Genomic DNA, 55,630 nt, shown 5'->3' with positions numbered 1-55,630 from the left:
TTAGGGCGAAACTGTGACATTTTTTTATTCCCCCGAACAACATGAAACATCGCTACCGTCCCCTTGATATCACTACGTAGACGTCTAACAAAGTGCATCCGCTTTATTTTGTGTTTGCATTTCGGCATACCTTGTAAACGTGCAGTCCATAAACATTTTATGACACAACCGTTGGTGCCTGTGTAGTACCTTAAGTGTAAACTAAGTAGCGTCAGTAAACCGCTGAATGCGAGTGAGGAAATTCTATGCCTGGCATAAAATTTCACATTTACATCCGAATATGTAAGTGAACAATCGTGTGGACGGCACGGCGTGCGTCAGTAAAAGTAGCTTTTGTGTGTGTGTGTGTGTGTGTGTGTGTGTGTGTGTGTGCGTGTGCGTGTGCGTGTGTGTGTGTGTGTGTGTGTGTGTGTGTGTGTGTGTGTGTGTGTGTGTGTGTGTGTGTGTGTGTGTGTGTGTGTGTGTGTGTGTGTTGTGTGTGTGTGCACGCGAGTCTGTGTGTGTGCGTGGGTGTGTTTTTTGACTGCCAGGAATGGGTGTCATGTATTTTGTGTTTATGTATGGAATTATTTAAGACATTTTCTGTGGATATTACCTCATCATGTACCAATCAACAGTATCAGAGAGCACAAAAATATGAATCAAAACAGAGCAACTCAGTATGCTAGTGTTTCCGACGGTTACAAATTTATAGTAAGAACTAAGTTTAGGCGCACTGCACTTTTTTTCCCAGTCACACACTTCAAGGCTAAAAATCTCAAGTAAACGGTAGCGGAAGTTCTATTTATGCCGCAGCGCTAGTTTGATAAACCGTAATGAGCAGGCGCCTTTGAAATTGTTTTACGAAGCAGCAGTGACATTCCCAGAAATCCAATGCCAGACGCAAGTACCGAACACGCGTCCAGGCCCTACGTCACAAACATACGTGCACATGTACAGTTCGGTTCTCGTTTCCTTTCCGCAACTTCGGCGTCCCACGTAATATGCGCTCAAGGTAGTGAGGCGAAAAGTAAAACCAAGTTCGCAATGGGGGCTATTGTTTGTTACCTCTCAGATTAGATCAGCTGCGTCTTCGCTGCAAACGTGTACGGTCAGGCTCACGTGTGGCGCTGTTGTTACGTCATCGATGACGAATGCAGGATCCCAGTACGCATTACGCGAAAGTGTCATTGTGGTCACTCTGGATTTCTTTTGCCGAAATGCACCTGCTGCTTCTGAAGGTCTACTTTGGACACACAAAGGAGCTCTTCGTTGATAAAGTGCGGGTGTATGCGTATGAAAATGCAAAAATATGCAGAGGCTTATGGAGCGTCTCTACACAAAACGCCGAGCAAACGAGAAACCAATCAACAAATGGGGCTTGCCATGGTGTCTGTGTGAACGTGAACGTGACGCGTGACGATACGTGAGCTTCTTTCTTACGTAGTGGCAAGGGAGCACCAGTACGTCTACAGCCACACATATCCGTAATGTCTACGTCTTTTGATGACGTAGGCATTACTTCAACGTGCAACTGCACGAAGACGTCGCAGAATACCGGGTGTTCAAAATTAAGCTTTACGGAATTTAAAAAAAAAACGCCTGTGGCAGGTAGCATAATTCTTATCGTTGAGCTGTGTTATTCGAAGAGGCGGACATTAATAGTGCTAGAAATCTAAACACATAATCAACTAATTAACAAAACCTAACTAATTATCTCCGTTGTTATTTGCTTTACTACACGTATTGCAATTTATGGATTGTAGCCGGTGAGTTTGCTAGACGCATCCACTTGAAATGAATTTCCAGGATCACATCAGTTTCTAGGAATTATTTCACCAAAGTGTGGGATGAAAAACATGGGCGTTCCAGTTACTTTTGTGCTTCAATCTATAAATGAGCATTTTAGTAAAAAAGTAAGTAGAACAAAAATGCATTTTTACTGCGATTATGTGGTGCATATCTCGAAACAGGTGTCACTGTGGAAACTCATTCCAAGTGGACACGCCTAAAACAACGAAAGCGAGAAGGCAGTACAGGAGGGAGGAAGTGCGGCTTCTGACTCGGCCAGCAACTGCGTACTTGTACTTTGCGCGGCTTCAGGCGATCGCGCGCACCGTATCTTGAAAGCGATCTGCACACGGCTCCCACCTTTTAATGCGCTGTGCTTTCGCCGCTCAGTTTCGGTTGAAGCGATAGACCGTACGAACCTTCGCTCGCTGCTGCCACCTCGCTTGCTTACGCCAACGTTTTGACAGCGGTTGTCTGTGGTCATCGAGTGGGATCTATTTATGTTTGGGTTTGCGCGCTGACACCATGCTTGTTAATTTAGTTAGCATGCGAATGGTTCCAAGTTTATACAGCCGATAATCCTACTACCCTTACTCCCTATAGCTCTCTACTAATTTGCTATCGCAACTGATGCTTCGCCTTTCGGTCGAAACTGGGACCTTCTTTTGTTTACGCACAAAAAAATCTACGGAACCCTCATTCATCATTTAGAGACCACGAACTGTGGGAGCGGGTATAACTGAAGGTTTGTAAAAAAATGTCACAGTTTCGTCCTAAGGGCGAAGCAATGAATGCGATAGCAACACAGCAATGTCATACGAAGTAAGGTGAGCGGCTTTGGTAGCAACAACACGCAGAACTGTTGTCGACGCCATCGGCGTTTTGCCCGCGTTAGCTCAAAATGCGTGCGGCGTTGGTGACTGTTGCCGGAGCCTCTGATATAAATAGGCACTTTGTGCCGCAGCTAAACGTCGCCTCCCTTCCCTCCCCCTCCCCCACGGCCTCTCGCGCGTCTGAAGAAGGCGCGTTTGCTCTACATATATGGTGATTGTAAAGGAGAAAAGAGACGCCTACTTCTGCAGGCCTTAAGCGAGCACGGCGCAGAACGCGCGTTTGTTCTCCGCCGTGCGTTCACTCCCCGTGAAAGACGCGCCCCTCGCGCCCTTTCACTCGCACATACAGCGTTCGGCGCGCGGCGACGATTTCATCTCCAAATGACGTCATACGGAACCTCACGGCGACGGCGACGGCGTCGCCGACGGCAGAAATCTGCTTTTGAGTGTCCATATAATGCTATCGCAATAAAAAAGCAAAATGAAATGACCCGCCTAGGTAAGTGACGTGCCGTAGACCTCAGCCACGAACGCGCCAAGCAGCCATCAACTCAGGCGGCGGCCAAAAGCAATAGGGTGCCACCACCAGTCACACCACCTCCATCCTCGAACACGACAAAGCTCTCGTGTGAGATCAAATGCGTGAAATGAAAACCGGAGTGCGCATGGGCTTTGGCGCAACAAGCTGTCACGCTCAAGTGCTCTCACGCTCACAAGCTGCTAGACTTGGCGCGCGCAGCAATCACTTCAGAGAGCTACTTAGCGTTGCTGAAACGGTTGTATACGTTTGGTTGTAGCGTGATGGCTAGAATAGACGCCTTGATTGCTGGTTTTGCACCATTTCCACCACTGTACGTGTATTAACGCAATAGCGTTATGGTGCCCATGTCGGAGGAAATCCGGTGCCATTGCCGCGTTGGCGTCCCGTGAGCGAAAATTGACTTATATATTCTATACTGCACTGAAGTTCCTCTTCTATCAGTAAAGTTGCTCATATCTCGTTGGACATTATTTGCAAAGTTATTACTCGGAATTTTGTCAATGACAGCCCACAAACATGTGTCATGAAACAGCACACCGACAGCGCATGTCCTTCATGTTAAATCCTCTCAGAATGAAATATTACGAGCCAAGCACTAGCAGAAGATCGGCCCACGCAACAGGCCGCGCTTCTACCAGAAAGCTCGCCGTCGTGCATGGCGTTCGCCACCAGCCTATCCCGGTAAACATTACGGGTTATACAAGCTGCAGTTGCCGGGAAGCGTGAGAAGCACTCATGGATCTTCGAATGTTATAACGTTCCACTCGTAAAGGTGAAGCGTCTCCAACTTTTTACTGCGAAGTTGTTTATGCCTAGGCTTCCGTACATTATTCGTGTGCGGGTGCAAAAATTTGAAGGACGCTTAAGCTTGGCTTTTAAGAGTGGAACGCGATAGCATTCAAAGATCCCTGACGGCTTCTCACCCTTCCCGACAACTGCAGCTTAAGCAACCGTAATGGTTACCCGGAAACACTGGCGAGGAACGCTATGCACGAAGGCGACCTTTCTGGTCCTCTTGCGTGGGGCGATCCCGGAAATATTGCACAGCAGCGCCAAAAAAAATTGCCTAATTTGCAGGTTTCCGTTTTTGTTTCGTACATTTAATATTTGAGTCTGAGAAGATTTCACATAAAAGGCAAGCGTTGCGGGTGTTTTGTTTCATGACGTTCGTTTGTGGATTTCATTCTCAAAATTCCGAGGAATAGCTTTGCCAAGAATGCAAGACAAGGTATGAGCAACATTAATGATAGAATGGTGTGGCAAAATAACCCGCATATACCGCATGTCATATAAGAAGGCGTGGCATATACATGTACCTAAATATATTCGGAGGGCCTGCGTGGTTGGGGATGATTTTCTCCGCCACCCGCCAACATTGCACGCCGACGCCTGGTTGCCGACGCCGGATTTTCTGCGACACGGGGCCCTTAACGCTATCTCGTTAAAATGTGGGCCGATCCTGGTGATGTGCAGAAAGGGTCCAAGCGCAATGCCACGTACCCTGTGGACTTCGGGTGGTGGGCTCTGGGACCTGTAACGCGCCCTTGAACAACCCTTGTCTTGTCAAACCTGGGACCAAAGGAGGTCTCAGGAAAAGACGCTACGATCGGATGTTAGCCCAAAAGGCCGACCCGTGTCGGCCATGTCTACAGTCGCACAGCCTTGTCTTTGGCGGCGTTCGAACCGCTTGCGTGCCTAGTTTCCTGCCCATCTCTCTGGGTGGCGACACCGTCGCGCATATGAAAAAGTGCCTTTCTCCATATTGAATTTAATTTCTCCTCTCGTGTCGTAATGGGGTGGTCACGCTTTAGTGCGCACTCCCGGTGACGATTGAATTCTCGTCTTTGTCCTTGCCGTCGTTCTTCGTAGGCCCTTTGCTAGCTCCTCGGGAAACCAGACGATATGCGGCCTCCCCATTCTGTCTCACCTCGTTGTCGTGTGCTAAACAGCTTCGCTGGTCATGGACCTTCACTGGGTGAAATGGCTCATGATTTAGCACTAAAGTTGCTCATAGCTTGTCTTGCATTCTTGACAGAATGGTTTTGGTTTATTTGCTTTGTATGAGCAGTTTGACAAGACAACCACAATAGCGTCTGTCAGGATAAGTCAAATCCGAGCGGGTTCGCTAAGAACTCTTCGGCTCTAAAAGAATTGTGTTCCCAATAGTATGAGCGAAACATGATCGCCCAGTAAAACAGCTCGGTGCTCTAGCCAATGGGCCGCCGCAATAACAAGCATAGTTTCCTCCCGCCAACGTCTTGTAGTACTTTCGGGCGATTCGCCGCGTTCATTACATCGCCTAGCTCGTGTTTGCGCGAAAAGCAGGCGCGCGAAAAATTGCGCAGATCTCACGCACACTGGGAATTGATGTTAGCTGAAGCATTTTGCAGGTGCCTGTCTATTTACCACTGTTCGGAGTTCTGCAAAGCGATACCGGGTTGACCATACGTGCTTGTGTAAATTGATTACTGCGCGTTGGTCGGAACCACACGTGTCTGTGACAACAGCAGGCGATAGTATGGAAGACGATCGTATAGTGACAACGGCATGACTTCTACGCCGGCCGTTTGGCACAACCTTGCGACAAGGCAGTTGTTCCTGGCGCTCGTAGCCATTATTGTCTCTTGCACCATGAAACCCCATTCATCATCTGGGCAATTGTTGATAACATACGTAATGTATCAGCGTAAGCGAGTGAAAAACGGATCGTGACACCCTTGGTGACTACGTGTAATACAGACAAATGGGCTTATGGCTGTTTCATGTGTTGTATGTTAAAACGATGGTGGAATTTGTACCCCGGCGAAGAAACCTTAAAGAGTGATTAAATTTGGCGATCATGACGTCAGTAAAACGTTGCACAGTTACTACGTAGCGTCCTACTAGGAAACTCCGGAGGAAAATGGGCCAGTCTGTGAAATAGCACATTGTAGCAAGGCAGTTCAGAGCGCGAGCTACCAACAGAAGACGAGGAGTGGCACAGAGCAAAGCGTTTTATAATTAGGTATAAAATGAGCGCACAGCTTCCTATTCTTGGCACATATCACATTATGGGCACGTTTCACTACAGTAGCAACAACAGCCACCACCGAGTGATCCGTAGAGCTGGCTGGAAAGTATTTGCGTCATTGTGTCCTAATGTTTATACTATCGGGCTGCTGTGCAAGGTGGCAGAGGTTAGATTCCAGCGTTGGTTACGCTATTCTTTATTTGTAATAATGCGAGGAGAGACTGGAACCTACCTAGTGACCTACCTACCTGCCCGCCGCAATCTGCTAACAATAACGCAAAGAATGCTTCGCATTAAAACCGCATGAGTGCGCTAGCGTCTATTTGGCCATAGGCACTAGAAGGAAATGGGCGAAGAATGGTCGAATTACAGCCCCTTTAGTTTGAACTTCTCTCTTGGCACACAGTTCCTCATTTTTCTTCCCCCGACAATCATCAAACAGCGTTTTGGTCCTCTTGATATCGCTGCGTAGACGTCTAACAGAGGGACATCCGCTTCGTTCTGTGTTTGCATTTCGGCATGGTTTTTGAACGTGCAGTCCATAAAAATTCTATGAGATAACCGTTGTCGCCTGCGCAGTAACACAAGCATAAACTAAGTAGCGTAAGTTAACCAATAAATGCGAGCGAGGGCATCACAGAGAAAAGAAATAGATTGCCATTGTATTGTCCGTGCATCAAGCATACATGCCTAGCATAAAATTTCACATTTAGATCGGAATATTAAGGCAAACTATCGTGTGGAGGGCCCCGCGTGCGTCAGTAAAAGTGGCTTTTAAAAATTTCCAGGAACGGCAAGTGCGAATCCTTGCTCAGCTTCTGCGTGTTTTACTCTCTTTTTTTCGCACTTGTATTAAAGTGTACTAGAAGGTGGTAATGTGTTCAGGTGCGTCACGCACCATGCATTGCCGTGATGCGGCAAATGTGGAAATGTCCTGCACTTTTATGCCAACCCACGCGACCGCAGCGCCGCCGCCAACATCCATCGATCCATCGCTGCATTCCTGGTGTTGTAAGTTGTGCTGGTTTTACCCCGCTAGCGCGTACGTCGAAGCTTGTGTTTTTTTTTTATTTTGTAGTTCATGTAGTTCAAACGACGCAATGTTTAAAATAAAGACTTCGTTTTCCCGGAGGTATTCTAGTTTAAATTTTACACAGAGGTTCTCACCGTAATGTAAAGAGCTAAATGCATCTGAATAATTACTTAATTCTTTAAATAATTTTCATTGTCTAACTTCGAAATATTTCAAGCAATTAAAATCTTATAAATATCAGATAATTTATTAAAGAGTAATTGTAGTGCTGGCATGCATCATTCATATTACCTAAACAATTCAGTAATTCGGCAAGTAATCATTCTGTAAATAAATAATTTTGCTATATCCAAAGGATTGTTGATCCTGTGACTCTTAGAAATGAAGTATACAGCCAGTATCTTTACAGAACATTCATGTATTGTTTGCGTGATATGTGCATACGAAGGAGTAGATTTTCACTAATACATTTCTTTTTTTACGTGTGGCACGTAACTGTAAGAACTGCGCTTGCATTTCCATTGTTGTTCTCTGTGCATTTCCAATAAGTTCTCTAACGTATCCTGGCTCAGCCAGGACGCGGTCGAAGCAGGCACATGTTAGCTATTAAAAAGCCGTTTCTTAAGCGCACTATCTGCAAAGCCCTGAAGCTCATCGGAAGCGGTGCATGATGGCACAGACCATGCACTGGTGGCGCCATCTCGTGGCTTTTGACATCAAGGGCGGTAGCCATGAGTCCTCCCGGAACACACTACCCCATATTCCAGTACATAATACCTATATGAATGTCCTCTTATTCTCGAGCAAGAATGCAGTTCAGATTGCCACAACTTCGTTAAATGCACATATTATTTTGTTCGTCAGTGCCAAATGCCCTAATTGAGAGCTGAAGACACTCAGCAAATATGAAAGCTGCTTGTGTCTAGCGCAACTATTTAGGAAATCGTCGCAAAATTACTTTCGACCATTTCTGCATGAAAGCATTCGAGCATCTTCGTAACTGCATATCTCCGTTAGTCTGGTTTCGTGAAGAAGGAGATCAAAATAGACTCATTTGTCACAGTTGTCCGCTCTGCCGATATGCCGTTCCGTACAGTCACTAAAAGCACATTCCCCGTGTTATTTAATAAAATTATTAAATGGAGTATAAATCTCACACGCTTCAAAATATATCATTTGGCTGCACCTTTATTATGGTATTATATTGTCCGAGTATTCCTCTAGTGGCAATCAGAGAGGCCGTTCGATATATTTTGCAACAGCCTCCTCGAGTATGGACAGTCTTCCGTGACGCAAAGTCGGCTCTGCAACTACTTAGACTGGTGTTGAAAGAAAGCGCTTACAGAGTGTTGGCTCTTCAAACTGCCGAGCTATACACTTTAGCGCAAGAAAACGGCCACCACATCACATTTCAGTGGATTCCCAGTCACTGTGGTATACACGGCAACGAATTGGCTGATGCCGAAGCGAAGAAAGCACTGGAAGAGCCAGAGTCAATACTTGCGATTCCTTTTTCGAGAGCGGACGCCAACTGCCTTCTCTCCAGTGTCATTCGAAAATCGACAGAAAAGCACTGGGACAATCCGGATAATCGACACAGACGACTGCAGAGATTGGGCCCTACCATGAAATTTAGGCTACCACCGAAAATTCAACGCAGCTGTGCCAGTCTTCTGCACAGACTAAGGCTGGGGGTAGCGTTTACGCGCGGATACGTACACCTCATGCGACGCACCGAGTCTCCAGACTGTGAATTGTGCAATGTCAAAGAGACTATAGGTCATGTGCTTTGCGACTGTCCCTAGGTACGTGCAAGAGCGTCAAAGGTTGAATAATGACCTTACGCGTCTCGACAGCCCACCGTTGTCGGAGGACGTTATTTTAGGCCCTTGGCCAGACACTCAATCAAGTTTCAAGGCCATGCAGGCGCTACTGAACTTTTTTTAAAAGTACGGGCCTGGACTGTAGGCTTTGAGCATACCAAAGTGCTTGCCATATGTTTTACATCCTCCTTCTCTCATCATCGTCACCAATCATGTGCCTCTTTCTTCCCTCTTTCTTTCCCTTTTCCCCTTCCCCCAACGCAGAGTAGCTGGCTAGAGGAATTTACCTCAGGCCGACCTCTCTGCATTTCGCATCATTAAACTTATCTCTCTCTCTCTCCCGAGTATTCCTAGTATTATTTCTGCAGTTGACTACGTATATTCTTGTCTACCTGAAATGCCGAAAATTAGATTATATCAGTTAGGTACTCAAGCGTCTGCATCCAAAGTCAATACATTTTCTCGCTGTGGCCAGAAATTACTTTTGGGTTATCATTGCGTACACAGTAACTTCAAAATCTAAGCTATTAACAAGGGCATGTGTCTGCGTCGCTTATGTATGTGTGTAACAAGCCGGAGAATAACTCTTTTTATTGCGTTGTGCGTGTGCGTGTGTGCGTGTGTGTGTGTAGCATTATTCAAGTCATTTTCTGTGACTCTTACCTCATCGTATAGCAATAATCTGTATGAGAGAGCATACAAATATGAAACAAAACAGAGGAACTGAGTATGCTAGTGTTTCTGACGGTTACAAATATAATATAAGAACTAAGTTTAGGTGCACTGTGCTATTTTCTTTTTCTCTAGTCACACACTTCAAGGCTAAAAATCTCGTCTACGATAGCGGAAGTTCTATTTATGCCGCAGCGCTAGTTTGGTAAACCGTAATGAGCAGGCGCCTTTGAAGTTGTTTTACGCAGCAGCAGTGATAGTCGCAGAAGTCCAATGCCAGACGGATGTACCGAACACACGGCCGCCCCTACGTCACAAACATACGTGCAAATGTACAGTTCGGTTCTGGTTTCCTTTCCGCTACTTCGGTGTCCCACGTAATCTCCGTTCAAGGTAGTGATGCGAAAAATAAAACTAAGTTCACAATGGGGGCTATTGTTTCTTACGTAGAGTGGCTGCGTGTTCGCTGCAAACGTGTACCGTCAGGCTGACGTGTGGCGCTGTTGTTACGTCGTAGATGACGAATACCGGATCCCAGTACGCAATACGCGAAAGTGTCATTGTCGTCGCGCTGTGATTTTTTTTTACCGAAATACACCTGGCTGCTTTTCAAGGTCTACTTTGGTCATACAAAGGAGCTCTTCGTTGATAAAGTGCGTGTGGATGCTATGAAAATGCGAAAATATGCATACGCTTATGGAACGTCTCTACACAAAGCGCAGAGCAAAAACGAAAACAATCACCAAATGGAGCTTGCCATGGTGTCCGTGTGAAAGTGAACGTGACGCATGACGACACGTGAGCTTCTTTCTTACGTAGTGGCAAGGCAGGACGAGTACGTCTACAGCAACACATATAAGTGATTTCTACGTCTTTCGATGACGTAGGCATTACGTCAACGTACAACTGCACGAAGACGCCGCAGTATACCGGGTGTTAAAAATTAAGCGTTACGGAATTTAAAAAAAAGGCCTGTTGCAGGTAGCATAATTCTTATTATTGAGCTGTGTTATTCGAAGAGGCGGACATTAAAAGCGCATGAAATCGAAACACATATTCAACTCATAACTAAAATTGGCTAATGAACTTCTTAGCTGATTGCTTTATGACACATTGCAATTTACGAATTGTAGCTTGTGAGTTTACAAGACGCATCCAAGTGTGGAACGAAATACATGGGCGTTCCACTTACTTTTGTGCTTCAATGTATAAAACAGTGTTTTGGCAAAGAAGTAAGTGGAACAACATTGCATTTGTGGCGTATATGTCCATATTGCTGTCACTCTGAAAATTCATTCCTAGTGGATACACCTGACAAGCGTACCGGCATAAATAATTAATCACTGTATGTGCTTCTTTCACCGCCAACAGTCAAGTCTGGGCAACTTACCTCAGACATCGTAAGCGGCACATTTTCTCTCCTTTCATCAAATTTTAGCAATATTTGTATCCGTAGTAAAAAAAAAGTGGGCAGCTTGCCCTAGTGGTGCAAGGCTGGAGTAAACAGCGGAGCTGGTGGTGATCGGACCTAGCTGCTTGCAGGTTTTACTAGCCTTGGCGTGTTTAGCAGCAGCACCATCAGAGTGATAATCCGGATTAGCACGCAATCGCCGCATTCGTTCTCGGCTGGCGGCACGACGCGCTTCCAGCTGAGCCGCTTCTTCGGGAGTCTTGTACTTCTTCAGCCGCCCCATGTTAGATTTACTCAGTGCGAAATCTACGAGAGCTGGGCGCGTCGCCGTCACAACAACATGACCTTTATAATCAGTGTGACGTCATGGCCAAGCTTCGCAAAGTGTTTTCATGACTAAGCAAAGCAAGAATTGCGGCGCGAAGCAGTGGCATGGTTGGGCGAAGCTGGGTAAGGGATTGCTAGGCGACCGGATTGGCGGAGCGGGTCTGCTGGAACGCGGTGTCAGCATTCCAACGCGGTGGAACGCGGTGTTGGCATCGGAACGTGGTGTCGGTGTTGCAAGCTGCGCTATGCAACGCACAGTGATGCCATCGCTGGCGCGGCGGTGGAGCAGCGTTGCCGGAGCTAGGAGAAGCGAGGCGCAGCTTCGACTCTGCGCCGTCGCTTGGCTAAGGCTTCCTCGGTTCTCTGTGCAGGATCAGCTCGACGTCGGCGATTTTATTCTATTTTGGCCAAGCGGCGCTATTCCCGGAATGCGGCCTCCGGAGCGCGGTTCTTCTTCGGTCTCCCCATGGCTGCTATACTACCGCCCGCACACTAGCAACCCCGCATTCACACCTGCTACACGGAACGTTTATGGCAAGCGGAGCAGACGTGCTGCGCGCAGTTTCTTGGCGCTGAGTCTTGCGAAGCTATCGCATAGCTGGTATGGGGTTGCTATGCAACCCAGTGACGACATAGCTCAGAGAGGTTTTTTTGGCTCGCGGCACAAATTACGGCTGATTTAAACAGCTCCTCTGTTAAAAAGTATGAATTCTCCCTGCCGGACTAAAGTTGTCCTCATGTTGCTCTCCTGCTGAGCTCATAAATTTGAACTGCATTGGCAACATCTGTTTATTTGTGCGATTATTATTAAATTCTAAATAAAATTGATTAATGTTTGCTGTTTGATTTGCATTTATTCGAAAATTGAGATTTTTGAAGTTGTGGAATATTTGTTTTGTTGGAATACATAGGAAATTAAAACAGCCCTCGTAGTCTGCGGAAAGAAAGACTGATGCCAATGCAGACTCGTCTTCGTGATTCTGGTGCAATAATTTCGGGGCCGAATTCACAAAGTTCTTCGTTCGTAAGTTCTTCGTTCGCAAAGTTCTTCGCCTTCCCCAAAATTTTGTCCACTGTTAGGACAGGCTTTAATTCGCTCTTACGAACAATTCTAGCGTGAGAACTTTAGGTGAATACGGGAGCAGATTCTAGCTGTTTTCTCAAGTTCTATCTTAGTACTGTGGAACTTCTTGAGATTACAAGGCTACAAAGAACTTTCCGGATTATAAGGCAGACCCTTCTAAACTTGCTCAAAATTTCAGACTATATCCCTGACTAGTGTACCTTGCAAAAACGCTCAAACATGTAATATACTGAACCAGTTTACATCGTTGAGATGTCATGCAAATAACATTTTAAACCATGCTCAACTTGGATTCCGGGTCCCACCACTACTTGAATTCTCCCATGAAAATGTTTCATCATTTGCTTTGGCAAACAAATTGCTTGCGCTCTCTGAAATTTTGAAAGGGCATCTGTGACTGTTTTACAAGTATAGTTTTCATGATTGCGTGCTTGGCTGGGTGCAAAATTATGTATCAAGTTTCTCCTAAAAGTGGTCATAAGCGGCTCACAATCAACCATTGCGGCTTCACATATGGCTTCCCACAAGGATTGGTTTTAGGGTCTCTTTTATTCCTGATATACAATAATGAAATTAGTTTAGACACAACATCTGACATTAGGTCATACGTAGAAGATCGCGTCGTTCATAGGGACATAGAAAATAATGATGATGCTTCCTTGCAGGTGTAAGTTGACCGAATTGTTGAAGGGTGCCGCAAATGGCACATGAACATCACTGCCGCAAATTGCAGTCACATTTACGTCATTAGAAAGCCACTTAGCATTTCTTACAATGACTATCTAGAAAATTTTGTAATCGAATATGTAGATCATGCCGTATACATGGGCATTTTTTTCGTCCAACCTTACATAGAGCAAACACGTGGAAACATGTGGAAGAAACTTCACCTGAATGTTGGATGAGGAAATTTTAGAAATGCTCCAATTGACGTGTAACAACTTCTACATTTTTTCAGACGAGTGGTCGACACCTGAATATTCTTCTTGGTCTAGGACCCGAACACTAAACTTCCTAATACTAAGCAGGAGGCAATACAATATCGTTCTGCACATTTTGTGACTAATTGCAGTGATTATGATATTATCTTTACAAATTTCGTGACTCTTAATCTCCGACGCATCTCTTTCATGTGCTCGTTCCTAAAAGACATTGCCTCTGAAAACGTAACGACTTATCGACATTATAACATTCAACCCCCCGTCTACGTGACAAGAAGTTGATGCCGTAAGTGTACTTTTGAAGCGTCGCTTTTTATTTATATATGCTAATTAGGAGTGAAATGCTCTGCCTGGTACTGTTGCTTCCGCGCCTTGTAAAATGTCTGCAGATGGGTTCTGGCAGCACTTGAGCGCTAGCTTAGCATGGCTTGAACTGTGTACACTGAGTGTTTTTGTGAATCATCACACTATGAATTTCATTTTTATTTTCAGGAATTTCATGCGTTCCTTTCGTTGCCTCGTCACCAGTTGTTCTGGTAGCCTTCTAGTTGCCTCCTCATGCGTTGTGCAGGCATTGTTTTTTTTTCTTTCCTTCTAGTTGTGATTCTGCTTTTTCGTGTTTTTTCTTGTCGAAACACCCCCTAGAACAATGCCTTTGGGGAATGTTGGCATGCTGTTATTGTCTTTATGCACCAGCTTTCCCATTGACCTGATTCTTAACAGCTTTACGTGCATCAAATAACGTAATGAATACTCTTATTGTCAAACATATTCCAGGGAAGTTTGTAATGATTTTTTAAATATTTATTATGCGCTTTTAGATTCGATACTGGAAGGTTCCTTTTCTAGAAATTCGATTACATTAAAGAAAGTGTAGCTATTAAAAACCCCTACCGTTTATACGTCTAGTCAGTGCAACAGTACAAATGAATGTGGTGCATTGAACGCTCCATGGCTGTAACACGACGCCTCAAAGAAAGCCGGTGGAGTTGTAAAAAGGCTGAAACGGCAAAAGAAAGGCAAGGACATCACCATCGTCTACAAATAAAAACGTGGCCAAAGTCAACTAGAATCAACAGAACTGAAAGAACAAGACGTATCGGCATGCACGGAAAACGAAGCACATTTTAGTACATTATTGTATCCTCTAGTGCATGATTCGAACGTTTCCAGTACGTTCCCAACTGCTCGTGATGCTGTTCTTTGTCTGATTTGTTAATGAAAGTAAGTTCACATTTTTCTATGGCACATTCTGTTTCTCGATAGTTATATATCCTATGCAGATAACTTGTAAGTGTTGAAAGTTACTTTCTTCTTTTCGTAAATACGTTGTCCTGGCAAAGGCGTTGCCTAGCCTCGTAAGCAACTGTCGCCAGGCGTGCAAAGCAACTGGTTCGTGTTTATAGCAATTTGAGACGTGCGAGAAACACCTGCGGTGCATTGCTCTTTTTCTGAACATGGGACGTTCACAATGCTTTGCGTGGTTGAGTACATCGAACACTCGCATCTGGGCAGTTTGTTTTCCGAGAATGCATGCGGCGTGCTCGTTTGACGCATTACACTTGCGTTAGCGCCCTGCTTCGACGACGTTAGACAATAGACTGAGCAGCAGAAAGCACGCAGCCATAAGAAGGTGAAAAAAAAAAGACTAAGAATTTTTCGTTATGCCCCCAGCTTAGAAATAGAAAACGGCGTAGCGTGGCTTCTTAGCAGATGCTACTAAAGGCAGCCGTATACGACTTATGCCACATCTCAGCTGGCGCGCATTCAGAGCTTTGGCCTATGAAGCTTAGAGAAAAAAATGGATGCGACATTTATAACTGCAACGCTGCTGGTCATATATGTCGCCTTCGGGGAGCCCAGCAGTGGTGAGCAAAATATGTGTTTTCGAAAAAAAAACGTTGTCTTTGTAAACAAATTTGCAATCTCTGTTGTGCTTTGCTTCAGTGTATACCCTAACGTGCGGTATATAAGCAATCGGTATGTTTTTTTACTGGAAAGCTATTACGATGTTATTAGTTTGTACGCTGACACGTGCGTAGCGTGATTCATTCGTACCCATTGCTTGGCTAAGCAAGATGCCTTATTAACTCCTTGCTAGAAGCTATTTTCTTCTCCCAGTGTTCATTACTTGAACAGTGGCAGAACAAACAGTCTCTCTCATCCCGGCAACCCTGTTTGGTTTTGTCAGGCGAGTGCTTCATGGTCTTTATTGACGTATTTGCAGTCTTTTAAGGCGGCCATATTCTTTAGGTTGTAATGCAAATGAAAAACTTGCAAATAGCTACCAGCGATGCATTGTCAACACTGATATCGAGAAGCATGTAATGACTCATATGACTTTTTCACATTCATGAACCTGTTGTCATGGTAATATAGAAGAGAACACATGCTTTCATGGTGTGATTTCATGGTCCTCTTAACATCGTGGGATTGTTACATTCAATCGAGGCTAACCTTATGAAAGGATCGAGGAAAGCCTCAGCCCCACGAGGGTAACACACAGTTTTCATAAAAACTTGAAGACCCTGAATAAACAAGATATAAATTAGAGCAATATTATTTTCGCAGTCTACTTTCGATTGCTAAGCAGTCTAAATATTGATGTCTAGGGCTTCCCTGCAAGTTGTTGGAGCACACTGCCCGTTGTCTTTCTACTGATGCCTGTATACCGTAAGCCCACACTTGTGTCCGCTGCCATTGCAACCTTTACTCATTTTCTAAATAGGCGTTTCACTTTCTACCGCACTGCTATTTTACATTATTAGTGAGTTGTCCAATTTAAGATCCCCGTCGTATCTTTATGAGCTCTGCAAGACAAATGCCTTTCCCATCGGTCTGAAATTACCCCTCCTGCACCATCTGACAGCATCCTATGTCTACAAATTTCCTGAATGGAATCAGTATTGAAGCTTAGGTTATCCTTTCCTTTCGATGCCAATGCATTAGGTATATTCCCTGTGCGAGGACTTTATGAATATTTCACCAACAGTGGACAAAACTTTGGGTGGCCTGCATAAGGAGTTACGGAAAAGCTGGTGACAAGAATCCACTGGCAATATTCGAATATTTGTGTTTCTTGGAATAATAACTGCATCAAGGCGTATGTTGCAAGAAAATACCCTCTGGAAATAGTGTTGCCGATGACATGGGGACATATTTCGTTTAGAGGTAACCGCATTTTTTGGAATCTCCATGTTCCAAGAAAAGCGACCGCGTGTACTCGCTCCCACACAACTCTCACAGCCGTCACTAACAAAGAAGCCGGGGACACTACAAGTGCACCTGACAGGTCCTTCTTTTGGTCACAATGGGCATTGTAAGTGAAATTTCTGCGCAAGCACAAGCGCGCGTGTTTCCATACCTGTGCGCTGTATTCTCGCGCAAACAAGCTCATCCTAAAATTTGCACTTCAAACTATATTTTGATGCCATTTAACCATGATTTTGAGCTTTTGTTGCAACGTCTGACACTACAACGTCCCAACATGCTCGTTCACGAAGAATAAGTGCACCAGCATTGTTATCTAACAAAGTGACTTTAAAATGTGCTGATCTATATCTCTTTCAAATACATTGAGTGAAGCGATAACGACAATGGTTGTCGATGACGGATGGGTCATTTGTAAATTTTACTTCCCTTGCGTCCATATCATGCAATATGAAGGTGTTGAGAAAAAGACGGCCAGGGAAGCCTAGACTGGACATTGTGAATTCCACGTTTTACGTGGATGTTACGAGGAAGCTTTGCATCTTTACTGGGAATATGTTGACATTGAGCGTTTTGGTGTCCCAACTTTAAAAAAAATGAATTTGCAGCAAGAACTGAAGCAAGGAGAATACAACTCAAGCTGTAACAAGATCAAACAAAGGTGCAACTCATACCAAATAAATCACTTCACATCAAGTGTAGAAACACACAGTAACTAATTTGCGTTGATACATCATAATCATCATCATCATCAGCCTATATTTATGTCCACTGCAGGACTAAGGCCTCTCCCTGCGATCTCCAATTACCCCTGTCTTGCGCTAGCGTATTCCAACTTGCGCCTGCGAATTTCCTAACCTCATCATCCCACCTGATTTTCTGCCGTCCTCGACGGCGCTTCCCTTCTCTTGGTATCCATTCTGTAACCCTAATGGTCCACCGGTTATCCATCCTACGCATTACATGGCCTGCCCAGCTCCATTTCTTCCGCTTAATGTCAACTAGAATATCGTCTACCCCCGTTTGTTCTCTGATCCACACCGCTCTCTTCCTGTCTCTTAACGTTACTCCTAAGATTTTTCGTTCCATCGCTCTTTGTGCGGTCCTTAACTTGTTCTCGAGCTTCTTTGTTACCCTCCAAGTTTCTGCCCCATATGTTAGCACCGGTAGAATGCAACGATTGTACACTTTTCTTTTCAACGACAGTGGTAAGCTCCCAGTCAGGATTTGGTAATGCCTGCCGTATGCACTCCAGCCCAACTTTATTCTTCTGTGAATTTCTTTCTGATGATCAGGGTCCCCTGTGAGCAATTGACCTAGATAAACATACTCCTTTACAGACTCTAGAGGCTAACTGGCGATCCTGAATTCTTGTTCCCTTGCCAGGCTATTGAACATTATCTTTGTCTTCTGCATATTCATCTTCAACCCAATTCTTGCACTTTCTTGATGAAGGTCCTCAATCATTTGTTGTAATTCCTCTTCATTGTTGCTCAATAGGACAATGTCATCAGCAAATCGGAGGTTGCTGAGATATTTACCGTCGATCCTCACTCCTAATCCTTCCCAGGCTAAGAGCTTGAATACTTCTTCAAAGCATGCAGTGAATAGCATTGGAGAGATTGTGTCTCCTTGCCTGACCCCTTTCTTGATAGGTATCTTTCTACTTGTGGAGAACCAATGTAGCTGTGGAATCCTTGTAGATATTTGCTAAGATATTCACGTATGCCTCCTCTACTCCTTGATTACGCAATGCCTCTATGACTGCTGGTATCTCTACTGAATCGAATGCCTTTTCATAGTTGATACGTAGATGTCTGCAAAGCGGCGTCGGTCATTCCCAAGCACATTTCTGGCAGTTGGTTCGTAAGGCTTGTTTACTCGGTCCCCTAATTTCATTATTATTTTCATTATCCGCTTTCATTGCTATACAAATAGTTTGCTGTTATCTTTCATAAGTTAGTCTTTGAGAATCGCAGTGCCTTAGCCCTATTAGTGTCGCTCTATATTACGCGTGCTATGCTCTGGCACTAGTTTTTTTTTTTTTACAAGTATCCCATTCTTAATGCACTAACAGGCAGTGGCTGTTCTTTCACATTATCTCTACTTGCACTTTCAAAAAGCTATAACTACTGAAGGCATCCAAAAAAAGCAATACAGACCATCAAAAGTTATTGCGCACGAGCTTACCCTTTAAAAATCAGTGACCATCTCCACAAAAAGTTCAGTGTAGCTAGATGGGCAATAAAATTTTTTTCATAGAATGTGACGGAGGGCGTACAAGCACTGTCACGCTAGCGTTGTGACCGCGAGAACTCGCGCTCGTTGAGTGAGCCCAGTTCGTGCGAATCTTCGGGCCCATCTGTTATTACATTTTGTGTTCTCATCTCTTGCGCGAATTGAACTGATGGAACATGAAAAGCACAGAAGCATCAAAGAATACTACAGTGACGCTAAGTGGAATCATTTCGAACCGATACGCCCTCTTTCATAAGTTATTCTTTGAGTATGGCAGTGCCTTAGCCCTATTAGTGTCGCTATATATTACACGTGCTATGCTCTGGCACTAGCTTTTTTTTGCAAGTATCCCATTCTCATTGCACTAACGGGCAGTGGCTGTTCCTTCACATTATCTCTACTTGCACCCAAAAAACTAATTTGCGTTGATAGGTAGATGTGAGAAATGCGACGTCGGTCACTTCCAAGCACATTTTCGGCAGTCGGTTGATTGCACTTATTTGTTCGATCCCCAAATTTCATTAAGATTTTCAGCATCCGCTTTCGTTTCTATTCAAATATTTCGGTCATATCTGACAATCATTCCCTGTGTTCTCATCACCTGGAGCAAATAGGAATAAAAAAACGATTGTGTGGTAAGTAAGTTGCTACCTACCTATCGTTCTCGTTTTCGACCAAAGGCGTTTCAACACATTAGGGCGCATATTGTATTTGTGATGCCGACAAGCTTATGCATAATTACAGTTAATTGGGATAAGGGATTGGGTAGTTGTGGATTAGCATACAATATGACTACGGATATAGTTAATTTTACAGAAGGGTTCCTGCGTTGAATAAATTTAGCGTTTTCAAAGGAACTTCTCATGGGTAGTTCATTATTTCAGACAGGTATGAGTAGTTTACGGAAATGAACTTCGAATTCTGTGTTCCCTTGAAAACCATCTTTCTTGAGTTGCTTTATTGCATTCCCTGATGAACTGTGTTTACCCATTCTTGCATTTAACGTTAGCCAAACATTTATTTTTTTCCGTACCTAGCGGCCAACACAAGAAACGGCGTCTGCAAGGAGACTCCTACAGTCGAAAACTGCACCATTGTGCTCTTGAAATGGAGCTTCAATAGTGAGTCGAACGACTGCGAAAGAAATTATGTTTGCCGAGAAAACAAGAATTTGTTTGACTCGAAAGAGGAGTGCACCACAACTTGCCCATCAAGTGAGTAGCATGCAATCTTATTCGTTGGCACAGCTTTATTGAAGCCCAAATTCACTTGCGTCTAGTGGCCAGCCTAGGTCTTAGAGTAGTGTCTGCTAAAAAGCAATATTCATGAATACAAAATATTCGCTGGCGTGATTTATATGAACTGAGCATTTATATACTTGGTAACTTACTATTTTCTTTATGAATCTTAATGACGTAATGACATAATTACGGCTGCTTACATTTTTGAACTAAATGAAAGTCCTACACTTTTAAACACTAGATAAAATACTGGGAAGCTACAGGGGCCCTAAATTTTTATTGTAATAGTTTTTGTACGGCTTTGTTTTGGTTTCGTTTACACTGCATTTACACGCCATGACGGAGCAGATGGTCACATGGTAGCAGGGCACCACGACCTTTTGACATTCGCTCCGGCTCCCTTAGGCGTCTGCTAGGCTGCTACATTCGCCCTCGTAATTATTACCAGCACAGTAGGCGCCAGTGCGAGCCGGAGCGAGTGCCAAGATGTCGCAATGTCCTGCTCCCACGTGACCCCATATTGTGCCATGACGTAACAACACAGTACGCTTCTGAGAAACGAAACAAAAGCGGACTTTAGAAACGTTACTGTTGTACTATATGTAGGTCTCTCTGAGATTGAGAGTATTTTCTCGAGGGTTTAAAGGTCCGGAACACAGCACCTCAAAGGAGCAGTACTAAGATTTCGCCGTGTTCTCTTGGGGAGAGTAGATGACTTTTTAAGAGGATGCCCAAGTGTCATTCAGATACTTTTAGATGCGAAGCAGCTTATGGCGGGAGCTTTCTCCATCCCTCCCGTGGCGTCCCACACCCCCACAGCGCATACGCGTCCCCTCCCCCTCTCTCTCCTCTCCTACGCTCCCCCCCCCTTTCTCTCCTCTCGGAATCCGGAGCTACGCGCATGACAGGTGGTGCGACAGCTGCATACTCCGCTGGGGGCGCCAAGGCAGTTCCGCGGTATGAAAATGACGAAGCGCGCGCGCCTCATTCTCTCTCCTGTGCAGCGCCGCGATGAGCGCTCGCGCCGCTGCCGCGAAACTATCTCCTGCTCAAGCTAACCACCTCCCCGCTGCTTCGCATCCACACATGGTTCCCTTCAGCGGGAGATGGAGTAATATTTTAATGGTCCGAGTGAACGCCAGATGCGAATCAAGGGCATTGTGTGCTGCAGATAAGTGATACAGAGATGAGGTTTTAGCGCGAAATATTGAGAGGTTGACTAATAAAATCACAGCACAACAAACTATTCTAGTGATTTGAAAGCACTTACATTTTCCGAGGCACTGGAAATACAACACAAAGAAAAAACATGTGCTTGCTAAATAACAGTCACAACACAGTCTATTTTCGAAACAGATATGCAATGTCAATGATACTGTGCGTTTCGACACCGTTAAGAGTAAACGGTGAACTGCTCTAGGATGGAAGCGAGGTGTGCGGGAAAAGAGTAGGCGAAAAAGAGCGCGAAGCGAGAAAAGCTGGAAGAGCGCGTCCAGCATCCAAGAAACCAAAAAATTCAGTGCTCATTAGCGGTAACTGCGAGAGGAGTGCGTTAGCACTATGTCGCACTTCTCTGAGATCTCGGATCGATGATGTTAAACCGCGTTCACCACATTGCAAAGTGTTTCCAACAGCTTAGTGGTCCCACTTCCTTCCTGTTCGAGGAGTATATATATATATATATATATATATATATATATATATATATGGACACTCTAGTGGATGCGCATTACAATATCCTTTCAAATATTAATTCAGTAATCCTATCAGAAAGCTTTACAGACAGACAGAGCGATTTCTGTATTTAAATGAAGCTGTATGCCTATTTGCGGAACCTAAGAGTGGCTCACCATGGAAGCTTCGCCCGCGAAGCTACATTGTTACATGTCTCTTTGACGGTGGCCCTTCGTATGCTGGCGAAATAAGCGAATACAGTACGTTTCATTCGGCTAGAAGTTCTCTTTCTATAGTCAAGCGCTTAATGGTAGGGACGTGTAATTTTGATAAAAAGAAAAATTTCTATCCTGCTCAATAAAATGTGCATAAGTGGAACATACTAATTTTACCAATATAAACCTAGACAGCAGTTTGACATGCTTATCTGAACCACTCTATCTCCTGTGCCATATTGTGTCGATGCACGATGCACGCTGAAGCCTGCCACTTGCTCCAAGAGGAAGGAACTTTGTCTTGTCTATAGTGTGCCCACGTAACTGGTTCTCCGTGTAATTTTTCATACCACTTGTTGAACAAGGATATAGTGAAGTCAGCTACAATAAGCACTGTACACTGTTTTCATCTCTCTAGTTCCAGGAATGGTACCGCGGCCGAAAGAAAGGGATTGCTACTACTGGCTCGCTAAAGGAAGCGGATGTTACTCATACTCGTTTACATGGCATTATGACTATTGGGGAAGAAGGCGTCTGGTCATGATATATACTGGATGTGGAAGGTGGCGTCATAGGCTCTATGCTTATTATCTGGATGCAAGGAAATGCGTAGGTAAGTCAAGTCCGTTTTGCACTTATGTTCACAAATTTGTTCGCATAGCAGCCTAGGAACCTTCTAAATACATGGCTGCTGCTGATCGGCTTTTATTTCAAGCAAATTTGACCGTAATACAGGCAATGTTGAAACCTGCTATCTGAAATTTGTGGGGAAAATGCGAATTTACTATAGGTACATGGTGTGTAGAGAATTTAAATTGACGGCGAACATTTCTTAGTGGGACCTCATTGCCATGAATTATGACAATCACCTGATGGTACTAGCACGTATTCCCTTAATCAGTCATACCAGCTCTTTTCTCTGTAACTGTTCTGTTGTAGTGTTTTATTTATGATATCTAAGTCTACGTGTCTGTTGTTTTTCCGTATCCATAAACGTACTTCACCATGTCGTAGCAAATGATCAGGCTTATTGTATTTCTTACGGTTCATCCAAGCCAATGTATATATTTATATATATATATATATATATATATTGTAAGCACTATTAACGTACTTCGTCCTTTTCATTTGTACATAGCCATCATCACCGTCCCTGTTCTTCTTCTTCGCGCATGAGCTGGGGCGTTTGCTTTTTGGAATAAAAAGCGCTCGACAGCTCGGTCGGTCTCGGTCTTATAAAGTGGTGGAGGTGCGGGGTATGGAGTATGGTGGGGGCTCGATCATCGAAGTGGCGAAGCACCGGTCCGGAAGTAATATGTTGCTTAAGAGCTTGAAAAGCTGATTCGCATTCGTTAGTCCATGTGAAAGAGGCAGCGGTAACCAGTAGCTTGTGTAGAGGAGCTGCTATGGCAGCAAAGTTGCGTATAAATCGACGAAAATATGAAGCCAAGCCGAGGAAACTACGTAGATCTTTCTGCTGTTGGGGCCGAGGAAAGTGGAGAACAGCACTAATCTTTTCGGGGTCTGGCTGGATGCCATCTTTTGAGACGACGTGGCCCAATACTTTTATAGTCTTGCTTGCAAATTTGCATTTTTTTGTATTGATCTGGAGACCAGCATTGGCAAGGCACTTGAGAACTTCGTCTAATCGATGTAGATGTTCGCTGAAGTTAGACGAAAAGATGACAATATCGTCCAGATAACAGAGGCAGGTCTTCCATTTTAGTCCACGAAGTACGTTATATATCATGCGCTCAAATGTGGTGGGAGCGTTACAATATATATATATATATATATATCAGTGAAGTAAAGAGTAACCGCAGCCGGCACAGAAGTAGGTCAAAAAATAGAAGCACGTAGGAAAAACATAACAAGACTTTACTGACGTTTCGGCCGGGGTCCAACAGCAGGGGCGTGAAGGCCGGACCCCGGCCGAAACGTCAGTAAAGTCTTGTTATGTTTTTCCTACGTGCTTCTATTTTTTGAACTATATATGCACATATATATTCCCACGGGGAAAGAGAGGTTTAAATTATATTTACAGAAAATTTACAAAGCGCCCACCGGCATACAAGGCGTACAAGATGCAAAACCAGTCCACGCGACATCAGAGAGTGTCGTCTTCTGTATTGTTCTCAGCGTTGTCTCGAGTAATGCTTGGTAACATGACCCTCGTCGGCGAAGGCGCCGTCCCGGTGCTTGCTAGATCGTCCGAGTGGTATCGCTTAAGGCGTGTGAAGTGGACGACATCAGTGGAAGGTCGAGACGTGATAGGAATCGAGGGGCGTTAGCTTCATATGTGACGTCTGTGACTTGACGCAAGACCCGGTACAGGGCCAGAGTAAGGCGAAATCAACTTTTCGCAAAGGCCAACTCGCCGTGACGGTGTCCAAAGAAGGACCATATCACCAGTGTTGAAGTGGGCATCGCGGTGGCGGGCGTCATAGAAGCGTCGCTGCTTTCCCTGCGAAGCGGTAAGGCGCAGGTGCGCAATCTGGTGGGCCTCGACAGCTCGGAAGATAGCATCACGGGCGTATTCTGACGACGAGTCAAGAGCGGCGGGAAGTAGTGTGTCAAATGGCAGCGTGGGATTTCTTCCGCACAAGAGATAAAACGGAGAAAAACGCACAGATTCATGTCCGGAGGAATTATAGGCAAATGTTACGAAGGACAGAGTGGCGTCCCCGTCATGATGGTCAGGGGAAATATACATAGCAAGCATGTCTATGATCGTTCTGTTAAGACGCTCTGTGAGGCCTGTTAGTCTGTAGGTGGTACGCCGTTGTCGACTTTGTTTTGTAGCGCAGGAGTGCCAAGACGTGCTGGACAACCTTCGAAATGAAATAGCGGCCCCGGTCTGTGAGGAGCTGTCGAGGAGCGCCGTGGTGAAGTATAACGTCTTCGAGCAGGAAGTCGGCAACGTCGGTTGCACAGCTGGTTGGAAGCGCCCGAGTGATCGCGTACCGGGTCGTGTAGTCGGTAGCGACTGCTATCCACTTATTTCCGCAGACAGATAGCGCGAAAGGGCCAAAAAGGACAAAATCAACCCTAAAGAATGACTCCTATGGTACGTCAAGGAGTAGAAGGCGGCCAGCTGGGAGTACTGCTGGTTTCTTGTGCCGCTGGCATATTTCACAAGAAGCGACGTAACGGCAGACGGAACGGTAAATGCCGGGCCAAAAGAAGTGATGTCGAACACGGTCATACGTCCGCGAGACTCCGAGGTCACCCGCGGTAGGAGTGTCGTGTAGCTGTGTGAGGACAGTTTGACGCATGTGTGCAGTAATAACCAAGAACAGTTCAGGACCGTTAGGGTGCATGTTCTAACGGCAAAAGACACCATTCTGCAGCACAAACGTACGCAGAGAAGGGAAAGGTGTCTCAGAAGTCAGCCGGAGAATGACGTCTCGCAAGTAGGAGTCACGGCGTTGCTCATCTCCAATCTTCTGAAACGCCGTAAGCGACAGCACGCAAGTATACTCGCAACTGTCGGGAAGCTCCCATGGGTCTACTGTATGGCTCGACAAGCAATCAGCATCTTCATGCAATCAGTCGCTCTTTTGCACGACTGTGTATGAGTACTCTTGGAGTCGCAGAGCCCACCGACCCAGACGGGCAGTAGTATCCTTTAGGGATGAAAGCCAGCATAAAGCATGATGGTCTGTGATAACTGTGAACGGGCGGCCGTACAAGTAGGGGTGAAATTTACCCACTGCCCAAACGAGGGCAAGGCACTCGCGTTCAGTGATGGATTAATTACGCTCCGCTTAGGACAGAAGATGACTAGCGTACGCAATAACACGGTCGCAACCTTGCTGGCGCTGAGCCAAAACAGCGCCGATTCCATGACCGCTGGCATCGGTTCGAATTCTGTTGGTGCGGTCACCTGAAAATGGTCTAGAACTGGCGGTGAAGTGAGCCGCACGATAAGTCAGTGAACGCAGTAGCTTCTTCCGTTCCCATGACCAAAACCGCGTCTTTCTTAAGAAGTTCTGTGAAAGGATCTGCAACGTTAGCTAAATTGCGTACCAACCGGCGGAAGTATGAGCAGAGGCCCAGAAAGCTTCGAGCGTCGTTGGTACAAGTCGGCACGGGAAAATTCCTGACGGCGCGAACTTTCTCTGGATCGGGGAGGACGCCGGAAGAATAGACGAGGTTTCCGAGCACAGTAAGTTGCCGGCGGCCGAAGTGGCATTTTGATAAATTAAGCTGAATCCCAGCCTTGCGGAAAACAGAATTGTCGAAACACCCTCGAGGTGTGTGGCAAAAGTTGGTGAAAAGACAATAACGTCATCGAGGTAGCACAGGCAGTTTGACCACTTAAAACAGTGAACAAGAGCGTCCATCATACGTTCAAATGTAGCCGGGGCGTTACAGAACCCGATAGGCATCACTTTACAATGATAGAGGACATCAGATGTAATAAACGCGGCCTTTTTACGGTCCAATTCGTCAAATGCAATCTGCCAGTACCCGGAGTGAAGGTCTATCGAAGAAAAATATTTGGCACCATGTAAACAATCGAGGGCGTCATCCTTCCGCGGCAGGGGATACACGTCTTTTTTTTTTTGTTACTTTGTTGAAATGGTGATAGTCGACGCAGAAGCACCAGCTGTCATCCTTTCGCACGAGCACGACCGGAGAAGCCCAAGGGCTGGTAGAAGGCTCAATTATATCTCGTGCAAGCATCTTGCCTGACTTCCTTTTGTACGACTTGGCGCTCAGTAGGGGAGATGAGGCAGGGCCGTCGGTGTATCGGGCTAGCGTCGCCGATATATATCCAATGTTTCACAACTGGACGTTTGACCCACTGGCTGGTCATCGAGATCGAAAATGTCCCGGTACGAGGCGAGAAGGCTTCGAAGTGCCTGCGCATGGTAGGCCTAGAAGGTCAGGAGCGATCATTCTCGCGAGGGGTTCTAAAACTCGGGTTCTAGGGCCCGAACCAGCAGAGGTAGACGCCGCAGTATCACCAGATAAGGCAGAAATATGGTAGTCGGAAGCTGGGGCCAAGGTTGCAAGAGATATGCCCTGAGGTAGCAATTGAGGACAGAGGCCAAAATTCACTACAGGAAGACAGGTGGCATTGCCTTTTAAGCGGACAACCGGGTGAGGAAATGCGACGTTACGCGACAGGAGGACGGTGGCTTTGGGCGACATGACGTAATCGCCGTCAGCGACAGGTGGATTGGGTGAAACGGTAATATAGGTCACGGCTCGGCGACGTAGGCGAACGTAATCGGTGGAACATAGTCGACTGGGCGTACGATCAGGAGGGTCAATGGCATACGGTAGAGCGAGTTGGACAACACCCGCAGAGCAGTCAATAATAGCCGAATGTGCCGACAGAAACTCAAGGCCTAAGATAATTTCGTGTGGGCACTGCTCTAAGACATCAAACAAAGCAGACGTATGGTGTCCGGCTACAGTGACACGGGCGGCACACATCCCAGTGACAGATGGAGTTCCACCGTAAGGTACGTGGGCGACGGCGAGCGGGGCAGGAGTTAGGACTTTCTTTAGGCGCGTACTGAGGTTCGAGTTCGAAATCGATATGTGTGCTCCTGTGTCAATAAGTACTAATATAGGTATACCTGTCCATGTCCACCTTGATGCCAGGCAGTGTAAGCATAGGAATTTCGGGTCGGGTCGTCATGGCAGGCTCAACTCTCGGAGCTGCACCCGTTCAGTTTTCCGAGAAGCGGCGGGAGTAAGAAGGAGACGGAGAGCGACGAGGCAGAGGCGAGCGGGAAAGACGGGGGCGTGGCGAAAATGAATTGTTTGGTCGTGCGGGCATATATGTTGGCGAGTTGTCTTCTTCAATGTGTGTCGGCGGGTGGGGACTTCCAGGCGGGCGCCGGGTTCGTCGATAGCTCGGCCAAGGCTGCGAGTTCCAAGAACTGCGACCGTGGCTAGAAATATGTCCGACGCGTCCACAGCAGAAGCAGATAGGCCTGTCATCAGAGGTGCGCCATTGTTCCGGGTTTTGATAAGGATGACAAGCGTACGAACTTCGTGGTAGATCGGGAGCGCCAGGTGAACGGGAGTCGGTTTTGTGGACTGGGCTAAGTGAGTGGAGTCCGACATTGGCCAACTCTTTCCGTACAATGTTCTGAATGAGAGAAATCGTTGCGTGGGCATCGTCTGGGGCGCGAACCTGGGAAGGAACTGGAGATGCAGCTTCAACCTCACAGTGGACGATGCGCACAATACTGTCGGATGGAGCCGGCGTGGGTGGGAGACGGAGGTCCTCTTAGATGTTGCGCCATATTAGGATGGCCACAAAGGTTGTGAGCAATGCGGCGGCTTTTGGCTTCTTCGAAGCGGCGGAATTCAGCAATGATGTCCTGCACTGTCGAAGAATTCTTGAAAACGAGGAAACTAAAAGCGTCGTCCACGATGCCTTTGAGGATGTGTCCGTCCTTTTCCGCTTCCGGCATCTTCTCGTCAACCTTGCGACAAAGCGCAAGCACGTCCTAAATATAAGTCACAGACACTCAGTGGAAGTCTGCAATCGGCAAGCAAGGTCTTTCTGCACGGCACGGCGGCGGCCAACAGGCTTGCCAAAAAATCAGTGAGCTTTTGTTTGCACAAGTCCCAGCTGAAGCTTCGTGGGTCTCAAACCAGACGCGTGCCGTTCCCGCGAGGTAAAAGAGCAGGTTAGCGAGCATGGCGGTGGGGTCCCAGTGATTGCTCGCGTTACCCGTTTGTAGAGCTGAAGCTAATCTTCGACGTCGGTGTTATCCGTTCCGGAAAAGGTGCCAGGGTCGCGCGGTTGTGCCAGGATGACGGTGGGCGCGGGTGGCTACGAGCCCGAAGAATTCTCGCCTTGAGCACCCGTTGCTTGTATCCGTTCTGCGTCTGGGATACCCCGCACCTTCCACGAAAATGTTGCGGGGAAAGGGAGGTTTAGATTATGTTTACAGAATATTTACAAAGCTCCCACTGGCATACAAGGCGTACTAGAAGCAAAATCAGTCCGCGTGACAGCAGAGAGCGTCGTCGTCTTCTGTATTGTCCTCAGCGTGGGCAATTGCTTGGTATATATATTGACACGCGTGCTCTACGGGCAGAAGACGACGACGATGGGGGCATTAGCGGACTCCGTCTAGTGGGTCAGTGGGATTCTTAGAGGAAGAAGACGGTGTCTCGGTTCTGTTTTGTTGGAACAGGTCGTCCTGTGCTGTTCTTGAAGAACGTCTCCCTGTATTCTGTTCGCGTTGTACCGCGACACTGGTGGAGGTGCGGGGTACAACGCGGGTATTGACAGCGCCTGATGCCCCGGACTCCTTCTGGGAGTCGTTCATCTAGCCCGGACGCATTCTCACGAGTTACGACACCCGTGCATCACTTCAGTCGTCGACTGCTAGGCCTTGCCCCGGAGTTCTCCCCTCTTCAACCACCTCACAGGAGATCCACACATCGGGCAATGGCCGAAACCAGCCCACCGCTAGCACCCCAAAGCAGCGGGTCTCCCAGCCCGCAACAGGTAACCGTTCTTCATCCGCTGGTCCCCAATCGCTATCGCGGTGCAGCCTTCGAAGACATTGAAGACTGGCTTGAAAGTTTGACCGCGTCGCACAGATTAACCAGTGGACAGAGCAGCAGAAGCTGTCTTACGTCTATTTCGCCCTTGACGACAGTGGCCGTACTTGGTACGAGAACCGCGAAGCTGGCCTAACGACATGGAATGACTTTCGGCAGAAAATCACAGATACATTTGCAAGTGCCGACCGACGCGACCGCGCCCAGCAGTTGATGGAGCTACGGGTGCAACAACCCAATGAGTCGGTCACAATGTTTGCCGAAGACATGGCCCGTCTCTTTCGTAGAGCCGACCCGAACATGACCGAGGATAGAAAGCTGCGCTACCTCATGCGAGGTGTAAAAGAGCAGTTATTCGTGGGGCTTGTGCGAAATCCTCCAGTCACCGTCGCTGATTTTATCAAAGAGGCTGCGGCTATTGAGCGCGCTCTTCATCAACGGTACAGGCAGTACGATCGACTGTCCAACAGCACCGCAATCAATGCCGCCGCATTGACTCCACAGTATCAGAGCTCCTTGCGGGAAATGATCGGAGAGGTCGTCAGAGAAGAACTTCACAGAATTATGACACCGACAGTGGATAGACCCGTCGCGTCAATCGTCGAAGTGGTTCGCGACGAAATCAGGCAGGCGTTCCCGGCTGCCGATCTTCAAGACCAACAGTCCCATGAGTTACGCCGTCGCCGTCCGATGTCCCCCACCCGCTACAGACACACCGCCGTACCACCAGCCTCCGACAGCCGTTCCTTGGTCGCCGCCAGAAGAGGAGGCTTTGAGGCGCGCACCCGTGATGCCGATGCAGTCATACCGCCAGCCGTCATTCGCCGCGCCGTGGACCACGCCGCAAAATGACCCTACGAGACGGCCACAATATCGGAGATCCGACGCGTGGCGCACCACCGATAACCGCCCTCTCTGTTTTAACTGCGGGGGTGCCGGACATATTTTTCGTCATTGCTGGCATCGCGACTCATCATTTCGCCCTCTTCGTCCGTGGTCTGATGTTCGACGTGCAAATGACGACTCCAAGCTACGGCGCGACGACGCTGCTTTTCCTCCCATAGCGCACCCGAATCAAGCACCTGCGCCCAATGATCGAACTGATTTTGGCCGTCGGTCACGCTCTCCAACCCCTCCACGCGAGCTGCCTGCTGGACGCACTTTTGCTGACGTTCAAAGACGAAGGTCACCCAGTCCCCGCCGGGGAAACTAAAGGCGGCGACCTCTGGGGGTAAGGTAGCAGGCCCGCCGCAAGACCATAAAAAGCCCCTAACTCTCCCGCTGCAGAACGCCGAGAAGCCGATAACCACTGACCCCGAAGAAATCGTGAGCGCCGACCTTGATATTTTCGTGGATGGACAGCCGGTGACAGCGTTAGTCGACACTGGTGCCGACTTCTCTATAATGAGTCGGGAACTCGCCCTCCGCCTGAAGAAAGTACAGACGCCATGGACGGGACCTCACATAAGGACGGCAGGTGGACAATTGCTGATGCCTACTGGAAGATGTACTGCTAGGCTTAACATTGGAGATTCGTCGTTCGTGGCCGCTTTCATTGTTCTTCCCGTGTGCTGTAAAGATTTGATTATTGGAATAGATTTTCTAAGAGAATATGGCGCCGTAATTAACATCCCAGACCGCATAGTGATGTTTTATAAAAGCCCTGGTTTAGTTCATTGCTTATCGCCGCAACCCAACTCCTTTCGTCTAACAGAAGACGACGTCGTAATCCCACCTCGGTCATGTATCCTTGTTTCCGTGGCAGGTGACGTACCGTTTCATTGCGAAGGAGTTGCCGACGAAATAACCATTTTGTTGTTTACTCACGGTATCTCTGTCACACGAGGAATTGTAAATGTCACCGACGGGCGCACGAATCTGTTGCTAACAAACTTTAGCACAGAGCGACGGCACCTTCCAAAAGGCATGGCTGGGGCTTATTTTGACGGTGTTGCGGATGTTCGCGGCTGCTGTTCACTACTCGAAGAAGCGCCTACACAAGACCCAGCTCCTGCACTTGACGTCAGCACTGTTTTGCCGCAGCACGAACGCGAACGGCTTCGTACGCTACTAGCCAAGTTCAACGACTGCTTTGCGTCGACGTCAAGAGTCGGTCGGACGCCTCTAACAAAGCACCGAATAATTACATAGGATACGGCAAGACCAATACACCAAAATCCTTATCGTGTGGCTCCCAGAGAACGTGAAGCCATACAACAACAGGTGACGAAAATGCTTGAAGACGACGTGATCCAACCATCAACGAGTTCCTGGGCATCCCCTGTAGTTCTAGTTAAGAAAAAAGACGGCAGCTTGCGTTTCTGTGTGGACTACCGAAAACTAAATCAGGTGACGAAGAAAGACGTATACCCGCTTCCCTGTATCGACGATTCCCTCGACAGGCTTCGACACGCACGTTACTTCTCTTCCATGGACTTAAAGAGCGGATATTGGCAAATTGAGGTAGACCCGAGGGACCGTGAAAAAAAACTGCTTTTGTGACGCCAGATGGCCTATACGAATTTAAGGTTTTGCCTTTCGGCTTGTACTCGGCCCCTGCTACGTTCCAACGCGTCATGGATACTGTGCTTTCGGGTCTGAAGTGGAAAACCTGCTTAGTGTACCTGGACGACGTCATCGTGTTCTCCGCAACGTTCGACGAACATCTCGCACGGCTTGAAGCGATTTTGCAGTCCATACGATCCGCCGGCCTCACCCTGAAGCCGGAGAAGTGCCACTTTGGCTTTGCGGAACTACAGTTTCTTGGCCACGTCGTCAGCCACGCCGGTGTCTGCCCAGATCCTGAAAAAATGGCCGCCGTCGCACAGTATCCCGTACCATCCGATAAAAAAGGCTGTCAGGCGCTTCCTCGGTCTCTGCGCCTATTACCGGTGGTTTATTGCAGATTTTGCTCACATTGCGTCGCTGTTAACTCGCCTCACGAGAGACGACGTTGCTTTTGTATGGGGCGACGAAGAGCAAAGTACATTTAACGTCTTGCGGCAACGTCTCCAGACACCTCCACTGCTGGCCCACTTTGATGAGACCGCTCCTGCATTGCTCCACACTGATGCCAGCAATGTTGGCTTGGGAGCTGTTCTTGTGCAACAGCAGGAGGACACGGAAAGAGTGATTGCCTACGCAAGCAGAACGCTATCACGCACAGAGGCAAATTATTCCACAACTGAGAAGGAATGCCTCGCCGTGGTATGGGCGGTTATGAAATTTCGCCCATATCTGTATGGCCGCCCATTCAAAGTTGTCAGCGACCACCATTCACTGTGTTGGTTGACGAACCTTAAAGATCCTTCTGGACGATTGGCGCGTTGGAGCCTAAGGCTGCAGGAATTTGACATGACAGTCACATACAAGTCGGGGAAGCGACATACGGATGCTGACTGCCTGTCTCGATCACCGATAGAGTCGGCTTGTTCACTCGAAGAAGATAAAACAGCATTTCTTTGTGTTCTGGACACCTCTGCCGTCGCTCAACAACAACGGGATGACCCTGAGTTGCTTGGTCTAATCAATTACTTAGAAGGAAGATCTGCGAAAGCACCTAGAGTTTTCGCAAGAGGATTGTCATCGTTTTGTTAACGGGCCAACGTCCTTTACAAAAGAAACTTTTCTTCGACCGGCTCCCCCTATCTGCTCGTCATTCCTGCAGCTCTTCGTATGGAAGTACTTCAAGCCTGTCACAACGAGGTGACTTCTGGTAACTTAAGCTACACGCGAGCATTGGGCAGAGGGCGGCAAAGCTACTACTGGCCGAGACTTACCACCGCCGTGAAACATCACGTTCGCACTTGTCTCGACTGCCAGAGGCGCAAGTCGCCCCCGACGAAACCAGCCGGCCTCCTACAACCTGTTCAGGTTCCACAAACACCATTTTATCAAATCGGAATGGATATTTTGGATCCACTTCCTACTTCTACTGCGGGAAATCGCTTTGTTCTCGTCGCTACCGACTACCTGACACGTTACGGTGAAACAAAGGTCATCCAGACAGGCACAGCAGCCGAGGTGGCGCGAGTTTTCATCGAGAATGTTGTGTTGCGGCACGGTGCACCACGTGTCGTAATAACCGACCGAGGCACCGCTTTCACAGCTGCGCTTTTAGATCACGTCTTGCTGCTAAGTGGAACGGCTCATCGGAAGTCAACTGCCTACCATCCACAAACCAACGGATTGACGGAGCGCCTCAACAAAACAATTGAAGACATGCTTTCAATGTACGTGGATGTCGAACATAAAAATTGGGATGACATCCTCCCTTATATCACGTTTGCGTACAACACCGCGAAACAAGAGACGACGCGCATGACTCGGTTCAGCCTTGTTCACGGCCGGGATGTACGAACGATGTTGGATGCTATGCTTCCACACGAATTTTACGACGCTGACACGGACGCCGATGTGTTTACCCAACGCGCCGAAGAGGCTCGGCAGCTCGCGCGCTCGCGGATCTGCCAGCAGCAAGACTACGACGCAGGCCGCTATGATGCTCACCGTAGAACCATAACCTATGAAGTGGGCGACCTAGTGTGGGTTTGGACATCCATACGGAAACGAGGCCTCTCCGAGAAGCTGTTAAGGTGATACTTCGGCCCATATCGAGTATGGCGGCGACTCAGTGAAGTCACCTACGAGGTCGTCCCTGATAGTCCCAACTGTACGCGGCGCCGCCCGCACCCCCCTGAACTTGTGCATGTGTGTTGAAGCCGTATGTGAGCGAATGACTATGCGAGGGACCCTCACTTCCGCAAGTGACGTTGCCGGTCTAGCATCGGGGCGATGCTCTTTTAGGGAGGGACAAATGACACGCGTGCTCTACGGGCAGACGACGACGCCGATGGGGGCATTAGCGGACTCCGTCTAGTGGGTCAGTGGGATTCTTAGAGGAAGAAGACAGTGTCTCGGTTCTGTTTTGTTGGAACAGGTCGTCCTGTGCTGTTCTTGAAGAACGTCTCCCTGTCTTCTGTTCGCGTTGTACTGCGACAATATATATATATATATATATATATATATATATATATATATATATAGCTCAGATTTACTCAGAAATGCAATGAATAATTCCATTTTAATATTAGGCCACTTCAAACACAGAGCTGCATGTTGTCTGATCCTGCACTACAAGTAACCCGTGCCTCTATTATTTTAATGTAACTTGTACAGGTTTAGGAAACGAATGTGTGTGAAGCAATGAGTTTATGTGCGTGTAATGAAAACCTCCGCAAAGATTAAGGGGATATTTTTTTAACTTCTGCAAAATTAACGCTTCAAAATCTCCGTCATAGTCGCGTTGAAAACATTTTACTGAAAAACAAAGTGGATATAACTCTTCACGTTGGTTATGCTGACCATGATCAAAGTGGATATAACTCTTCACGTTGGTTATGCTGACCATGATCTCCGTGCTTGCAAGCTTTTTCTTGGCAGCGATGACGTGCACATAAAGAGGAATGGACGAGTGAAGGAAGTTAAAGTGGGTAACGTTTGCCAAATATTTGACTCCACACGAAAGAAAACTATAAAATGAAAGTCGCAATTGAAAACTCAGTAATTTCCCTATTTCTATGTGTGTTGAGCTGAACCTAGCGCTTATTGCGGGCTAAACAAACACATTCATTTTATTTGTTACCACGCTATAGTAGAACTTCAGTTTATACACGCACCTATTGTAGCACAACGGCCCTCTGTTTGCATGCTTGTCTAGCACACCATGAAAACCCTGCAGACACCTCTCATTTAAGAAGTTGTATTGTCTCTTCGCTTCGTTGAATAACCTCGCTGCGCTCCTTGTGACGAAATGACCCTAAGAGGGAGGAGCCACAAAGGAATTAAGTCCGCGGATGCCCGCGTAGACAAGTGAAAATTCACGAATGAGGCACAAATACACACGATCTGGTAATCAACATACGCTAGTGCCTCCAAAGCTGCGTCAAATCCTTCAACTGTTTCGCCGTGCAGGGCTTTTGATGGCTATGGGCCTAGCAGTTTCGAAATTGAAAATATTCGGTGTGAAATAGCTCGACAAAATTTTTGTTGGAGGCGCTGTCGATGTGCAGGGTACTTAGTACATAAGAGGAGTAGGTGGGATACGACCTAGTCATCGTGTCCCCACGAATATGTTGGACAGGACATCCGCTTAATTGAAAATGAAAACTCCTACGCTTGTTCAGTTCAAACTCTGCTCAAATCTTGCGCCTAATGTAGCTCCAATCATGCTCAAATTCTGCGCTTGTGCAGTTCAAATCTAGCACTATTGCACCTCCACTAACGTGGAACCTGGGAAGTGCGAAGCAGTGATGAGCGGGTGTTTGCCGTAAGGTATTCTTGTGCTATTCTTGCACAAGTAAGGAGCAATCGAGCGCTTGTGGGGTAGTGGCGCTCTCTTGCGCTGTGCTGGTACCAGACTGGCGTTTCGGAAGCGATTTTCACGAGTTTCTGCTAATTCCCGCATATCACTGGCTCATAACGCATATCCAATGCGGGTATGCGCCACACTTGATTTTATTATCGGTAATCGTGACGTAACTGACGACCATGTCATGTTATTGATGTCATGACCTATCAGTCATGCTAATCATAGATTCATACCCTTCCATGCCCATTTTGGTACATACCAAGTGAACAAGACACGAGTTTTCGGCAGGTCTTGTTTTTGTGCGTGACCATGACGACATGACATCACATTAGACGCCGACAGCCCGGGCCCCTAAAGTGTTTTGTGATGGCAGTTCTGAGGGCAAACAACGTAACAGGGTAACCGATTCATCGTGGAAGCTGAGGATCTAGTTCTTGCTCAATTAAGATGCACGTCAACTTTCATATTGCGTTTTTTGGTTTGTCAATAACATACCAGCACTATATGTGATTCCTGATTTCTAGATACACAGGGCTACCATGCGTATTCACGTTATTTTTTTTTTCTTTTTCAGAAATAAGAAGAAACGAATACGGATCACGGGAATAAAGCACGACAATGCGTATCGTCTCACCCATATCACCCAAAATATTATATGCTTTTCAATGATCCTAGAAGGAACAGAACGCTCCGTAAGGAACGATCGAGCTGTAACGATATGTTGGTCACAAGCATGCATCTGCATAAATATAACTTTAAATGTTACATCATATTTTTCTATTTAAAATAAATAATTTCTAAAATACAGCAAGTGATACAAAAATTCCCAGTGGATTATGTTGCAGCACTAAACGTGCTGAACAGTATAACCATTCGAAGACAGCAACTTGAGGTTATTTTTTCGCAATTTGCAATTCAAGCAATATTTAAGTAGGGCACTTTCAAAGTGCAAACGGGATCGTTAGCATCTGTTATAGGCGAATGCAGTTTTCTACTGAATTTTACAAACGTTCTTATTTGTCAATAAGAAGCATATCGGGAATTATATTGGGAGTAGTATTGGGTAAAAAAAGAACCTTTGCAGTTGCCCTTTGCAAAATCATAAGGACTAAGATAAAACTAAGTTCCAGGCGGGTTTCTACACCACAATTATCGCTCACTAGCAAAACGTTTCTTTATCAGTATATAATCGTCAAAAAACTAGTTACAAATACCGCGAATGCAATATACGAATTGTCGGCATTCTGCTACTTATTGTGGACGTCATTTTGCTAGCAATATGTTGTTTCTATACAGTTTGTGGTCTTTCGTGACGGCTGCTGGATTAGTGTCTTCAGTAGAAAATATCACGCGGCGTTATTTCGTTATTACTATTTTTTTTGTTCAAATTGGATAGCTACACTTGACAAAACACTACTTCCAGCGCGCAATATATTGCCTGGACACCACACGGTGCCTTACTGCATAAACACGCTAAGTTTCTGCTAAAGGGAATTAAACGTTATTATAACTTTGGATTAGTTACTACGCGAGGTCTAGATTAACAACCTCTAACTTACTAATGCAGCTTTCCTCGGGGTTAAAAATTCATCTTAGCTAAAAAGCACAACAAAGGAGGCAATGGTTGGCAACTGCATCGGCCGCTCATATGAACGCCCATGATTGAGGTTGTTTCATACATCCATATAGATGTCGACCATGCCGAAATTTAGTGCAGTCATATCATTCCATAGATATAATTAATAAACCTACAAGCTAGTGTAACGTAAACAATGATAATGGGTTTAAGGAATGTACTACAATTGAGTGGAAAAACAAACATGTGCTACTAATCTACCAAATTCGCGAGCTCATCAAGCTTCGTCATGAACATTGTCTCAGCTCGTTTCATTACAGTCGCTTGTGGCGTGCAATACAGTAAAACGGCGTCTAAACTCGGTGCCGGAAAGTTATGTCGGAATCGCGCAACGAGCTTGAGCGTGAAAGGCTGCTAAGCCAACGTGCATTATTATGGGCTCGAAGGATCTAGCTTCTCACAGGACATCTTCCTGACATGCAGAAACAACGTATAATTTTTGACGGTTTCCGGGTGGGTGTACGCCGAAATTATTTCGCTCCTGAAATGAGTCGTGTGCTGAGTGCTCTTCTCGAACGTAGGTATCGTCGAAACACAGCAACCGAAGATACACTTTCATACAGAGTGCGCTAGCTATTGTTCCACGTAGCATGCACGAGCACCCATTTATTACTAATTCGGAAATAATCTAACGCTTTTTATTTGCATACAACTGGGACAACCTTCCACAGAACTTGTATATAGCAATGTCACAGACCCCGTGAACGAGGCGCAGACGCCGGACCAAATTCCAAAGCCCACTTATCAGCTTCCTAAAATAACCCCACGAAAGCAAGGGGAATTAAAAATGGGCCCTCTGAGTGCGCCAGCGAACGCCGGTTGCTGTCCAAAGACCCAGTCAGAGCCCAGAGTTGTCGAAACACAACAAAATATCTTATTCACACAAGGCAGTTACACAAACACTTGCACACTTAGGCTAGACACAACACAATACAATTCAGATGGGTATTAACAAACACAAGAAAATATTTCACGACAAGCACTAGAGTCCAACACGTAAATTACAAAATTAATAGGAACACTAAGTGTCCAATCGTATTCACCGTGTTGGTCCTGGAGTCAGACGATCTCGGCGTAGCTCGGGGCAAACCTCGAAGAAGGAACTTCTTCCGGAAATGATGCAGACGCTCGATGAACTCGTCGACTAGCTTGCCGGGGAATCTCCTTCTTCCGCAGACGCTCGGTCTTCACGTTACATCACATCACCGGTGCAGGCTGAACTCCCAACTGATGATTCTCCCACGGCGGTTATAGCTTCCACAGACGTTCTCGAACGTTCCTATCGGAGTCGTGATCATCGTAGCATAGGCCAAAGCTTGGGAATCTTCGAGTCTTTTCTCGCACCTTCGACCACCGCCGTCTTAGCGTCGTCGAGGGGGTGTGATGACTCATGCTGTTGGCACACGCTCACGCTGTAGTTATCTCTCTCGACTCGCCGGGTGAGAAGGTGTCCCGGCGCGCGCGTGTGCTCTCTCTCTCTCCGGTTAACGTCGCTTCGTCGATGCTCTTCTAGACATCTAGGCGCCGTTGTTCGCGTTGTTGTTTGAGGCGTATGCGCTCTCCCCCTCTGTTGAAGTTGCCGCGAGGCCGGCGTGTTCTTTCGCTGGCTTGCGTGACACGCGGCGCGCGCTTGGATTACGCGCTCTTTTGTGACAAGCAATTTGAAATTGTTAACTGAACCGGTATTTCAAAACCTTGTCCATGTGCACCGCGTTGGGTCGCCGGGTGAGTTTATACGTTACCTTGTTATAACAACATGCTTACGAGCTTGCACACTGTCACTGTTCGGCAGCGCCGGAAATGCATAATGATTTTGACATAAAGTGAAATGATTTCCACATATTGTGTAAGCACTTTTGTCGCTATGTAATATTCTCGTGATTTATTAAAAAAACAACTGCATTTAATCACAGCTGCTGGCCCCTAAATTTGAACGATATCAATTTTCGGCACCACTTCTACATAGAAATAAGAGCGCAAGCACACGGCTGGTTTTCTAGACAGACAAACAAACTGCGTTCCCTTATCTTCTGCTTCCATGTGAAGGTCTTGCGGTCTGAATTACCATATTTCATGTAGTTTGGTAAAAAGACACGTTGGCAAATGAAAAAAATAAAAACAAGTAGCGGCTGCAATAACTTCTCAAATTTGACTACAGGATTCAAACACTGTGCTCCCAAGGTTACGCCAATATTGTGGCTTTCTATATGGCGCAGAATCTAAGTGGCCTTCACTGAGCACCAGTCGCACCAAGAACAGACTATGCAGAGCGTCCCAGACATACTGATCGACCATCTGATATATCTCGAATAAAGACTCACGCAGATCCAACGACATCCTTTAATCTATGTGGTACGAAGCTTTTGTGAAGTAGTTAATCGAATGCTATAAATTTGCCCATTTCATTCCTGCGTCTTCGGCGTAATGGTAAAGTGTACTAGAAGGGGGAAGTGTGTTCAGGGGCGGCACGCGCCATGCATTGCCGTGATCCGGCTTATACGACAACAGCGCCGCCTCCAACATCCGTCGCTCATTCATTGAAGTCAGTTGTGCTGGTTGTACGACGCTAGTGCGTACGTCGAAGTTTGTGTTGTTTGTGGTTCCTTTTTTAGTATATTTAGTTCAAACGACAGAATGTTTAAAATAAATAAATAAGGGTTTCCTTACCCCTGAGGTATTCGAATTTGAATTATACACAACGGTTCTCACCGCAATATAAAGAGTTGAATGCGGCGAATTGCTTAATTGTTGAATTAATTTCAATTATCGAACTTTAAGATAAGTCAAGTATTTAAAGCTTATCCGCATTAAAGAATTAATTAACTAATGCATATTACTCTACTGTTGGCTTGCATTACTCATATTACCTAAATAATTGAGCAATCAGGTTAATAGCCATTTTCCAATTAATTACTTTTACTATTGTAAATTTATTGTTGATCATGTGGCTATTAGAAATGAAGTAGCCAGTCTCTTTACGTAGTATTCATATATTGTTTGAGTGATATCTGCGTACGAAGGGATACGTTTTCATTGCAACATTTTTTTCATGTGTGACACGTCATTTCCACAGTATGTGCATTTCCAAGAAGCAATCAGGGATGTGTTAGCATTGACGTAGTAGTGATTAAAAATGTCACAGTTTCGCCCTAAGGGGGAAGCAATTAATGCGATAGCAACACAGCAATGTCATACGAAGTAAGGTGAGCGGCTTTGGTAGCAATATGAATTGTAGTAAACATGTGCTGATTAAGTAAGCAGGTGGGCTGCGGCGTAAGTAGACCGACATGAAGAGAGACTCGATGACCACGAGCGTGTGAAACGGTGGTGTTGATGAGAAGCGCTTCCCGTGGGCAGCGCGTGCGAAGGGACACACCTGTAGCGCTGCACTGCCGATCCGGGCAGCATTGCATGTGTAGCGTGCGTTGGAAAATGTGGCCCGACTATTACTAACTGTGGTGTGAGCGCGCACAAACAAACATGAATACATCACACTGAATGACTGCAGACAACGACTGTCAAAACGCTGGCAGCAAGCGCATATACGCCGCAGCGAGCGAAGGTACGTGCGGTCTATCGCTTCAACGGAAACTGAGCGGCGAATGCTCAGCGCATAAAGGTCAGAGCCGTGTGGAGATAAGAGACGGTGCGAGCGAGCGAGCGACGAGCGCGGTTGTTGGCAGAGTAGAAATGCGCCCCCCCCCCCCCCCCGCTCCCTCCGGCGCTCGCTTCCCGCTTACTTGCTTGCGCGTGGAAGATTGAGTGCGTTCGCTCTCCGTGACAGCGTGCGTTCCCGCACGCTTCCGCTCGGGCATGCGGCGCGCGGCGAAGATTTTATCTATACGGAACCTCACGGCGACGGCGACGGCGACGACTACGGCGACGGCGATGCCGACGGCAGAAATCCGGTGAAAGTGTCCATATAATTGCTATCGCAATAAAAGCAGATTCTTAAGCGCGATGTATGCAACGCGCCGTAGCGCACCGAAAGCGCTGCATGACGCAACAGCCTATGCTGTGCTGGTGCCATCTCGTGGCTTTCGACATTATGTGCCGTCAGCCCTTAGTTCTCCCTAAACACACTACCCCATATTCTAGTACACTATAGTAATGGAAACTGGCGCCCGCATGTGCTTTCACGCGCCTATGCTAAGCAGCGCAACATGCGTGGCGATTATCTCAAAGAGCAAGTGTAACATAATAGCCACCGGAACACGCGCTGATGTGTTGATGTTGTATCACTAACAGATTTCATATGCGGCGTGTTACGTCATCACTAGGTTGCTATGAAAGATGAGTGCGTAGTAAATAAAGGGCCGTGTTTTTTCACGGTATCAAGTGTGCTGTTTCGCTTCTGCTGCTCCCCGCGAGTTGGCTATGACAGTGGCGACGAGGATGAAAGTGTGATCTGCTGGTGCTGCCTGGAAATTCCCCTGTTGAGGCTGTGTTCTCTGCCGTATATCAGTTGAGAATGCGTGGAGTCGGCAAGCTTGAGCCGTTCGACGTGGGGACAACCAGCTGGGATGAGTATCAAGAGCGGGTAGAACGGTTTTTCATAGCCAACGACGTCAAAGATAAAAAAAAGCGAGTAGTACTTCTCACCTGTTTGAGACCTGCCACGTATACATTACTGCGGAACCTGCTGTCACCGTCGAAGCCGTCAGAAAAAAGCCTGTCAACGATCCTTGACGAACTGAAGAAGCATTTTTCGCCGAGACCATCGAAAGTGGTTGCAACGTTCAAGTTTAATTCAACAATACGTCATTCTGGTGAAACGGCTGGGGATTTTTTCGCTAGCCTGAACAAACTTGCTGACGATTGTGCTTTCGGCACGTTCCGAGACAGCATGCTTCGTGACCGCGTTGTGGCAGGGATCAACGACGAGGCAACGCAGCGACGACTGTTGGAGTCACCAGATTTGTCCCTTGATACCGCAAAGAAGACGGTTATCGCGATGGAAGCGGCGAACAAAGATTCTCGCGCGCTGTCAACGGCCAAGCCAATGACTGTTGCGCCGACGAATGCCGTGTCACGTGATACAGGAAAGCAGAAGCATAAACCTGTTTCATGTTTCCGCTGCGGAGGCGAGCATCTGGCGACGCAGTTTCGACATGCAAGTAGCGTCTGTCACAAGTGTCGAAGCAAGGGGCACCTGGCGCGAGTATGCAAGGGCAAGGCGGTTACAGTTACGAGACCAAGCGGTTCAGGGTTTTTGTCCCGGAAGCATTAGTCAATCCATACCGTAGGCGACGAAGAAAGCCGCTCTGAGACACCGCCACCGCAAGGCTACGAAATGTGGCAAGTGCGCGCACCGGCTCACGACGGTAGCCCGTACCAGGTTGAGGTATCCGTGAATGGAACTTCACTCATTATGGAACTCGACACGGGAGCAAGTGTGTCTGTCGTGGCGGAAGAGACTTTTCACCGCACATTTCCGTCATGTCGTCTGGAACCGTCAAGCGTCATGCTGAAAGGTTACACCGGTGAACTGTCCCCGGTGCAAGGCAGCCTGCCTGCCACTGTACGACTAGGAAACCATGAGTGAGTGCCTGGACGTGTTGTACGTCGTCCCAGGACACTGCCCGTCCCTGATGGGACGTGGCGGGATGAAAGGCCTCGGAATTGAACTACGCAATGTGATGAACGTTAAGGCTATCACGTCGGTTGAGGGACTCGTCGCTGAGTATGCGAGTGTTTTCGACGACGCCTTGGAAACTTTCAAGGGAGTGTCCGCGAAAATAACAATCGAAGGACAACGTGAAGCTGAGGTTCTTCAAGGCTCGTCCTGTTCCCTTCGCAAAGATCGACCGCGTCAACGAGGAACTGATGCGCATGGAACGAGTTGGAGTGCTGCGTCCAGTTAAGACTTCGGTATGGGCGGCGCCTATCGTGCCTATCTTGAAGCGAAGTGGCCAGATTCGGATATGTGGTGACTTCAAGGTCACTGTTAATCCCGTGACAGTGCCTGAAAAGTACCCGATACCACGCGTTGAAGACCTGTTTAGCCGTCTTAGCGGTGGCGAGAAGTTCAGCAAGTTGGACTTGAAGGATGGGTATTTGCAAGTTCAACTGGACGAGGCATCCCGCAAGCTGAAGACAATCAACACACCAAAAGGACTTTACCAATACACGCGTTTGCCTTTTGGCGTCACATCTGCTCCTTCAATTTTCCAGCGGGAGATAGAAAACCTGCTGCAAGGGCTCAGAGACGTTGTGGTGTATTTCGACGACGTTCTTGGGACCGGACGCGACGACAAGGACCATCTAACAAACCTGGGCCTAGTCCTAAGCCGACTGAAGCAAGCTGGGCTTAAATTGAAGCTTGATAAGTGTACCTTCCTCGAACGGCAACTTCAATACCTGGGTCACGTTGTCATGGCTGCGGGGTTTCAACCCAACCCTGGAAAGGTAGAGGCTGTGCTGAAGGCGCCTAGACCCAAAGATGTCAAGGCATTAGAGTTACCTAGGCCTCGTCAACTTTTACCGCAGGTTTCTGCCGGGGCTGTCTGGTGTGTTGCATCCTTTGAACGAGCTGCTTGTGACCAAGGTGCCTTGGGAGTGGCGTGAGGATCACGAACGTGCTTTCCAAAGGAGCAAGGAGCTACTCGTTTCAGCAGCAGTGCTGGCGCATTATGACCCCAAGAAACCCGTGGTTCTCGTATGCGATGCGTCACCGTATGGCGTTGGCGCCGTTCTGGTCCATAGGGAAGACTCGGGGGCTGAACGACCAATCGCATTTGCATCACGAAGTCTCGCGCCAGCCGCGAGAACTACAGTCATCTGGACAAAGCTCTTGCGCTCATGTTTGGCGTAACCAAGTTCCGACAATACCCCTGGGGACGCGAGTTCGAGGCTATTACGGACCATAAACCATTACTGGGCTTGCTCGCTCCGGACAAGCGCGTGCCTGAGATGTGTTCACCGCGTATCATGCGTTGGGCGCTGATGCTTGGAGCATATAACTACAGGCTCATGTACCGGCCGGGAGCAAGCATTGCCAACGCGGATGGTTTGAGTCGCCTACCACTACCAGTGTACGCTCAATCTGTGGAGAGGCCAGCGTAAGTTTTCATGCTGGAGGCTGCTTATCCTCGGGTACTGCGGTCGACTGTAGTTGCGGAAGCTACGTCCAAGGACTTAACCTTAGCGAAGCTACGAGATGCCTTATGGTCTGGAGCTGAGCTACGTGACCCCGAGTTCAGGTTCTACGCAGATCGAAAACTTCAGATGAGCGTGCAAGAAGACTGTATACTTCTCGGATCGTGGGTGATCATCCCAAGTGCATTGCAGCAAGACGTGTTGCGACTCCTTTATGAGGGGCACCCTGGAATGACCAAGATGAAGGCTATCGCCAGGAGTCACGTCTGGTGGTCCTCGTTCTACGAGTATAGTACTGCTGCAATTCGTCAGTGTCAGGTCTGCCAAGAACACGAGAGGGTTGCGCGGCCATAGCGATGATGCCATGGCCGTTTCCGGACAGACCATGGTCTCGCCTTCATATGGACTTCGCTGGACCTTTGAAGAACCGCTACTTGCTGGTCGTTATCGATGCATTTTCAAAGTGGATAGAGGCCGTGCCTATATCTACACCATCGGTAGAGGCAACTATCTCATGCCTGATGGTTATGTTTGCCACTCACGGATTGCCAGATGTCGTGGTGTCCGACAATGGACCAGCGTTCGTGAGTGAGGAATTCAGAAGCTTCCTGTATGAAATGGCATCAAACAAGTACTGGCACCTCCATACCATCCAGCGTCAAACGGGGCTGCAGAACGGGCAGTTCAGTGCATCAAGTCAAAGCTAAAGAAATCGACTGAAGGGAGTTTTACATGCCAATTTGCTGGTATTCTTTTCAATTACAGGATTACTCCCCACGAAACTACCGGGTGCTCACCAGCGGAGCTGATCATGGGCCGTAAGTTTGACTGCTCTAACGTTGTTGCATCCAGACATGAGAGTTAATGTCTTGCTGAAGCAGCTCAAGCAGAAGATTATCCATGATGGTGGAGCTCGAACCACGCCGCCCGCAAGACCCGGAGACTACATCTATGCACAGAATTTCCGTTCGGGGCCAACCTGGATGCCAGCAAGAGTGACTGGCAGAGCCACAGATAACATCGCTGACGTCGGTTCGTCAGACGGTAGGTGTTGGCGGCGCCATCAAGAACACCTGCGATTGAACTTCGCCCCATTTAGTGCGCCTCCTGGACTGCCGCCTGCGCGACAGACTTCTTCGCCGCCGCCAGGGTTACCGCCTGTGCAACCACGGAGTGCGTGTCGGAACGGGCGGGTGTGCAACCGGCTGCGCAACTAGTTCCGCTACCCAGCAAGTGTGAGTCCGAGCAATCGAATCCCGTTGCTGATCCACGTCTTGAAACATGCAGCGAAAGTGGAACAACAGTAACACGCGATCTGGTTGTGCCTACTACCCATGACAGTACGCCAATGCTGCGAAGAAGCACGAGGACAAAAAACCAGTTGTGCGTTTCTGACCACGCAGGCCGCTAAACTATCGTTGTTTTTCTTTTTTGTTTGTTGGTGGGGAGGAATATAACATAATAGCCACCGGAACACGCGCTGATATGTTGATGTTGTATCACTAACAGATTGCATATGCGGCGTTTTACGTCATCACTAGGTTGATATAAAAGATGAGTGCGTAGGAAATAAAGGGCAGTGTTTTTCCACGGTATCAAGTGTGCTGTTTCGCTTCGCCTGCTCCCCGCGAGTTGGCTATGGCTGCAAGTTGGCACAATAGAAGCCTGTGTGCGACTGTTGCCTAACGATAGGCGCCTTACCTTAGTATTTCTTGTGAAGAGTGACCGCAGCCTGAGGCGCCCTTTTCAAGAATAAAGAGCGGAACTCCATGGTGCTTTGTGTATGTGCCTTCGTCACCATGCAACTAGAAGAGACTTTTTAGCTGGTTTATCTGCGTGTTTCCCGCAGGAGTCATGCGTATTAGAAGTATATACAATGAAGAAAAAATATGTGTGGCCTAATGGTAAAATCATCTGGCTGCTCTGCTAAGAGATCAAGGTTCCTTCCATAATCGAGCACCTAATACACTTCGCATTTTAAATGTGAGCTATTCGGCAAAAGGACCGCAGCACCTAGCAGCACTCCGCAGTCACGCTGAGGAAAATCAGGGGGCTTCACAAAGAATGATTTGCTTTGAAACTTTCGCAGTGTGCTAGGCTAAATTTTGAGGTTTGTCGAGGCTTTCTTCTTCTCGAATAATTACCGTTTAGTATGTGCCCAAAGGAGGCAAAACTATCAGAAATATAGCAAAAAGAGTTATATATGTTTTAGGTTCTCATTTGCAAGAATATGTTTATGTGGTTAGAAGCATTTTCCCTTACACTTCGTACATTTGGAGGAAATTCATATATCTGAGAGTGTATATTCACTATCTTCGTAACGCCCATTGTTACGGGATTACGAATTTATATAAAAAAGGAATAGTTAGCCAAGCGTTCACGCTAACGACAAGGTCGACAAACATGGTGTTTGATGCAAGTCAACTAATAAATGCTCACTACGTTCCTTAGTTATGTCTCGTTCTCCTTTTCATTATTTTCATTCTATTCTTATTGGATGACAACTACTGCGCGTTTTCGGCACGAAGAGCTATCATTGATTACGCGGTTCATGTACAAGTGACCTAACCGACCACTTTCACCTGTAAGTGGTTACAGGACAGCCAGATCCCATATACGCAAATTCGCCTAAAGTGAGTTTAAGAGACCTTGCATTGAAAAACACTTGAACATTGTGGCTACTTGAGTGGTCATTGCATCAAGGCATTCATATAGGTATGTGCGCTCTACGTGCGTCTGTCGAACTAGGCGCACGGTCACCTCAACAAAAAACACGAGGAAGTGACCTCGTGCTCCAGCTTTCAGCTGTATTGGTGAGCGCTGCAGTCCGCGTTACATGCAGTCAGCATGACACGGCGTTCCGTCGCAGACACTTGTGAGGGCACCAATGGATGGGTCTAGCATCCCCAGTATCGATGCGATGGGTTACGAGTGATGTCTGGCCAAGCTGGGGCGAAGCAAAATGATAAAGATCGCGGTAAGCTGCTGACAAGCGGCCAAGGTCTTCGGACGGAGAAGCGGAGTGGTTAGATGAAATCATACCCTGAAGAGCCATCATACCCTCAAGCGTAGTACTTGTTTCGGGTCTTTCAGGTGACGACTACGGCGCATCGATAGTCAGGGCCTGCGGGTCGTGTGCGTCCAAAAGGATATACTTCGGTAAGAAATTGTGCGGTGCGTCCAAAGTTAAGAATAGGTATGTATACGTCCAGTTCGTCAAGAGTCACAACAGAGTGAGGGAGAGGAATACAGCTATTCAAGGGAGCGTCCAGAGAAGTGAGGATCACGTAGTCACCGTCACAAACAAGGGGCTCTGAGGTCAGTGTGACATACGTCGCGGTACCTGGTCTCAGATGAACTAGGTGACACATAACGCGGTGGCGACTCGGTTTTGCGGTCGGAAACAGAAGGGAGTTCTAACTGTAGAAGGTAAGATGAGCAGTCAGTGAGGGCAGAATGGGTGCTCAGGAAGTCATGGCCCAGGATGATGCCATGGCGACACTGGTGCAGAATGGCGAATAGGACTGAGGTCTGGCGGCGAGCGAAGCTAACACGCTCCGTGCACATGCCAACGACGCAAGGTGTACCGCCGTGAGCAACGCGAATGGCAAGCGCCTTGGCGGGCGTAAGAACCTTGCGCGCACGTCGAGAAAGGCAAGCGCTGATCACGAGTAGTCCCCCCCCCCTCCCCATTATCTATGAGCACCGAAACAGGCACGCAGTCCACTTCTACGACCAAAAGGTGCTGTCGCAAGGGTCAAGGGAGGATTTCCAGGTCGGTTGCCCAATGCAGCATCACCGCTTGGATCTGCACTGGTCAGTTTTCCCCATAACGACGTCGAAAGCATGGTGACGGAGGGTGACGTAGTAGTGAAAAGTGAGAACGTCGGTGGTGCGGAGATGGTGAGCGGTCATAGCGTGGAATCCTGGCAGGAACATCAAAGGGCGGTAGGTCATTGCGAGAACGCAACAACCAGGATGGACTGTCTTGCAGGCGGAAAATGTACGCGGGGCAAGGGGACGAATGCCATTGATAGTGATCACGTTGGGAAATATGGCCTATCATATTGCAACTGAACCATAATGGTCTGTCGTGACGCGCGCGCCACTAGTTTGATCATGGTATTGGGATAGATCGATTGTAGGCGATGAGGCCGAAATAAATTGCTGACCGCAGGGCGACTTACAGCACAGATGGGATGAATGCCCGCGTTCACCAGCTCTTCGCGTACGACGGCTTGGATCAATGATAATGCCGGGCGGTACTCGTCGTAAGAACGTGCTTGAGGAACAGACGTAGACGCGGCCGCAAACTCACGCCGCACAAGACTCAACAATTTTTCAGTACCCGTACGTTGAGGTAGCGGCACTGTTAGGCAGCACCAATAGCTGCGTGAGACGATGGCTCCTCGCTTCTTCAAAGCTTCGGTACTCTTTTATGGTATGAGTGAGTGATTGAAAAAAAAATTATTGTAGCTATGTACAAAGAGACAGTTTGGGACGAGCCACAAGGGACCCGCCCCATACAAAGTCTAGGAGGGGTTCCTATTCCGGGGCCCCTGTGGCTTTTGTGGCAGCCTGGGTTCCGTCCACCAGAGCATGTTGCACCTGTATGGTCCATTTATGGTACCGTCGACAGTCGAGCAGCCCTTAGATATCAGTAAACAAAGGAGTCATCGGCGATGCTTTTAAGTGTGTGGCGGACTCGGACACAGAGCTAATACGTCTTAATTAATTGTACACGACGTATAGTACAGTTGATGTTTGGGCCCGCCATGTGAGACATGAAAGGTTTGGGCCGAAAAGTCAGGCATATGATACCTTTTGAAATGCGGGCTTCAAAATAGGTTGGTTTCTGCCGGCCACCCCTGCTTTGGAAAATGGAATGTGCGGGTCGCTGTCGTCGCGCTCGGGAACAACAGCGCCACGTGTCGCAATTTTGGTGTTCTGGTCAACAGTCACTTGTGCAATTTTTTTTTCCACTGGGACAGTACATGCGTGAGTTTGCTTTACTGCTTTGTAATATACACTTGGTTGGACCGGTCTAGTGTGTGTCTTTTTTTTACTTCTACTTTTAGTCCGAGTTTCGCATTTTATTTATAATACAATACCAATCCAGGTAACGTGTTCTTGGAGGTATATGTGCACTGGCCAGCATATTTCCTAGTATTGTGCAGCAATCATATGAATATGCAAAAGTAGAAAGAGAAAACCAAAAGAAAAGTAACAGTGCTCATGCAACGCATGTGTAGAACAAAAAGGCAGTGCCATTGTTTGAAAAGGTCGCTCCCACATAACTGTCACATTTTACAGGTACCCAGTTGTTGAGCTATGGGCCTAGACCTAGTCTAAATGCTTATGCTAAAATTCAATACCCTCCAATAAGACATGCCACTGCTGCTGCTCCAGATATGGACGTATGCAGAGCAACACATTCATTTATTGACATACCCTCTGGTCAACGTCTTGCCAACCCTAACGTGAGTCTCGAACACTGCATTCGCTAACTATGTGGACCAGTGTATATCATAAGCTCAGTATTGCTCTTTGCTAATTGAAACCACACTAAAGATGATATCTGTCCGAGGGAAATATTTTCCATGTGCCTCAAAATTATTTTATTAGCACCACAAATCTCATGTCATGCACGCTTACGCGCACGCTTACGCGCCTTACGTACAGGATGCGAACCTTCGTGAATCTCTACGGAGTCGGTAAATCGAACGAGATACCGATGCTGACAGCGAAAAATCCACAGAGCTCATCTTACGATGAGTGTTGAGGCTAATGCGATTAGCTTAGGAGCAGTGTCTCGACTTACCGCATTTTCAGTGCTAAAACGCATCGTATACAGACAGACACCCCTGTAGTGCTTTCATGGGACATGCGGCGCCATCTAGGCCCATATTCTGGTGAAGTTCCTGCTTGTGAGTGAGAGAATATACATTCACGCCAAGTTGTATTAATATATATGACGTGGATTTGACTTCAGCCGGTACCAGAGACATTTCAATAATTTTTGTCGATGATAAGCTGCCAATGTCCTGAGACAACTACCTAATGACCCAAGTTAGAGTCAAAGAGGTTCACTGTAGAACGGCAAATACACGGTTGCACATAACTGGTGACCCAAGTTAGCATTCATCAAAGACGTTCATTGAAGAGAAGCAGATACCCCTTGACCCAATAAGCATAGCAGATGTTCATTAAAAAGTGGCCCACACCAAGTTAACCAAAGAACGGCAAGTACCCAGTTGCACATAGCAAGTGACCCAAATAGACAGCACAGAGGCTTACTGAAGTGTGGCGTAGCTAATTTCGCGTACACAGTAACCCATTTTGAGGCGAACGACGTTCATAAAAGAGCAGCGCTTAAGCGGTCATGCATACGCAGTGACGCAAGCTTGTGTGAAACGAGGCATCTGATTACCAGCATATGCCCAATATCACATACCCAATACCCAAATTGGCCAGACCACTCGTTTCGAACCTGTGTTTCTTAGCACAGCAGCCCAATGTTTACCACACTAGACCACAGACTACCAGTAACCAAAGTTGGCGTTAAAACGGTTAGAAATGTAGAAAACGAATAAATAAATAGACAGACACCGGAGATTGGATAGAGTACCATAAGAATGAATTAGAAGAAACCCGCGAAGGACCGCACAGGAAGAGTGGTTGATGAAAAAACATGGCGATTTATTGGAACAACAATGATGATGATAGAGATTGAGGGAAGCAGTTTCAACGACCTCCCGCCGAAAAAAAGGAAGGGTTTTTCGGTGCCTGCGAAAATACAGTCCGGCGAAAACTGACGAAGACGATCAGGTCCAGTTGGCCAGCGTATAACTCTTTCACAGGCATTGTACGTTGCTCACTGGTACGAGATAATTCGTATTGGGATCCGAATGTGCCGCACAATATGCCCGGTCCGTGTCCTCTTGTCAAAAGCGGGGGTGCGATTCTATTACTAGCGCTAATTCAGTGTTCATCGAAACATGGGTCAGCCGATCTAGTTCAACGTTAAGCACTAGTACTATAGTCACATTGGCAGAAAGACCAAGCATCGACCACAGAATATCGAAAGCTTTATTGCACCCTTGATCATCGGCTAAGGATACAACAAAGAGGGCAACTAATGCTGTCTTTGCACTGCGGGAGCTTACATAAACATCCGCGCTTTGACGCATTGTGGGCCTTGCTCCATGATGCCTTCCGATTCTTGCCTCACTGGATATCTGCATAGGTCGTTTTCTTACTGGATAGCTGATGGTTGCTTCTGTCAGGTAGGATATCTTCGGTATCAAGCTATCAGTTGTGACAGGGATGGACAGGGCAGTGGATTGACGCTCCTCTACGTTCATAACACAGTGAAGGTGGGCCTTCTGTTGTCGGCACCTGTACTGGTGGGAAGTGATTTGGACTTCACTTCATTCGTTAGCCATTGTGGTTATATTTTCAATGTGTATGTGTTCCTTTGCCTGGACGGCGCCGTGACTCTTCGGTTAAAATTATTAGGTCATCGGTGGCTCCTGGAATGGGCCGTTGTCAGACCGTGTGTTGCTATTTTCATCGGTCGCATGTCCCACCCACTATTCAAAGGTATCCTTCACTATCCCTGTGATTAAGAACAGGAAGCTTTGATCTTAGCCCAAAAGGCCGCGAAGCGAATAACTGGGGTTACAAGAGCTGCTTCTAATTTGTCGTTCTTGTGCCTTCGACACAGCTGCTATAAAGTACAAGGCGATGACGTCAGTTGATAGTTGTCTTCAGTTCCGTCATTCACGTCAATAACCATGTTACTGCAGGCTTTAGAGACGGCGATTTCCTTTTCATTGGGTGGTGCAATGTCATTGAAGATTGCTGTCTTTATGCCGTTCGTTTCTGCACATTCAGTATGGTCACGGCTTCAAGCTTCTGCCTTACAATATATTACCTGTTCTGTTTTCTGCAACGCTTCGAAGCCGAAAAACAACAGGATGGCGATTTCGCTTTCAGAGATCTGTGACACGTCTTCACTGCTTGCACTCTGCCTCATATCAATCGCAAGTCCGAGTTCAGGCTTTAGCGCAACCAGTTTACCCCTGTATACCTGACGACAACTGTGTGTGGCAGCACAGCCAAGGCTACATGCTTCAGCTCCGCAGCCTTGGCCTTGCTGCCACAGAAAGTTCTCGCCAGGTATAGTCCACCTGAAAAGTATATGCCCTACATGTGTCATTATCAGAAATCGGTACTTCCACCATTTTAGCAGCGAAGCTGCTTAGGCTCTCAAGATGTCCGTTGTCACCGTCGTCGTCGTAGCTCCCCGTCGCGCACGCAGCGCGCATACCAACCGCGCACAGGTGTTGCACTGCGCCGGCGCCGCTCCGAAACCCCTCTCCGTGCAAGCGCACGGCGTCATGCGCAGAACCGTTCGCAGAGCGCACGCAGCGCGCATACCGACCGCGCGCAGGTGCTGCGCCGGCGCCGGGCCACTGTCGCTACACTTAGCACTGCAGTATGGAGGAGCGCGAACGTAAGCACAAACGTCGTGAGTCGTGACTCTGATCCTACACTTAGAGAACGAGACGCGGCCGCCCACCGGCAACGCCGCGAAGCTAACCCCGAGCTACGAGCACGAGAAGCAGCAGCACGCCGGCAACGGCAGCAAGACCTCGAAGCGAAAGCTCGAGCAGCAGCCAAATCGTCCAAGCAGCTTCGCTCCATTATCAGCATTCACTTCGTGGATCGGCTGCGAATTTTTGTCTAGAAAACGAAGCCTCTCCTGGAGCATTTCCAACCGGCTTTTCATGAGGTGAAGTTGAGCCGTTGAGGCGTCACTGTGCACTGTGTCGATATCGTCGATGAGGCTTACCGTCGTTCTTATAAGTGCTCTATTCATGGACAGCTCGGCCTCCTTGTAGCAGGCAACTGGTGGCGGGTGAATGAGGGTCCTCGGTAACGTTGACTCCGCTCTTCCCGGCGAATCTATGCGTGGGCTCGTCATCAGTCGGTCCTAGAGACACTTCAGTCATTGCATACAGATCCGTAGTTTTAGGGCACCATTTAGCAAAACCCGCGAAGGACCACACGCGAAGTACGGTCTATGAACAAATGTGGCCATTTATTGGAACAACAGTGACGATGATGATAGAGGTTGAGGGAAGCAGTTTCCACAAATACTAATCGTATTATAGGCAAGCCTTTCATGCGACTAGCATTCTTTTGTAACTTCACCTGATTGGCGCGACGCCTGTCTCATTTTTCTTCTATCCCCCGCCAACTTCTTTCATATCAACCTGAGTCACTCAGCAGTCCATGATGGAATTGGTAAAGCATCAGGAAGATGTGTTGAAGGAACCGTGTTCGAAGCCAACCACAGGACTCACTTCGGTGAAAGACCATGTGGCATTGGGTGTGCGTCGCTCTTCAGCAAAAACTTGGTAGACCCTTAAGCTTCGCCTTTAAGAGTATAACGCGATAGCATTCAAAGATCCCTGACTGCTTCTCACGCTTCGCGACAACTGCAGCTTACCGAACCGTAATGTTTACCTTCAAACGCTGGTGGCTAACTCTATGCACGAAGACGAGCATTCTCGTAGTGGGGCGCGACACTACCACTAAGACTAACCTTTACGGTAGCTGGTAAAGGGGCCTGTGTTTGAGTTTCCACGCAACGGAACTGTGTTTTCTCCTATATTCTAACTACAACCCGCCGCTATCATGTGTGTGGGCTGTCTGTAAGTCATACTTTACAAATTTTCTTACGCATTTTACTTTGATAAATTCAATTAGTGCAGTAACGCCTATGCGCCACGTGGAGGGCCTCCGTGGTGCGCGACGATTTTTCTCATACGGACAACGCCGCCGACGCCGACAGCGAATTTTCGGCGACATGGGGCCCTTAACGCTATTGCGTTAAATCCATTTCACGCTACACACGTCCCTGTAGCATTTCACGCGGGTAAGTGGCGAGCACCGACGTTGTGCTCGCCACTTACCCGGCGAGCTTCGTAATTATGCATCACTGCTCCAGGGACGTGTATTGACACGTATACATAGTTTATCTTTCACCGGTGGCCGCTTTGTGCGTTGAAAGCGTCATCGACTTGGACCGCAAGTCGATGATTGCACCGTGTTGTAGTCGACAGTGCATGCCTAGGATGACGTCCCTGGAGCAGTGCTGCATGATTACGAAGCTCGTCGGGTAAGTGTGGTTCTTAACCGTGACTCGCGGTGTGCAGATTCCAGCCGGCGTTATTAGGTGGCCTCCAGCTGTCCGGATATCGGGTCCTTGCCAGGCCGTCTTCACCTTCTTCAACTTGGCGGCGAACGCTCCCCTGAAGACGGAATAGTCGACGGCGTCCGGTGACCGCAAACGCTATCACCAGAAATGCAAAATGAAGCATCCGGTTCCCGCCGGGATCGTACCCGGGCCCGCTACGCGGGAGTCAGATACTCTACCACTGAGCAACGCAAGCGCTTGATATCAGATAGCGGAAAAGTGCCCTAAAACACGCCCTAAGCAGGCGCGCAGGCGCAGACGACGAAATGCGATCCGGATGAGACGCTCAATCAACGCGATGCCGAGCCTCCGCCAATATGGTGCCATCTAGTTAAGGTGCCTGCAAACGGACCGTGCCCGTCATGCAAGTTGCATATAGCAGTTGCATGCTGCGTGTAACGACCTGGTTAAATCAAGCAGGCTAGGTGACTATTTGTCACCAGCCCGTTTTGAAGATTCCAATAAACAATCATAATCGTCATCATCAACAACAACAACGTACCATGCCACGGGTGAAGGGATGTGACATGTGCGCCAATATTCTGGATAACTTTTAGGTACACGTTATGGCATCTCCTCGCAAGGTACGAAGCGCTGCTGAAGAAGCGAATCGTAGAAGCGACTGCTGTGCAGAGAGCATTGCAAGCCGCAGCTTGCCGTCGACGCCAGGTGGACAGTTCAGATCGTTCTC

The 55,630-nt window shown here is 47.4% G+C and overlaps 1 long non-coding RNA gene across 1 annotated transcript; it reads left to right on the top strand.

Moving 5' to 3' along the window:
• Nucleotides 1-15,030: 15,030 nt before the first annotated feature.
• LOC119465290 (uncharacterized) lies at nucleotides 15,031-36,577 on the top strand. Its single transcript, XR_005194806.2, has 4 exons — nucleotides 15,031-15,313; nucleotides 19,931-20,107; nucleotides 22,442-22,636; nucleotides 36,513-36,577. It is a non-coding gene; the product is annotated as an uncharacterized LOC119465290 (long non-coding RNA).
• The last annotated feature ends 19,053 nt before the right edge of the window (nucleotides 36,578-55,630 follow it).

Source organism: Dermacentor silvarum, chromosome 9, assembly GCF_013339745.2.
Source record: "Dermacentor silvarum isolate Dsil-2018 chromosome 9, BIME_Dsil_1.4, whole genome shotgun sequence".
NCBI classification, from domain to species: domain Eukaryota; kingdom Metazoa; phylum Arthropoda; class Arachnida; order Ixodida; family Ixodidae; genus Dermacentor; species Dermacentor silvarum.
This window is presented reverse-complemented; position numbering and strand designations above follow the sequence as displayed.